The sequence below is a fragment of the Cannabis sativa genome, chromosome 6 (assembly GCF_029168945.1).
Source record: "Cannabis sativa cultivar Pink pepper isolate KNU-18-1 chromosome 6, ASM2916894v1, whole genome shotgun sequence".
Classification (NCBI taxonomy): Eukaryota; Viridiplantae; Streptophyta; class Magnoliopsida; order Rosales; family Cannabaceae; genus Cannabis; species Cannabis sativa.
In genome coordinates this window covers 19,504,440-19,576,528 of record NC_083606.1, presented here as the reverse complement: position 1 = coordinate 19,576,528, position 72,089 = coordinate 19,504,440, and the positions used below count along the sequence as shown (strand labels likewise).

The 72,089-nt window shown below is 31.0% G+C and overlaps 3 protein-coding genes across 3 annotated transcripts; 2 read left to right on the top strand and 1 right to left on the bottom strand.

Annotated features, from left to right (window-relative positions):
- Positions 1-13,543: 13,543 nt before the first annotated feature.
- On the top strand, positions 13,544-16,159 carry LOC115724682 (protein kinase PINOID 2). Its single transcript, XM_030654020.2, has 2 exons — positions 13,544-14,341; positions 14,944-16,159. The coding sequence occupies exons 1-2, from the start codon at positions 13,701-13,703 to the stop codon at positions 15,914-15,916; spliced, it is 1,614 nt and encodes a 537-aa protein (XP_030509880.1). The 5' UTR covers positions 13,544-13,700; the 3' UTR covers positions 15,917-16,159.
- A 29,525-nt stretch (positions 16,160-45,684) lies between these two features.
- LOC133038812 (early nodulin-93-like) lies at positions 45,685-47,302 on the top strand. The gene is made up of 4 exons (XM_061117154.1): positions 45,685-45,950; positions 46,510-46,571; positions 46,774-46,849; positions 46,935-47,302. The coding sequence occupies exons 1-4, from the start codon at positions 45,884-45,886 to the stop codon at positions 47,027-47,029; spliced, it is 300 nt and encodes a 99-aa protein (XP_060973137.1). The 5' UTR covers positions 45,685-45,883; the 3' UTR covers positions 47,030-47,302.
- On the bottom strand, positions 47,216-49,580 carry LOC133038811 (pentatricopeptide repeat-containing protein At1g08070, chloroplastic). The gene has a single exon (XM_061117153.1). The coding sequence runs from the start codon at positions 49,578-49,580 to the stop codon at positions 47,364-47,366; it is 2,217 nt and encodes a 738-aa protein (XP_060973136.1). The 3' UTR covers positions 47,216-47,363.
- Between the last annotated feature and the right edge of the window lie 22,509 nt (positions 49,581-72,089).

The window sequence follows — 72,089 nt, the reverse complement described above, 5'->3', positions numbered from 1 at the left end:
CTGATTGTTTTGCTTAGTCAATCTCTCATTTTTTTATATCTAATATCCATATGTTTTAGGTCATGTTGTGAGATGGTTTGACTTTCTTCTGTAATGTTGTAATAGATACTTTGGAATTTCTTTGCAATGAGGAGTTTATGTTGCATTTTCTGTCGCCATTCAGGGGGAGCTCTTTGTTAAACTTCTTATTTTCTTAGGGGGAGAATTTGGTTTAGGACAATATTATTGACATGGATTATGCTCAATGAAGGGGGAGAAATACTTGCATTTACTGTTTGCTTTTCTGTTTGTTTAGACTCTGTTATATTTTGATGGTTGCTTTGTTTTGCACTGGTATTGTTGTCATTGACCATAATTTGTCAAGGGGGAGATTGTAAGAACCATTATTTTCTGTAGTGACAAATTATCACCAGTTGCATTCCAGCTGCGTCTGGGACTCGTAGTGTTTTGTCTGAAGTTCGTACTGTTAGTGTTAGTCCACGTCAGCAAAGATATTTTAGGTTTTAATTGTTCAGATGGTAACAGCTTTCTATTTCGGGTTTCTTGGTTTAGCTGGGTATAAATACGATTTCTGGTTATTTTGTTGACGAACTTTTTGATCGGAGATTAGGGATTACGTTTCTTTCTTCTTGTTTCTTCTTTATGTTCCATGGCAGGTGATCTTTGAGCTTGGAGGTATTACTCCATAGTTGCATATCAAAGCTTGAAGATGTTGAGTTCAGACTGAAGGGATTTCAGTATCATCTTCATCACCAGATCTGAAGGGAGTTCAGATTGAAGAAGTGTTGAAGAGAGCTCATCATTCACACAAGGGGATCTTGTGTCTCCAATCAAGGGTCTTGGTTGGTATGGGTATAGATTCACTGTATTTTATAAAAGAGTGTAATGTTTACAATATTGTTGGTTTTTGTAAGATACATCTTTGAATATAGTGAAAGGTATTACCCTGGTTCGGGGAACCCAAGCAATAGCCGCCTAGAATGAGTTTCTAGGGCAGGTGAAGCTTGTAAAATTCTGGTGTTGAATCTTTGATTTTGTTCTTTTTATATTCAAGCTTAAATCAAGATAAAATCAATCTAAATAGGAAAAAGATAGATTAGACAAGAACTTGGGGCTTTCAGTATGTTATATGCTAAGTGTTCTAACAATAAACATATTTCTCTTTCTTTTCTTCATATGTAGTGAGATTGGTGCCTCGCTTTGTCTTAATGATGTTGTCCTTGCGATCATATCTTCATATACGAAATAGTTTTCTCGTCAATACATGCAAAATAGTTTGTATATCTATGTCTCGCTCAAGACTTTACAGCCATTGAGTTATAGATATACTCTACTAGTTCAGCATTTAATGAGTTATTCTATTTTAATATCATTTAATATAATTACTATTATATTTATTGATTCGTATTCTCCCAAGTTGACACGTGTCATTCTCTGAAGTGCCAGCCGAATTTTGGGTATAACAAGTGTCATGTTACTGCCTCATATTTCTCACTTATATATATAGATAAATATAATATTTCAATTAAAAATATATAAAAATTTATACATTAAATCTATATTATATTAATTAATTATATTTTTAATATAAAAAAGTATAACTTCAACATTTATCATATCAATTTACTATACACCCATGAGTAAATAAATCATTCGTTTAGCGAAATAAATAAATAATATACTTCTATTATAGAAATGGAATAAATAATGATTATTAAAAATCTCATTAATATATAAAATAAAGAGAAGTTCTTAATAATATACTAAAAATATATTTAATTAACAAAATAACCTTGATTAATAAAATTAATTCCTAATATCGTAACACGTAGTCATCTTCTCCCGTTATTGAAAAAAATAAAAGCAATTTTGAAACAATAACACGCCAATCAACCCACGATTTATAGACTGAGATTACTTAAAAAAATACGTGAAACACAAATGCATATACAAAACTTAAAATTTACGATTTGCTGAGATTGCAAATCAATTTGAATCATTCTTACAAAAAAAACCGTCAAACACAACCAAAACTCTAATCAAAAAATCAAAATCAAAATCAATTCTAAATTTATAGACAAATTTAATTCAGTGTTACTCTAAGCAAAAATCACTAGCAAATCTGAAAAGATTCTTAACCAAAAAAAAAATAATAAAACACTATTGACAAAGAAAAATTCAGCAACGATTGCTAGAATTTCGATAAAAAAACAGAACCGAAGTTTTTTCTTAACAAAAGAAAACGATTCTCAACCAAAAAAAAATTGGTAGAATTGTTGTTGGACAAATTACAAAACAGTGGAGAAAATTCAAAAGCTAAAGAAAAGCTTCTCAATAGTGCTTTGTTCTGTGCAGTGAAATAGAATTATCGCACAGAGGTAAGCTAAAATATTGCAATATTATTACATTGCTAAAAAATGATCAATGTAAATAATATGATCATACATTTTCCTACACACATTACGATTCCTTTTGATTTATGCTAATGCAATTCTTCAATTTCTTTTTTCAAAAAAAGTGTGAACGTATTAATATGCAAATAATATCTATATTCGTATACAAAAGATAGTCTAAAAAAAATATAAGAAAAAATTTCTAAAAACCTAAAAGTATCATCATTATTATTCTTCAAAAATGCTTAATGTTTCATAAAAAAATAGTAATAAACTAATATGTATATCAAAACACACATGAAAAAATGGATCCCATGACAACCATTCTTTTCTAGAAGATGGGTAAATAGAACAACATACAACGATTATGAAGTAGCGGTAAACTAATCCCATCAAAATGTTTGTATAATATTCTCGCACAGGAAATTTACGAAACATTATCAATAGACAGAAACAATTATGAAATTACTATCAAATTTCAAATTAAAGAAGGGAAAGCACAATTAACCATCAAAGATGACAATAGCTGCAAGTTTTACTAACAGATAAGGAAGAAAAATAATGATGAAACAAGATACCCTTAGATGGTAAACACATTGGAATCATCAACATTAGCTAAATGTCTTGCCAACAACAACTATTTAGACATTGGAGAAACTAGCAGGCAGTGCACTGAATAGTTACCTACAAGAACAGAATATGCACAATGGATTGTAGATTATGCTTTTGAACATCCACAACAAGAAATGGAAACAAAATTAGAAATAAATCAAGTAATTTCAAACCCTCATATTGATAACATACATGTTGGGCAAGTGTTTTTTGAACAAAGAAACACTAAGGTATGCAGTCAGCCTATACTCAATAAGACATAACCAGCCATTGAAGGTAAAGAGATCATCAACTCTTGATTATAAAATAGTTTGTGTTGATGATAATTGCAAGTGGAGTTTCTTAGCTTCAAAACATGGAAAAACTAACATGTTCAAAGTCAGGAAAATAAAATATGACCATACATGCTTGTTAGATGTCACCTTTAGAGACTATCTTCAAGCCACAAGCAACCTGTTTAGGGTAGCACTGAGCTTGGAGTGAAGTTTTTCTAGTTTTTTGCAGAACAATGGTTCACCGTTTTTCAGAAATAGTGAACCTTTTTCCCAGACAGAACCTTAGAAAATAGTCCACTGTTTTAGGGAATCCAGTTCATTGGTTGGGATAGTTTTGGGAGTCCCAATTTTTGTGTTTTATTGATAGTTAGGTTATTACAACACTATAAATTGATAGAGAAACTTATAGTTTTACGTAAATTGTGACTTACGGCTTTTAAATCGTCGAATAGCAATTTTCACTCAAGTTAACCAGCACCCTTGATTTCAGAATCGAGATAAGATTAGTATAATAGATGCATATATGTATACATGTTTAGCGTGCATGTTTAGTAGCCATCAGATTAGCATATCAAGGTATTGGTAAGGTGTACATAGAGTTACACTGAGATACAAACAGATATATGTTTGGCATTTAGAAAGTATGGATTGGCGCCATCACATAAGTGCGACTAGAGTGCTGAATATAGACTAATATTATTGTCAGTTGTACTTTAGTCAAGAACATTTCTAACTTATTTTTAGACTTATAAATAGGTGTATGGGTGCCTAGTTATAGGTCGCTTATTTATTTATGTTTTATGCTTTTCTTGTCGAGTCTATCGACTCACAGATATGTTTACATGTGTAAGTATGGGAAAGTCAAAAGCTAAGCAATAGTTAGTCTGGAGCTGGATGAAGATTGTACATCTTGAGGCAATTAAACTTGGAGTGTTTGGGTCTTCAGAATAGTTTGGCTCATGTTTTAATAGTCATTGGGTGACATATATGTAACATTTTGCAAATGATTGTAAAATGAAAATGGGATCCCGAAATTGTATAAATCTTATGTTTATTTATTATAAGTTATTTAATTTATGAAAATTTTAATTAATCATATTTTTTAATAAACTCTTTGATTAGCAAAAGAGTGCACTTCAATTAAGAGAAAACACTGTAGCATGTCTAAACTAGTAGGGCATTACATAAGCCCTAAGAACATGTGCTAAAGCACCTTTTGGGCACTGAATAAGCTTATGGACTCAGATCTTGTTATTTTGGCTTTCTTGCAGGTGGGAGCGAGAAAACTACCTATTCAAGGTAAGACCCGCTATAGAAGAAATCTATCGGTCTAAAAGTGCTAAAATAACATCTGAGGGAATTCAGCTACTTAAGGTCTTCTCTTGAAGAGGTGTTTTACACACTTTTTTCTCTATCAATAATAACAATAGGAATAAAACTTGATTATAATTGTTAGGAAGTGCACTTATTTTCTTGTGTTAGGGAAAGGGTTGCAACACTACTAAAGCAAACAACCTCCAATTTTAACGAAAGCAAAAATAGGTTTAAACTTCACTGTTCGATATACCTAGTCAAAGCTTGGTAATAGACCCAAACTCCAAAAAGTAAGGGTCGTGTTTAATAAAAAGTTTATAATTATAAATACTTTCATAAATATACGACATAAATGCAAGCTGTTTATAAAACTCGGGATCCAAAAATCTATTTTTCAAACATGAAAATAATGCAATAAAATTGAGCCCATGTTGTCCTGAAGATCCAAACACTCCAGGTCTAACCATCCTGATATTTACAATCTTCACTGAGCTCCAAAATCACTATGATTCAGCTTTAGTCTTACCTTTACCTACATATGAAAATATATCTGTGAGTCTACAGACTCAGTAAGAAAAGTATGAAACATAAACATAGATCCAAATTATAATTAGGTCCCCATACGCCTAATTACCATGAGTCCCCGTCCAATATGTATAACTGAGTCTTGGACGTTCTTGATTATAGTACGATTGACCATAATACCACATGCAAGTAGTACTCAATGTGTACTAGTGTTGGTAGAATAAATCCATATTATAAGTATAACTAGCTATAATACCACATGCACTCAATACTTTAGGCGTACTAGTGTTGGTAGCACTAGTTCATACTATAAGTAACAACTAGCCATAGTACTACATGCACTCAACACTCTAGGCATAATAGTGTTGGTAGCACTAGTTTATACTATCTGAAAATCATAACTAACCATAATACCACATGCACTTTATTGATGCAATTTTTTATCAATTTACCTAAGAATATTGTGAAAATATAAGAGAAATGCAATGAATTAATTTGGCTAATAAAACCACAAAAAATAAAAAAGGACACTAGGGATTTATAGTAGTTCACCCCTCATGTCACGATGGTAATGAGGCTACGTCTACTTTATTTTCATTATTTAGTTCTAGCATACCAGCATTATGTTCTCAAAAGTGCATGGATAATAGCACAAAAAGGAATTTCTAGGCAAAATCAATATCGAAACTTAAGGGTAAAAGTGTCACAGAGACCGAATAACATGGTGGTTGTGATGTTCTTGGGAACAGTAAACATGGGAAACAAGAATAGAGAATGGTCACTTCTTCTTGGTAAATGTGTCTATCAATGGTGATTGTATGATAAAGGCTTAGTTTTGTACCAATATGAAGAACTTAAGGAAAATGTGAAGAGAAAAGGTCTCAAGGGATGATGTGTTGTAGGCAGTTGTTGTTCTTCCAAACCCTAGTCTAACATTTCTTTATATAGGTCTAGGGTTTGTTAGTGATCCCCCACAAGTCGGGGTATCTCACTTTAAATCTCGTATCTTTCTATAAAATAATGAATAAAAAAGATGAATAACTGAAGATCTGAAAAATATCTCCTTTTCAGAGGCAAATATCCCACATTATTGTCGAAATTGGTTATTTTCCTTGTCTTGAACTTGCTTATGTGGTATTGTGCTTTAGGAATGACAAGATTAGAGAGAGGTGAACATGGGATGCCACACCTCGTCTAAGGCAAATAGAAAGTCGCAAGAGTTGTGACACAACTCTCTTAACATCCCCTTTTAGCCCATACTTAGTAAAACCAATTAATTCTCGGGTAAAATGTGCCAACCTATTTTGTAAACAAATTTTGAGCTTGATACTTCATAATTATACTATGACCATGACACACACATAGATCTGTCTTGAAAAGATTTTTAAAATGAAAACTGAACCAAGTTATTTTGATAAAAATTGAGAGTTATGTCGATTTTACCAAATGTTAGTAAGTACCTTTTAGCTCCAAATCCAACTTGTGTCATGTCATCATGATCCGTGACAACTCATTATGGTGTAGGTTGGACATACATGTTCCCGACATCTCAGGGTGTGTGTTTGACTTGTTTTTTGATGGTGAACAATATTTTGGGGGTTTCAAGGTCATAAAACCTTATCTCAATGTCCAAAACCCTAACGGGAGATCTGCACCATCTTTTGGTGCCAAAAGATGACACAGGTCGGCTAAGGCTTATGCAAAGCCTTTGATGTTGTTTCTTGCTTAGTTTTACCATATGGATACTATAAAAGTCCTTTAGCCACATTAGTTTTTAGCCAATTGGTGGGAGAAACATGTGTTATCTTTTAGGTCACAAAGATGGCACAGGTCGGCCATAGGTGTGCTACACCTCTTGGTGACTTTTCTCACTTGTTTTTGGTACTTTGGTGTTGGAAATATTCTTTGGACAAAGAAAATCCTCCCCATTTGATGTGGCCTACCTGTGCCATCTTCTTGTGCACAAAGATGGCACATGTCGGTTAGGTGGGTTACACCACTTAGTGAGCTTCCTCACTTGGTTTTAATATTTTAATGAAGAAAAAGTACGTACTTTTAGCAAAAAAATATATTTGCCATTTGGTGTGGCCAACTTGTGCCCCTTGTTTGTGCACAAAGATGGCATAGGTCGGCTAGCTTATTGTTTGAGTGAAAAATAGTTTCTTTCACTTGTGTTGTACTCTTTGGTGTTGATGAACCACATTTGGACAAGTCTTTGGTGTTTTGAGAATAGAGACCTGTGCCATCTTTTTATGCCAAAAGATGGCATAGGTCGACCATGCATTATGGAGTGGCCTCCTTGTGTCATCTTAACTTTATGTTAAAGTTCTAGCCATTTAATGCCTAAATAAGTCAAGTCCTAGTTGATTTCCTTGTTGGATTGAGGTTAGGATCAAAGCCCATGTGTGGGTCAATAAACCCTAGGTTGGGTACATTAAGGTGTGAGTCCCCCCAACAAAATAGTTGGTTAGTGTTTCTATGAGTTTCCTAGAGGTGCCATGGGACCCTCAAGTAGGATGTCTGAACTTATTTGGCCTTTGTAAGTCTTGGTCAATATCGAGGGGTTGACTTTTTTCACTTTTCGAACATCAGGTATAACACACTAAGTACTCAAGGCGTACTAGTGTTGGTAGCATTAGTTCGTACTTTCTAAAATATGCATGCCAAACATGTGAATATGTAATTATACTCATCTTACCTCAATTCTGTAATCAGGGGTGTGTCAGTCAAACTAAGTGAAAAAACTGCTCGATGATCGAAGGCCCTAAATTACATTAACGTAAAATTGGTAAGTGTCTAGCTAAAACACTTTTGGAGACTTAAACTCATAATCTGAAGTTTTTCTATCGATAAATAGCGTGGCAAAAATATCAAGAAAATACGAAAATTGAGGTACCCAAAATGGGTTACCGGATCCCCAAGGTCTGCCTAAGGAAATAGTGAACCGTTTCTTTGCAAAGTTATAAAGCTCAATCTTTTCTAATTTATTTATACCCCAAACTTGCTCAAACTTTCTAGAATACCCTAAAATAATGTTCTAAACATAATTAAAAACTTAAATGCATAAAAGAACTCATGAAATAAAATCCACCATTGTTGGGAAAGCTTTGATGAGATCTAAAACTCAAGCTTACCCATTTCATGCTATAGCTGCTATTTCCATTTAAAAATAGCTACAAACAATCATAGTCCAAACCCCAAAACAATTTTTAACTCACAGACACAAAAAAAAAAAAAACTCAATTCTCTAAGACATATATAAAACCCAAACTTTCTTACAAATTCAAAATGAAGTAAATAGCTCAGGGTTTATCTTGATCTTTCTTTAAAATCCTCACTTAATTTCCTATTGAAATCCTTGCTGAATTATTGAATTTGGTTGAAATATTGCTCTTGGTCTTTCTTTGGCTTTCCTTGTAGCCGAAAAAAGAAAGAGTGTGATTTTGTTGAGTTTAAAATTCTCTTGAATCATTTGTCCTTTATTCAACATATATCACTTATTATTCTACTAAATTCACCAAAGCTAATCAAATAAAACTTAGGTGGAAAATATCTAAAATACCCTTACTTCACCATTAAGTAATCTCTTAAACTAGGGTAAAATAGTCATAATCAAATATCTCGTATAACTCTGATATTCTAACTATCCATAAATCTTGTCCACTTAATCTAAGACACTAAACCGTATCAAAGTGGCACTATTAGTGAACTGTCGAATTTCTACTGTTATTGGGCATAAAATATAAAAAAATACCAAAATTCATAAATAACATGTGTGCCACACTTAGAATTCAATAAAATATCCCTAATGGAGAAATTATATTACTAATGCATATTTATGACAATAGAACTTTATTTTTTATATCAATGCACATATAATTATAAATATTAAATCACTAATAATTTACTAATTTTAATGTCTAATTATACAGTTATTATATATATATGTTATATTGTATTATCTGATCTTCTATTTTTTTTTATGTATATATATACACATATATAGTGTAAAAGTATTGGTATTGTAACATTGAATTCTTTGTCATTGTATTTTATATTGGAATAAATTTGTAATATCTTAATTTTCTTCTATTTTTTGTAATAAAATCTCTAACAAATATATGTTTAATAATAGAATTTAAAAGTAATTTAAATTAGAATATTTTAGTGTGAATTCATATAATATTATTTTAAATACCATATCATTTCTTACAAAAGAAAAATATTAAATTTCATAATTTCCTTTATGTTTCAAAACATATTATTTAATTAAAATATTACAAAACATATAACATTTATTTTCTGGGAAATAATAAATTATTCGAACATGGTCTTATAGAATAATATATAGATGGTATCTCAGTGAGATAATGTTTTTGTAGTTTTGTTAATCAAGGAAGAATTTCAACAGTGGTAAACTGTATAACAGAGGAATGGTTTTGGGATGGATATATATTCTTTTGGGTTAGGGGAGAAGAATGTATGGGGCAAGTTATGGAGCCTTATTGAGTCTTCCTATATATTTGTTACTCTGTAACACTGCAATTTTTGCTAGGTCTGCTGCCTAAAATGAAACCAAAAGTAAAAATGATAAGATCCTGCAGAGAAAAGTGGAGAGAAAAAAAAGAAAATTAAAAAGCAGGAAAAAGGAAATACATATATACAATTCATATATGTAACAATATATAAACTATATAGGAAAATATATATACTAAAGTCACAAAGGAAAATTTTGTAAGTGTTTCTGTAAAGTTGAAATTCCTTTCTAATGGGGGACAAGATTTGGTGTGATCCTCTTATAAATGTTCAATAGAACCAAAACCCATCTCAGTTTTCCCGCTTCTGTAATCTCATGCGCTCAACTATTCTGTGTGGAGTATTTATTTGACTAACAATTTTTTTCTTCTTTAAATTGTTTTAATATTATTAAAAAAATTTGGTAATAATTGGGTCCCACAGTATCAGCATGATGGAATGGGGCTAAGTAACCACAAGAGTGCAAACCAGACTGATTTGAGTGATCTTTGTTGTCTGTTTCTGAAGCTAAAAGGTGGGAAAAATGTGATGCCTTTACATGAAGGGATTGATTGAAAGATTTGCATATAATTCAATGAAAACAATAAAACTGAAATGATTCAGAGTACATATTCTAATGTGAGAGGAGTGTTACTGTTATTATAATTTATTCTAAGGTGAGGAGTGTAATTTCTTATTATAATTTATTAGTCAATTTCGGTGTCCAAAAATACTTGCAAATTTTTTTATGGTGGTGTAATTTGTTATAGTTATTATAATATTCTTATAAATTTTTAAAATTTTTTGAATAGTTATAGTATCAAAAATAAATTTGAAATTTTTTAAACTCGTGTGATAGACTGGAATATCAAAAACTTTGTTTTCGATATTATAAATTATGAGAGAATTTTTAAATTTACAGGGTTAATATTGTATTAATTATAACAGATTTCACTATAAAAAAAAATTTAAAGAAATATTCCAGCATTCACACGTAGAGTTTGACCAAAAGATTGTAATAAGAAGTTGTAATTAATCTTTCTCATTCTAATGAGAATTGTTAAAAGGCATCATTGGTACCTAACATCCTTTTTATTAGTGTCATACTCCTATTGGTGTAATTAATTATGTCGGGTCCCGTATAATTTACGAAAAATAATTTTTAAACAATATGACTAACTAATATAGGACGCTACCTATGAAAGAGGGTACCACTAATCTCCAATAATAATTCTGTCATTCCTAATATATGCTATCATGTAGAAAAAACAAAAACAAACAAAAAAAAAAACAAAAAGCGATGACATAATGAAACTTAAGAGATAAAAAATATATATACTTATAAAAAAAAAGTTATTTCTTCACTAGTATTAAGTATTTGATTGACAAAAAAATATAGGCACCAATAATTATCATGTGGTTGGAGAAAAAGAATGATCTAAAACAGGAGCCAGCAAATGGGATCATATATTCGTGTTTCTATTTATATGTCAAATTTTTATTTCTTTGTCTAGACTTGAATAAGCCAAGGAATCATGCAATGAGAGAGGAATAAACTTTTTTTATAGCCATATCTCTCCATGGAAAATTGGGATCAACTCTTTCTCAGTTGGAGGATAAAGTTACAACCCTGAAAAATGAGAGATTGACAGAACATTATAAGCTAAGGGCTGTGACAACACAACACATGAATATTGTACCATAATGATAATTGGCTATAAAAGGGTATTAGATTAAACATCTCTCTCACTCTCATATCTATGAATTTTGTAGTGGGTGGAGAAAGAGACATACACTATTTTCTATTTCTTTATAGAGTGAAATCTTACTGCTCATCTCAAAAATTGGGTACAAACCTTAAGTAGTTGTGTTCTTAATCTTCATTATTGTCTACACTATAGCTAGAAACAAAAGTATGTTATTACTGCAAGTTTTCCTACCTTATAGCAAGAAAAAGTATCATTTAATTACTATATCAAGTAATTTCTATTCATCACCACATATAAAAACCTATTTTAGGTCGTGTTACATATTCCTCGCACGATAGTATGTGTGGTGGATAATCACTTGCAGTGCAATATACGCTGATATGAACTAGTTTTTATTTTTATTTTTTTTTGGCGGAAAGGTGTAATTGTAAATTACTAGTTATATATATACACATATTATTTGACACGTGTTTTCATATTGTTATTTTATGTATTTATTTATTTATTTTTTCTTAAAAATCATTTTATAATTTTCTGAAAAATTACATGCAATGTGTCATGTGTAAAGGGAAAGGAGAAATGGACCTAATACAGGTCCCCTATAGGTTAAATTGGAGATCACATGCATGATAAGAATATCATAAAGATATTAAAACCAGAAGATATAAAGGGCTACCTCATATATTTTGGTATCTACAATGAGGTGGAAATGAGTTTGAGACACAGGTCTTCCGTGCATCCACCAACCTTTTTTTTTTTTAATTAAAAAAAGAAGAGTTTAAATAAATTTTAAAAAAAATAAATAGAAAGTGGTCCAATGAAATTTCACGAAACTCCCTTTCTTTTTTTTCTCAATAAACTACGATTCTAAAGGAGAAGCAATAATGAGGTCTTGGGCTAACATTTGACTGGTTAGCTGTGCAAGCAAAGTTTACACAGTTTCCATAGATACCTCAAACGACACGTCGTTTATGGTTGGAGTGTTGTATTTCTCTTTTCTTTTATTGCGTGCTTTCATTTAATTTTTGCGTTCTTTTATACATTACAGGCAAAGGCTTCTTGAAAAGCGGTGTAGGGTTGTGTTGTGTTCTGTTATAGCGCTTTTAACAGGAAAGAAGAATGGCTTTTTTGACCGTCTGATCAGATCACCTATACATATATATATCTACAATAATTAAAAATATGCGTTTTTCTGACAGTAATTAACAAAAATGCCACCACTTTTTGTTAACACATAGGTAACTAAAGTAGTACAAGTATTTTCCCAAAGCTTTCATCAAATTTCGCTACTGATCATGATCATCATTAACTGACCAATCATGTGATTATTAGCCAAGTTCAAAGTTGTCACGCACATCCTATATATCAAAGGTTTAATAGAATAATATATAATAATGAATTTTACTATCATTACAGCGTATATTTTTAACAGTACAGGAATATTCATCAAAAGTAGTGATATCTCTACATACACATATAAAGATCATTGTTTATAAATAATAATTTTCATGCAGAAATTTACAAGTAGAAAGTTGACAAACTAGTAATAATAGATGATGAATTATTTTCAAGTTATTACACTAAAAAAAAATATATTTTTTATAAATATTATACGCCAAGAGAGAATATGGACATGTAAATATATCCATTTTTGGCAAAAGTTACTTTTGAAAAAAACAAAGAGTAGTGGCTGTGTCAGCTGATATAAGCATGCCTAGAACCTCATAAAAATATAAATAAATAGTAAAAATAACCTAAAAATAAAATAAAACTAAACTAAAGCTATAGCTTTCCCTTTATGTATGTGCTCTCTGCAGCAAAGTCTTTACTGTGCTACAGACCGCTGTAATTCCACAACATACAGATCTCACAGCCCACAAAGATTTTCATTTTTCATACATATATATACCACTCCTATAAAAATAAAAAGACATGAACATATGTACTTATATAATGTTCGATCATCTTAATTAAACTAATAAAACCACCACTAATTAAGTAGTACATATTTTTCACCTCAAAAAATATCTAGTGTTTACTATTTTCTTATACACTTTGTTATGTTTGCCCCACGCACGTGATCCATCATATTATACTATCATCTCCTTCCCAATGGCAATTTTGTAATATTATCTAAATTGTCGGCCAAATGTTATATATTGAAGAGAATAAAACGTTGTCACTTTACCTGTTATAAACTAATAATTTGTTTTTTTTAAGCTAATTTCAAAAGCACCACTTTGTAACTTTTGGAAGTAAAAAAAAAAAAGGACATCACACCAAATACTTGTATATAAAAAGGCCAAAGAGAAACAAACCTCAAAACAAAACCTTCATTTCCAAAAAAACAAAAAAATATGCTACTTCAAACTACAGCAATGGCGAACAATGAATCAGACTACGACAGTAGCTGTTCCTCCATCACCATTCCAGACTCAAGCCGGAGCTGGATGAGCAGCAGCCTGAGCTTCAGCAGCCGGAGACAGAGCTCAGTCTCAGTGAGCTCTTCAGCCGCTGAGTCATCCACAACAGTCAGCTCATCCTCCCAGAAGCCACACAAGGCAAACCAAGCGGCGTGGGAAGCTATGAGTCAGCTTCGGCTGAGCACGAGAGGTGGGCGAGTGGGCTTGGACCAGTTCCGACTTTTGCGCCGGCTGGGGAGTGGGGATATAGGTAATGTTTACCTCTGCCAGATAAGAAACGGCGTCGTTGGGTCATCTGGGACGACGAAGACGACGATGTCTTCGTTTCCTGATCAGTGCTTTTATGCCATGAAAGTTGTGGATAGAGAAGCTTTGGCGATTAGGAAGAAGCTACAGAGAGCTGAAATGGAGAAAGAGATTCTGGGGATGCTTGACCACCCCTTTTTGCCCACTCTTTACGCTGACTTTGATGCTTCTCATTACTCTTGCTTGGTTATGGAGTTTTGTCCTGGTGGTGACTTGTACTCCGCTCGTCAACGCCAACCTGGCAAACGATTCTCTATTTCTTCTGCCAAGTAAGTCTAGTACAGCTAGTTATTTAGAATTTTTATATGGTAAATTGTTGTAATAAATAATATTAGAAATCAGTATATAACCATATTGGTAATTAAGATATATACTGTATATATCATACCTCCTTATCTGTGACTCAAATAGCGACACTCAATTATTTAGGTTTTTGTCAGTTTTATGAATAAAAATTTCTTTGTCAAAAAATAATAATGCAACAGTTTTTTTTTCCCTCATGTTAATAAGAGGAAAAACATAATTTAAACCCACTTACACTTATATATATCCAGCCCTACTATATAAGTTAAGTATATACTTTAAATTACATAAAATAATTATTGTTTGGAAGATTAGTTGATGCTTTAAACAAGGCGTGATAAAAGTAAATCATTATATTTTGTTTAGTATTTTTATTTATTAGTTTTGTTAATATGCATGATATTATAAATAGTCCGTCCCACAAAATAAGTCCTTAGCTATAATACTAACAGTGAGCATAAACGAAAGATGTCATTTTTTAATTAGTCATAATTAATTATTGCATTTAAAGGGAATGTTTGGCACTAATAATTTAATCATGATGTGTGTTCGTGTGGGGTACGTTCAGATTTTATGGTGCGGAAACGATCTTAGCACTAGAGTATCTCCACATGATGGGGATAGTTTACAGAGATTTGAAGCCAGAAAACGTTCTAGTTAGAGAAGACGGCCATATCATGCTCTCTGATTTCGATCTCTCACTCAAATGCGACGTCGTTCCGAAGCTCCTAAGGCGTAGTAATAATAATAATAACAAAACGATGACGTCAGATATCGAAACAAACGACGACGGAAAGTACGAAAGGAGTTGCTCAACGACACCGTCTTGTGCTCTTCCCATGCAGCCTGTTCTCTCGTGTTTCTCAGTCGCAAAAAGGAAAAAGAAAACAACGGTCGTTACAACGATAACTGAAAGAGCCGACGGTCACGATCCCCATCACGAACAAGAAGATCAATTAGTACACGTGGACGATCCAGAATTGGTGGCGGAACCCATTCACGCAAAATCAAAGTCCTTCGTGGGAACACACGAATATTTGGCCCCTGAAGTGATATCTGGTCAAGGGCATGGGAGTCCTGTAGACTGGTGGACACTCGGAGTGTTCCTCTACGAAATGTTGTACGGAAGAACACCGTTTAAAGGAGAAAACAATGAGAAGACTCTGGTCAACATTCTTAAACAGCCGTTGACTTTTCCGAGAACTGGGGTTAGTAGTGCCAAAGAGTATGAAGAGTTGGTTAGGGTTCAAGATCTTATAAGCAAGCTTTTGGTGAAGAATCCCAAGAAGAGACTTGGGAGTTTGAAGGGTTCTGTTGAGATTAAGAGACATGAGTTCTTTAAGGGTGTGAATTGGGCTTTGATTAGGTCTGTTAGGCCACCGGAGGTTCCAAGAGATTTGATCAAGAAAAAGAATAATTCTATGAGGAAAGCTCATAATAGTAATTATTTACCAAAGTTAATGAGCAAGAAAGAGAGGGAGGAACCGTATCAGATCCCACATCACCATCATCATCATCATCATCATGTTGATTACTTCTAATAATATATAATTTAGCTTTTTTTTTATAAAAGAAAATTATATTGTACATAGGTGAAAACAGATGAAGAAAAAAAATGAAAGAAATATTAATTAAGAGACGTTTGTTAATTTTCTAATCTGTTTTTCCTCGAAACGAGAAACATAATTATTATTGCTATGGATAATGTAAGATGAACAAGCTAGTCATTATGTTTTGTGAATTATATATTGACATCTAATTATTAATTAAGTTCTTTTTAATAATTATGTGTGTATGTATGTATGTTTATATCGATATCATGGTGTGTATGTATGTATATATGTTTATATCGATATCATGGTTTGATATTATGATCTTCGAACTTGGATGTATATGCTTCATATATATATATATAAATAATTCGTGTATGAAATAAATGTAAATATATGTTTTGCTTGCGTGTAAAGGAGATGGATCCCATAATTGTTCTAGTGTGATTCTCATGAGAACTCGATGAAGTCATGTGATGACAATAATTACTCTTCTCAATGATGGAAAATATGGTATAATAATAATAAAAAAAGAAATGAAAACAATTTTATTTTTAATTTTTGTGAAATAGTCACTTTTTTTTTTCTCATCTAGGCACTTTCATAACCATGCATTCACATGCCCTTTTCACCGAAACAAAAAAATCCATCATTTTCTCTGCTTCTTTTCTATCTTTTTGTTACATATATTTTAATGTATTTGATGATCGAGTGAAGAGAGATCGAGCGCCAACTTGATCTCTTATAATTAGTTATAACATTTTTTTTAATCATGAAAGTATTTCTTAATTCAATAATTCTACTATATAGTTAATGGTTCAATGCAACTCAAGCTTATAACTACTCGTTTATTAATTCATATAGATCTAGCTAATAAGCAACTTTTATTAAAATAATATTGTTGTAAGTATTTTAAAGTGCTTAATACTACAATTTTATAATTAGTTACCAGTTTTTTTTTTATATAATTTACTAAATTAAAATATCTACCACACCTAATATTAAAATAAGTTAATAACAATATATGTCCCATTATATAATAAATTTGTACCTTAAAATATTACAATATGGATAAAGCTTATTAATCTCTCGATATTAGGAGATCATTGGATACTAGTTTGGTTTTTTGGTCTTATTAGACGATGTTGGGATATGTGCAAATAGAAGTGTCATGCTGCAAAAGAAGGATCTATAAATATATTGGCTACATATCCTGCTTGGACCACTTGGACCGGAATTAAATTGAATCACAGAATAGAAAACCCAGTCAAAAGATTCACATCATTCTCAAATTGAACTCAAACTTTTTTTAAAAAAATAAAATAAAATATCAGTAAAGTATTGTATTAATTAAGTCACAAAACAATTATAACTCAACTATACCACCCCAATTAATTACAAAGCTTTGTATAGAGTTTCCACCCAATTTTTATCAATATTATTAAACTTTTGAGTATTCATATGTTGAATTCTATTACAAACGGTGTAAATAATATTTTTAACAATTATATGGACAATGGGGAGCTTTTAATCCCAAAGAACACTGTCTAGTTTGCCAAAGAAAATAGACCATAATAGTACTCATGAAGACTTTCATTCTCCTTGATAAATATTCCTTCTTTAGTCTCCTCTAAATACTACTCCGCCGGGATAGGTCCACACTACAAAAAATTTTACTTTTAGTCACAACAAAACTTTTAACTAAAAGTGAAAAAATTGTGACTAATTATAAATTAGTATTCTTATGTTGTGACTAAAAAATCTATAGCTAAAAGTATTAGTTACAAAAATTACAATTTATTCTGACTGAATGTATTTTTAGTCACAATACTTGTTGTGACTAAAACTAAATTAGTGACAACTTGTAACTAAATACTATGTTTTAGTCACAAGTAATATTTTGTTGTGACTACAAGTCACATTTAGTCACAAAAAAAATTATGTTGTGACTACAAAGTTGTCACTAACAGTAGCAATTTTTTATAGTGCCATTTGCCAACCGAGCCACCTACCAAGCTCGAATTTTTTTCAAAAGAAGAAACAATACTATTTAACCCATGACATGCATATTTGGGCACTAATATTTTTCAGAAATACAAACCAACAATTTTTTTTGGTAACATTTTCTCTAAACTTTTTTCCACAATGTTAACAAAAATTATATCCGGACACCTCAGCCATGAGTATCTCAAGTAGAGCTACAATAATATTACAAATGAACAAAATACATTGTTTTGATCAAAAATTAGTTTGCTTTTGTTCCATGGACAATAATTGGACTAATTTCTTTTCCTTTTTTTAGGATGTTTCTTTTTGTTGTTGTTAATGGGTTTTCAGTTAGAAAATAAAAAGTTCATTACTGGTTACTAGCTCATCATTGGTTACTGGTTACCATTTAGTTTTTGTGGTTACGTTCAGTTATTTTGTGTAATATATTTGCCAATCATTGTTTTGTACATTTTCTCTCTCTTTTCAGTTATATGTGTTGGATTTTGTGCCCTAGATAAAACTCATTTCAATATAATCAGATTTACTAATTAATAAAGATCAGAAATCGCATTTTATGTTGCATGGTTCATATGATTTATTTTATGTGTTATATTTAATGTATAAATTCTATTAAGTCCAGAACATATGCATTTGTTCATAATTATAGTGTTATCAGCACAATGGAATATAATCATGATTATATGTTTAAAAGTTTAATTCCCTAATTTGTCAGTTCACTAGATTTAGACTGCATGATAATCAGCGATAGGTATACTTACACCTTGGATAAGTGTTATGTCCTTTCCAGGGCATCGGCAAAGTTTACCAGTATCGGATGTATGGAGTATACATTGGAAGGGACTGATATTGAACTTGGATTAGATATGATAAATTTACTGTAATGTCTATTCAATTCAATATCACCTAGTTGATCCTAGATCAAATGATCTTAATCCTAACATGATTAGGTTCGATCTCAAGTGTGTTGTTTGTGTTCTTTAATTTGTTAGTTAAGCCTACTTTTTGGTCAGGGTGATACGTACATTTTGGGAACACGATAGTGCAATTGAGTGGGAGCGTTAATCATAGATATGGAATCTATAGCTTCAATCCGCACATAGAAGCAAAACGATGATTTCCTTCAAGCTAGGCTAAATAGAAATAAATGATAGAGCGCTCATTTTAGTGATTATATTAGTTCACTAAAACATCATTTATAGGTGGCTAAGTGTTTTAAGGATAAAATACATTGAAAGGGTGTAACGATAACTTTGTCCCTATGCAATGTAGATCATCTATAGAGGATCCTTGATTATTGGATTATAATAATGGATAATTAATAGCATATCTATATCGTGGAACATATAGAGCGTTCTATGTAACTGAGAGTGCAATTCCAAGTTTTATGGTGGATGCAATGAGGAATTAATAAGTTAATGGATTTACTTGGTAAATTCTAAATCTGCTTATTGGAAGCTCGTTTATATAGGCCCATAGTCCCCATACTAGTTGAGACAATCTGCTTGTAAGACTCAATTAATTGATTTTAATTAATAAATTTTAATTCTAAAATTAGACTATGTCTAGTTTATGAATTTTCACTATGTTATGGCTTAATTGTGAAGAAATGGTATTTTGGGGTTAATTTATTAATTAAGAGACTTTGTGGAGTCTATTTAATAAATATTATAAATGACAATTTTATTTGATAGTTATTTTAATTATTAAATAAATAGTTTTGGCATTTATAGGGTTGAAAGTGCAAAAAGTGATATTTGTAAAAAAATAGATAAAATAATTGAGAAAAATGACAAAACCCAAACTAATGTAGGGCCCACTATGTGGTTGGCCATTAGGTGTCAATTTTACTCTTATTTTATCAATTTTTTTTTATTCCTAATAATTCAACCCTAACCATATTGAAGATAGTATAAAAGGAAGGCTATGGTCTCATTATCCAACTAATGCTCCAAAGCTAAAAACCTAGTTTTCTCTCTAGGTTTGACGAGACCTCTTCCTTCTTCTTCCTCTTCAATTTCGAAACACTATAGTCTATTTTCACAAATATTTTCAAGCCTTAGTGATTGAGTAAGTGTCCACAAACATCAAGTTGGTCCTCAATCATAGTATGTAGGACTGTGAAGAATCCAAACACAAGGAAGGAGTTTCGGGCTCAGATCTTGGTGATACTCTACTACAGAAAGGATACAAGGGTTAGAGATCTGAGTGGGAGGAGTCATTTAATCCCGCTGCACCCACTGTAAGGTTTCTCAAACTTTATATGTGTTTATTTACATTATTTTAGAGATTCATATTTAGGATGTTTAAATAACATACATGGTAGTAAATCTAGATCTTTGTAAAATATATTCCAACAATATGTGTTAGAGAGAGAATATTTTGTGTATTCATTGTATTCCAATATTGTAGGAATGAGGTGTCCATATTCTAGATTGTACCATTTGTTGCCCTAGTGGCTATATATTGAAATCAATACAACAGTAGCTCAATGAGCTAAATATTCATCATCTTCCTTTTCTTAGCTTGGTATCAAAGCTCTAGCTCGATTTCATGGCAACTGAAGAACAAACTCCAAGAAATGGTTCAGCTCAGTCTGGTAGCAATGTTGCTAACCAAAACAATAGTGTGCATGGAGCCTCTTCCTCCACTATTTCTGTACCTCATTTTGGGAGCACTTTAAACCAGCCATTTTCTCTCAAACTTGACAGAAATAATTTTTCGTTGTGGAAGACAATGGTGATGGCTATTGCAAGAGTACATCAGCTTGATGGCTATTTAACAGGAGCCAGATCAATACCAGAGGAGTTTTTACCAGCATCTGATGCTGAAGGACAACCAAAAGTTGGATCTGAGATTAATCCTGAGTTCGAACAATGGATAGTTAATGACCAGTTGTTAACGGGCTGGCTCTATGGCTCCATGACTGAAGGAATTGCTACTGAGGTGATGGGATGCTCTTCCCTTGCAGATCTATGGAGTGGTTTAGAAGCTCTCTTTGGAGCTCATTCAAAAGCTAAAATGGATGCGTACAGAACTAAGATACAAACTATAAGAAAGGGATCCATGAACATGGCTAAATATCTCAAACAAAACAAGCAGTGGGCTGATGTTTTGGCTTTGGCAGGTGATCCCTACCCTCAATCACATCTTGTTTCTAATGTACTGTCTCGTTTGGACACAGAATACTTGCCTATTGTTCTGCAGATTGAAGTGAGAGAGAAAACAACTCGGCAAACCCTGCAAGGCCTACTACTAAGCTTTGACAGCAAGCTTGACATAGGTACAAACAGAGGTTCTCCCACTGCCAATCTTACAAACAGAGGTACCTCTGGTGGTGGAAATTTTGGTCCAAGAAAAAACAGAGGTAGAGGAGGAACCATTAACAACAGCAACAATCATGGTAGATCTGGTGGCAGAGGCAGAGGTTGCAGAGGAGGTCCAAAACCCACTTGTCAAGTGTGTGGGAGTTATGGACACTCTGCAGCCCACTGCTATAATCTATATGATGAAGCATATATGGGAACAACACCACCTAGAAGCTCAAATGACAATAACAAGATTGGAAAAAGTGTTCCTACCATTGTTGCTACTCTTGAGATGCTTCAGGCTGATGCTTGGTATACTGATAGTGGTGCCAGCAATCACATAACTTTTGGAGCTGGAAACATAAACCAGAAAACCAAGTACTATGGTAAGGATTCTCTCGTTGTTGGTGATGGTAATAAGTTGTCTATTAAACATATTTATTTGGTTTTATTTCCACAAACAGTAGCAATCCCCTTATTGTTGGGTTATGGTTTTATCGGGATCTAGATTTACTACCATGTATGTGTTGGAAATTATTTTATCAGGATCTTAGATCTACTCACAAGTATGTTGTTTAACACCCTAAATATAAACTTTCTAAAACGACAAAATAAACACATATAAAGTTAACAAAACCTTACATTGATGCAGCGGAATTAATGTCTCCTTCCACTCAGATCTCTAACCCTAGTATCCTTTCTGTCGCAGAGTATTATCTAGATCTGAGCCCGAATGTCCTTCTCTTTGTGTGTGATTCTTCACAGTCTTCCAATCTATGATTGAGTTACCACTTGCTGTGTGTGGGCACTTACTCTATCACTAAGGTTCGAAATTTTAGAAGAAGAAAAGAGAAAGAGGATTTCGGCTATAGAAGAGAAAAGGGAAGGCTCAGTTTTCTAAAGAGAGAATTTTCTGACAGAAAATGTTATTCCAAGTTATGAAAAAGTTGTTATTTGACTGAGCCATCACTTTCTATTTATAGGCAACTACTAGGTTTAGGTTAGGAATTATTTGGCATTAAAATAATAAAAATATCAATTTGAAAAACCACTATAAGTGGCCGGCCATGGTGTGTAATGGGCCCCACTTGGTTTTTGCAGTTTTCACAAATTTTATTTTTATTTTCTCAAAAAAGCCAATTTTCCAATTCTAACCATTTAAATGCCAAAACTAATTATTTAATAACTAAAATAGATTATTAAATAATATTGTCATTTAATTTAATTATTAATTAGACATATAAAGTCTATTAATAAATAAATAAACCTAGAATCTCTTTTCTTTACAATTTTGCCCCTGCTTAGTGAAAATTCACAAATTAGACATAGTCTAACTTTAGAATTATAATTGAGTAATCACAAATCAATTATTGAGTCTTACAAGCAGTATATTCTCAACTAGAATGGGGACCATGAATCTATATGCTGAGCTTCCAATAAGTGAACCGAATCTACTAAGTAAATTCCTACTTATTAATTCTTCGTTGAATCCACTCTTAGAACTTAGAATTGCACTCTCAGACTTATATAGAGCATATTATATGTTCCACGATATAGATATGATATCTCATTTAACCATTGTTATAATCTTACTGTGATCAAAGATCCTCTATATAGATGATTTACATCGAGATGGGATAATTTTACCGTTCTCGCCCCTCAATGTATTTTGCCCCTTAAAACACTTAGCAACCTGTAAATGATGTTTAGTGATCTAAGAATTAGTCACTTAAACAAGACCTCATCCATTTACTTCTATTTAGCTAAGCTCGAAGGGAATCATCACTTAACTTCTATACACCAGTAGAAGCTATAGATTTCATATTTATGTTCAGCACTCCCACTCAATCATACTATCATGTTCCCAAAATATAAGTATCACCCTGACCCAAAAGTAGGCTTAACTAATAAATCAAAGAACATGAATAGCACTCCTGAGTTGAGCCTAAGCATATCAGGATTTAGATTCTTTTAATCTTAAGATCAACTACTGATATTGACTTGGAAAGATATAATGGTAAGTTTATAATATCTTAACTAAGTTGCAATATCGGTCCAGTCCAATGTATACTCCATACATTCGAAACTAGTATACTTTACTAATGTCCTAGAAAGAACATAACACTTACTCCAAGTGTAAGTACACATCATCGTTGATTATCACATTAGTGTAAATCCAAAACACTGATGAAACAGGGACTTAGTCTTTTGATTCATATGATCACAATCACATTCCATTGTGTTGACGATACTGTAATTGTGAATAAACATATGATCTCGATTTAACTGATTTTGTGTATAAATGTAATAAACATATTAAACCATTAGCATGTAAAATTCAGGCAAACAGAAATTACTTCAAATTTCTTATACTGATAACTAATTAGATTGTAAAGGGTTTTATTTATGGCACAAAACCCAACAAACTCCCACTTGCACTAAAATAAAACAAAGTGTGCAAATAAGTCAATCTGATATCTTGATCATTAGATCAAGTGTAGTATATTTGAATCCACCCAAACTTCTGGAAACTAGTTCATAAATACATTTATGAAACATCCTTTACTATATGCTTTACTTATCAAGGGATATTGAAATCCTTACTGTTTTAAAGTACATCTGAATAAACAGAAGACATATCTCTCATATTTTAAAATATGGAATTGACATAATACAGTGTAGACTTTTCTTCAGTAATATAACTTTCTGGTAATTTTGAATTTACAAAGTTATAATTCTTTTCTGGTAGAGCTTGAATTATTATAGAATACTTTCTCCACCCCCAAAGTAACCACCATCTCATAATTTCGAATGAGTTGGTGAAGATACAAGGATAATTGATATACAGTTCCTTAATATCTAAGATATAGATCACTTTCATAAATCTTTCTTGAATATCTTCTAATGTTCCTTATTTGATTACATCTCAGATAGCTCCCACTCAATAACAGATGTCTGGTTAAATAATACTTTTAACCTCTTCATTGTTTGGAGAGTTATCTAGTTGTGACTTATTGTATTAGTCTAAAACTTTAAGTTTCTTTTAATACTAAATCATCAACATAGCAGACTAGTATTTGGAGTGAAAAATACATGCCAGAGATTAAGTAATCAAAATTAAGATACCATAAGATTTTATGAGGATTAAGAATTCTTGGTTCAAGTCATTCGAATATACTGAAGTAGAGTTCTTGTATCTTATTCTCATAATTCTGATAAGTTATATCTATCCACATGAATGGTTAGATTTTCTTTTCAGTAGTGTTCTTAAGTTCCTATCACAAGTGTCAACCTAATGAAGATGGGTAAAGAATTTTAAAATTCTCCCACTCAATTAAGGTAGTGTGAAACATTATCAAAGAACTTTTATAGGTATCAATTTTTACTACAACAGTAAAACGAATTGGAACATACAATCAAGATCAAGGATTTATATTGATAATAGCTAAGTCATTATATTACTACCATGTTTAAAGAAAATATGTGTTACATAGGGTATTGTGGAGTAAACTCCACCCCTAAGTATATAGAGATTATGATCCACCCCTAAAGGTTGTAAAGATAAAGATTCTCTGAGTGTTATAGAGTTTATGTGGAGTTTAAAACAATCCAGAATTCATTAGATATAAAAGATCATTGAACTGCATAGTTTTCTTAACTTTTCTCCACCCCTATCAGATCAAAAGATCTTTTTATTAAACAAATTCTTAATAATTTTATTAGGATTAACAATTATTAATAAACATAGAAATAATTTCTAGTGTTTATTTAATATAACTCTATGAAGAGTTGTAAATATTATAGAATTTGCATCAATAATAAAAACACTTACACATACAAACACATAAATATAATGTGGTAATTGTTGTTTAAGATAAACTAAATGAAGCTCAATCTCATAAATTGCAATTGGTTTGAATAGAAAATTAAAATAAACTTTATTAATAATAAAAAAAATGTATTGTAACAATATGAGAAAAACAGGGATAAAAATCCTTAAGTAAAATTCGAAATCCAAATTGTCTTTAAACTAAAACAATTAATTCAAAAAATAAATAAATGAGCTTCATCTCCAACTTGGACGATCTTCACCCTTTGTCCAGCTTTCTGATCCAGCTCATGAAGATAGCATCTGAGTTCAAGTAGCTTGGCCTATAAGAAGAAGAAACAAATAAACAAAGTTAGTCCAGAATCATAAATCCAATTGGATAATAATTCACTAAAACTCTTAAAGTTTATAGAAAGAAATACCTTGTTTCTTTGCTAGAAGTTTAGGACACTGGGGTTTCCAATGACCTTTTTCATTGCAGTAGAAACACTTTCCTTTGGGTGTATCACTAGAAGCAGCAGCCTTTTTGTTTTTCATGGCTTTTGCACGCTTCTTGTTGTTTTTCCACTTCTTCTTTGATTTGGGCATAGAAGCAGAGGCAACATTTGCTTCAGGTTTGACCGTCCCATTACCATTCCCAGAATTTTGAGATTTACTCCCTTTCTTCTTAGGTCCTCCAATCGAATTTCATATGTTTGAAGGTCATTGACTAACTCATGAAAGTATATGTCCTTTTTATTCATGACATAATTTGATGTATAGGGCGAAAATGCTGGAGTTAGACTATTCAAGATAAGACTAAATTGAGTAGTGTGATCCATTTCAGCACCATGATCCTGAGCTTCTTGGAAATAACTTGCCATGAGGAGAACATGATCACGCACGTTTTGATGGGGTTCCATCCATGCATTGATATATTTCTTAGTCGCGTCAAAGCGAGACTGAAGAGATGCCCTACCGAATAGCTCAGTTAACACAAACAAGGCACTTTCTCCTATGAGAGCAATATTAATGTTCTCATTCCATTTTGGAAAGTTAGATCCATTTAGCTTATTTTCAGTCAACAGTGATAACATGGAATTCATCATGGTTATACAGGATACTACAAAATAATAAATAGAAATCAATAATGGTTTAACACAAAATCAATTCAAAAATTATAAGCACGTAGCATGTAGGATTGATAAGAGAAAATACTAAAAAATATAGTCCTAAATAATTTCCAAGGTTTTCAACAAACTGATATCAGTGTCCCGTTTAGGCGAGAGTCATAGCTACCATCTATGGAATAGAGTTGTCAGCTCATCTAAAATGTTAAACATTCTAGCAACCTTTTATTCAATCAAGATTGGAATCCAGTATTGTCCCGTTTAGGCAAGAGTCAAGGCTATTCTATCTTATGAGCTTCTACCATTGTTTCATATTTTGCAAGTCAAATATGGTCGCCACCATTAGGGTGATCCATACCATATAAAACACTTACAAACTACTTATCTTTCGAGATTAAACGGTGCGAAATTACTAATGAACGTTCCTCCTTAGGGAGAATTACTCACTAAAACAAACGCGATGTAAAACCAACAATGGAGATCGAATATCTTAATAATGATAAAGCTCATTCTTTAAAATGTATTTTCTTTATTATTTTAATAAAATATATTCAATTAAATTCGAATTTAGAATTAAAATTCTAAATAAGAATTTAATTTAATATTTATAAAATTATACTTAGATGGTGATTAAAATAAAGTGAATTATTTCCATCTTAGTAGTAATTTTGATATATAAATATTAAGAAAATTAATTTAAGTTGTAGTAATTTAAATTAAATTGCAACTTAAAATAAATTTTCATGAGAATATATTTATTGTATTTTGAAAAAGAAAGTATAAAATTATACTAATTTTTCGAAAATACTAAATAATAAATACTTAGAAAAAATACTTCAAGCAAAAATATCACCTATCTAGATTTTCCTTTGACTAATTAATTCAATTTCTAATAATATGTTTTAATTCATTTATTTTAAATTAATTAATAAATGAAAAAAAATCATTGATTTAAGTTGGTCCAAGAATTAATTAAAATAAATAATTAATTTACAACTTAATCTATTTTTCAAGATAAATTCAAAATCATCTTGCATAAATAAAATGCAATTTTAAAATTGATTAATAAAATAAAGAAAAAATATATTTTGAAAATTATTTAAATTTAAGTTGAAAAATTAAATTTCAACTAAAAAATAATTTTCTATTTAATTAAGTGTCATGAAAAATAAATATTTAAGTATCATGATGAGAATCAACTTAGATATTTAATTTTTCAATTTAATTAAATGTATTAAATTCAAGAAATAAATAATTAAGTGTAGAGAAGGCTTAATTATTAATTTCTAGTTTAATACTAGCAAAAATATACTTAAATTAAATTGTACCAAAATTAATTATTTAAATAATTAATTAGAAATAATAAGTAGTCTAGAAATAACTATCTAGAAAATACTTATTTGACTAAGTATCTTTTCAACAAAAATTTGAAAAAAAAAAATATCTTATTTAAGTTGCATAGAAAAAATCTAGAACTTAAATATTTTCAAATTTAAATTTAACTAAATATCAAAAATTAAGTTGTAACCACTTAATTTGAAAAATATTCCATTTTAAGTTTAAAACTAACTTAAAAAATATCTTAAGAATCTTTAATAACTAATGCCTAGGATTCCTCAACTTAATTTTAAATTTAAATAAAATATTTAAATTTAAGTTAGATATGAAAAATCAGTTGAAATAACTAATTTATAACTTAAATAGGAATATTTAATTAAATAAGCTCCAGAAAAAATCTAGTTAGTTAAAATTCTTTATTTAATTAAATACAAGAAAAATACAAACAATTTGTCTAGAAATAATATCTAAAACTAAAAGTGTTTTTCTTAAAATTAACTTTAAAATATTAAAATGAAAATAAATTTCATATATTTTAAAAGTTAATTATGTTGATAATTCAATTTTATTAGGCCAAACTAATTTAATTAATCTAGCACAGTTATTCAAATCAGGCAAATGGGCCTTCACAATTGGGGTAGTTCATGTGAGGGGGAGCTGGGTTCAGTATGTCGTACCCACTTCTATTGGCCCCCAACTCTCACACAAGGCCCAAAAGAGATGAATTTAACCTTAAAATAAATAACTGTTATTAATTGAATAGGTCCAAAAACTAAATGGACCTAAATAAAATCTATCAGGGTGTGACATTTTATTTAGCAACAACCTATATGTATCTATATAATAAAATAAACATATAGGCTCAGGCTCACACATGCACACATTTGGATGGATCCTATCATGTTGCTAGGTCATACACAGATGAAAGAAGATTGTAAATTTTACATGTTACAAATTATTTACTTGACCAAGGGAGCCATGAGTTAAAATCAGATCATTGGATCTGTCAACAAGTTAACCATGGCTATTTGCAATCAAGCAATAATAGGTTTTAAAAAACTTACAGACAAGCTAAATAACATACTCCTGCAACAAGGTTAGCTGGATAGTTGGATGTAGGATTTATTTTATTTTAAATAATTAAATTTCAAAAAATAATTAAATAATAATAAAATAATATTTATTTCGAAATTAAAAAAAATAAATATATATATTTCGAAATTAATTAATAAAATATTTAAAATTAAACCTACAATTTTGAAAAATTAGGTTTCAACTAACTTAAATATCATTTCAAAATTTGCTAACTACTTTTAAAAATTAAATGTTATTTTATAAATAAAAATTAAATAAAAAATTAAAAAAAGATAAATAAAAATCTTTTTCAGATTTTATGATTTAATTTAAATAAATAAAATAACAAAATTTAAACGTTAGCAAAATATCTTACATCTATTTAAAATATCATGATTATAGTTATCTTATTTTAAATTTAAATAAGGTCAAATTATTTAAAAAAAATATTTAATTTAAAAAATTCATATCTGACCTTAAATTTTATTAATAAGATAAGATATAATCAAATTTAAAAATAAGATAAATAATTAAGCAAAAAGATAGATATTTACTATTTTCAAATTCAAATTACACTAATATCATGAATTAAATTAAAAAAATATTAATTAATTTAATTATGATATTTAGAATTGAAATAGGAATAGTAAATGTCTAAATACAAAACTACACAAAAAATCGGAAGTTAAATCCATGAAATAGCATGAAAAATCGAAGAAAAACGAAAAAAATGCGAGCTGTACGGACAGTATGCTGTGCATACTTGTCCGCGCGCGCAAGGGGAGTGCATGGGCGTGGAACCTCGGCGCTGGGGAGGAATTGCAAGATTTCCGCGCGCGCAGATGGGCGGTTCAGACAGGCGCTCGGTCAAGCAGTTGTCTGAACGCGTGTTGTCCGCGCGCGTAGCCCTGTTGCACGACCCTAATTTTTTCCGAAACTTCAAAAAATCATAACTAATTCAAATTAAATCGAAATTGAGTTCAGTAAAAAATTAACTTGCTTAATTTTTTCCATACTATCCAATAAAAATAATTCCAGAAACAAAATTTTAATTCACAAAAATTCACAAACATCAATCAATCATCAAATAACACTCAACACAACATGAAACCATCCAAATAACAAACAATCGTTTTAAAGTCCAAATTTCTTGCAAGAAAATCAATTACCATGGCTCTGAGGCCAGTTGTTGGAAATTATTTTACCAAGATCTTAGATCTACTCACAAGTATGTTGTTTAACACCCTAAATATGAACTTTCTAAAACGATAAAATAAACACATATAAAGTTAAGAAAACCTTACATTGATGCAGCGGAATTAATGTCTCCTTCCACTCAGATCTCTAACCCTTGTATCCTTTCTGTCGCAGAGTATTATCAAGATCTGAGCCCGAATGTCCTTCTCTTTGTGTGTGATCCTTCACAGTCTTCCAATCTATGATTGAGTTACCACTTGCTGTGTGTGGGCACTTACTCTATCACTAAGGTTCGAAATTTTAGAAGAAGAAAAGAGAAAGAGGATTTTGTTGGGTTTTATGCCCTAAATAAAACTCATTTCAATATAATCAGATTTACTTATTAATATAGATCAGAAATAACATTTAATGTTGCATGGTTCACATGATTTATTTCATGATTATATGTACATAATGTATAAATTCATCTGAAACCCTTTTCACATACTTGATCCTGTTTATTGTGTCGTCAACACATTGGAAAGTAAACATGACTATGTGAATAAAGTTTCCTAGATTTATCAGACATAGGGTTTTACTGATATGATAATCTACAACAAGAGTTTACTTGTATTTGGAGAAATACTATGTTCTTTCCAGAGCATTGGTTAAAGTAAAGCTCAGGTTGGATGCATGGAGTATGCATCGGAAGGGACCGATATTGAACTTTGACTTAGATTTATTAAACCTACCGTAATATCTATTCAAGTCAATATCGCCTAGTTGATCCTAGATCAAATGATCTTAATCCTGATATGATTAGGCTCAATCTCGAGAGGCTATTCGTGTTCTTTGATTTGTTAGTTAAGCCTACTTTTAGGTCAGGGTGATACGTACATTTTGGGAACACGGTAGTGCAATTGAGTGGGAGCGCTAGCATAAACATGGAATCTATAGCTTCTATCTGGCGAATAGTAAGCAAAGGATGATCTCCTTCGAGCTTGACCAAACGAACATAAATGGTGGAGTACTCATTTCACATAAGCTGAAATATCATTTATACGGGGTCAAGTGTTTTAAGGAATAAATACATTGTAGGGTGTAACGGTAATTTAATCCCTTTACAGTGTAGATCATTCATATAGAGGATCATTGATCACATTAGGATTATAACAATGGATAACTAATGATGTGTCTATATGGTGGAACATATAGAGCATTCTATATACTGAGAGTGCAATTCTGAGTTCTATGCGTGGATTCAACGAAGAATTAATAAGTTAGTGAATTTTAGTGCTAAATTCTTGATCTACTTATTGGAAGCTCGGTTATATAGACCCATGGTCCCCCCACTAGTTGAGATAATATTGCTTGTAAGACTCATGTAATTGGTTTTGATTAATCAATTATAATTCACAAGTTAGACTATGTCTATTTGTGAAATTTTCACTAAGTAAGGGCGAAATTGTAAAGAAAGAGTTTATAGGGGCATATTTGTTAATTATGATACTTTGTATGGTTCAATTAATAAATATGATAAATGACAATATTATTTAATAATTATTTATAGTTATTAAATAGTTAGAATTGGCATTTAAATGATTGAATTAGGAAATTGGCATTTTTGAGAAAATCAGATACAAAAGTGGTGAAATTGCAAAATTGCAAAAATCAAGGCCCAGTCCACCTAGCATAGGGCCGGCCACTTGTGTTATCTTTTTTAAATGATTTTTTCATTATTTTAATGCCATATAATTCAAATCAAGCCCTAGAGGAATGCTATAAATAGATAGTGAAGGTTTCAGGAAAATTACACTTTCTGAATCAGAAAAACCTGAGCCTCCACTCTCTTCTCTAGCCGCCACTCTCTCTCTCTTTTCTTCCTCAAAATTTCGAACCTCTCTTAGTGATTAGAGTAGTGCCCATACACATCAAGTGATACCTCAATCATAGTGAGGAAGATCGTGAAGAAAGATCATCAGCAAAGGAGATTCAGCATCAAAGATTCAGAGAAAGAGATCCAGGTTCAGATATTGATAATGCTCTGCTACAGAAAGGAATCAAGGGCTAGATATCTGAACGGAAGGAGTCATATTATTCCGCTGCACCCAATGTAAGGTTTCCTAAACTTTATATGTGTTTATTTTATCGTTTTAGAAAGTTCATATTTAGGATGTTAATAAACATACTTGTGAGTAGATCTAAGATCCTGGTAAAATAAATTCCAACAACTGGCCTCAGAGCCATGGTAATTGATTTACTTGCAAGAAATTTGGACTTTAAAACGATTGTTTGTATGTTCTTTGGATGGTATCATGTTGTATTGAGTGTTATTTGATGATTGATTGATGATTGTGAAATTTTCGTGAAAAATAATTGTTATTTCGGTTCTGGCATTATTTTTATTGGATAGTATGGAAAAAATTAAGCAAGTTAGCCTTTTACAGAACTCAATTTGGATTTTATTTGAATTAGTTATGATTTTTTGAAGATTTGACAAAATCGAAATTTGTCTTGATAATTTCCTGCGATCGCAGAACTGTCCGTACAGTTTCGAATTTTTTCAATTTTCTTCAATTTTTCATACTTTTTCATGGAATTAACTTCCAATTTTTTGTATGGTTTTGTATATATACTATTACTATTCCTAATTCAATTCTAATTATCATTTTGAATTAATTTAAATTTTTTTTTAATTTAATTCAAGATATTAGTGTAATTTGAATTTGAATAGAATTAGTATTTATCTTTTTGCTTAAAAATCTATCTTATTTTTAAATTTGATTATATTTTTTTTTAAATTTAAGGTCATATCTTTTAAGATATTTATAATATCTTTTAAGATATTTTAAAAATATCTTATCTTTTAAGATTTTTTAATTAAATCTTTTTAGATATTTTGACCATATTTAAATTTAAAATAAGATATTTATAATCATGTAATTTTAAATAGATATAAGATATTTTGCTAATTTTTTTTTAAATTTTGTTATTTTATTTATTTAAATTATATTTAAAAATTTGAAAAAGATATTTATTTATCTTTTCTAATTTTTATTTAATTTTTATTTATAAAATAACATTTAAAATTTAAAAGTAGTTAGCAAATTTTTGAAATGATATTTAGGTTGGTTGAAACCTAATTTTTCAAAAATTGTAGGTTTAATTTTAATTTTTTTTAAATTTCGAATTTTTTTTAAATTTTTTTTTTTTAAAAATTTTCGAAATTTTTTTAATTTTTTTTTTTTTTATTTATTTAATTAATTAATTTCGAAATTAAATATTTATTTAAAATTAAATAAATCCTACATCCAACTATCCAGCTAACCCTGTTGCAGGAGTATGTGTTTTAGCTTGTTTGTAAGTTTTTTAAAACCTATTATTACTTGATTGCAAATAGCCATGGTTACTTTTTGCCAGATCTAATGATCTGATGGCTCCCTTGGTCAAGATAATAATTTGTAACAGGTAAATTTTACAATCTTCTTTCATCTGTGTATGACCTAGCAATATGATAGGACCCATCCAAAGTGTGCCTGTGTGAGCCTATGTGTTTAATTTTATTATAGATGCATATAGGTTAATGTTGCTAAATAAAATGTCATAGTCATTGATAGATTTTATTTAGGCCCATTTAGTTTTGGGCTTATTCAATTAATAACAGTTGTTCTTATTAAGGTTAAATTCCTCTCTTTTGGGCCTTGTGTGAGAGTTGGGAGCCATAGAAGTGGGTACGACATACCGAACTCCAAGACTCCCTCACACAAACCACCCCAATTGTGAAGGCCCATTTGCTCGATTTGAATGATCGTACTAGGTTAATTAAACTAGTTTAACCTAATAAAATTGATTAGCAACATAATTAATTTCATTTATTTTGAAATTAATTTAAGAAAAATATAGTTTAAGGAATTTTATATTCTAAGCTAAACTATATGTATTTTCTTGTATTTAATTAAATATAGAATTATAACCATCTAGATTCTTTCTGGAACTTAATTTAAATTTTTCATTAAATATTCCTATTTAAGTTGATATTTAGTTATCTTCAACTAACCAACTTAAATGCTGAATATCTTTTGAATTCAAAATTTCAAAATTAAGTTGAGGAATTTTAGGCATTGGTTATTAAGATTCTTTAGATATTTTTTAAGTTAATATCTTTTCAAATATTAACTTAAAATGGAATATTTTCAAATTAAGTGGTTACAACTTAATTTTTGATATTTAATTAAATTTAAATTTGAAAATATTTAAGTTCTAGATTTTTCTAGTACAACTTAAATTAGATATTTTTTTCAAATTTTGTGGAAAAGATACTTAGTCAAATAAGATATTTTCTAGATAGTTATTTATAGACTACTTATTATTTCTAATATTAAATAGGAAAATATTATAAATTGTGAAATTAATTATTTATTAATTAATTTTGGTACAATTTATTTTAAATATATTTTTTCCTAGTATTAAACTAGAGATTAATAATTAAGCCTTCTCTACACTTAATTATTTATTTCTTGAATTTAATACATTTAATTAATTTGAAAATTAAATATCTAAGTTGATTTTTATCATCATACTTAAATATTTCTTTTTCATGACATTTAATTAAATAGAAAATTATTTTTAGTTGAAATTTATTTTTTTCAACTAAATTTAAATAATTTTCAAAATATATTTTTTCTTTATTTTATTAATCAATTTTCGAAATTGTATTTCTTAAATGCTAGAATTTCGAATTTTATCTTGAAAAATAGATTAAGTTGTAAATTAATTATTTTAATTAATTCTTGGATCAACTTAAATCAATGATTTTTTCATTTATTGATTAATTTAAAATAAATTGAATTAAAGTATATTATTAGAAATAGAATTAATTAGTCAAAGGAAAATCTAGATAGGTGATATTTTTGCTTGAAGTATTTTTCTAGTGTATTTAATTAAATAGAAAATTAATATTTAAGTTGATTTTCATCATCATACTTAAATATTTGTAATTTTTCTTATATATTTAATTAAATAGGAAAATTATATTTTTTGTTGTAAATTAATTTTATTAATTAATTTTGGGCCAACATTAAATTAGAATAATTTTTCCAGGGATTTATTTTTTATTTTAATATGCATTTTTCGAAAATTGTATTCTTATATACTTTAATTTTTCGAAATGCAATATATATTTATAGAAAATTAAATTTGAGTTGTAAATTAATTTAAATTAATTTTGTAACAACTTAAATATTTTTTTCTAAATATTTATTGGAAATTATTACTAAGATGGAAATAATTCATGTTATTTTCATATCCATCTAAGTAAAATTTATAAATATTAAATTAAAATTTATATTTAGAATTTTTCATTCTAAATTGGAAATTTTAAATAAATAAATATATATTTAAAATAAATAGAATAAATAAAGAGAATAAAAGAAAATACAACTCTTTTTAAATAATGAGCTTTATTATCAAGAGACATTCGATCTCCATTGTGGGTTTTACACCGCGTTTGTTTTAGTGAGTAATCCTCCCTAATGGAGGAACGTTCATTAGCAATTTCGCACCGTTTAACCTCGCATGATAAGTAGTTTGTAAGTGTTTTGTATGGTATGGATCACCCTAATGGTGGCGACCATACTTGACTTGCAAATTATGAAACAATGGTGGAAGCTCATAAGATAGAATTGCCTTGACTCTCGCCTAAACGGGACAACGCTGAATTCCAATCTTGATCGAATAAAAGGTTGCTAGAATGTTTAACATTTTAGACGAGCTGACAACTCTATTCAATGAATGGTAGCTTTGACTCTCGCCTAAACGGGACACTGATATCAGGTTGTTGAAAACCTTGGAAATTATTTAGGATTGTAAGTTTTAGTATTTTCACTTGTCATTCCTACTTGCTATATGCTTATAATTTCTGAATTGTGTATGAATTTATATTGAACCATGTTATTTTCTGTTATTAAGTTGTAGTTTAATTTCGAATCTTCATTGTTGGTCTAACTTGGCTTGTTTATCTAATGAGATAAATCCCTAGTGGATTTTCACCATTAGACATACATAATAGTGTTAGATCTCGAAAGATAAATATTGTATATGCGACATCTAGCTGTTCATCCATTGATGACACCTTAGACTAGTATTTTTACGATATGAAACAAGAAGATTATATAAATAAGATTACTTTGACTTTCGCTAATCGAAGCATCGTTGGATTCTTATTTTAAACGAAATTATCCTAATTCCTCTTAGCTTATTCATTTCGAATTAGCTTTCAAAACATATCATTGGATGAATGGTCTATAAATCATTTCATGTCATTTTATATGACGCATATGATTATAATCCCGAAATTCTATTCCCAATTGATATAAATCCTCAATCTTAGAAATCTCCTACTTGTATGGGCAAATCTGACTTAGAGTTTGTATTAGTAGTGCTGGTCCAAGATAGAATTACTCATAATATTTGGTATAAATTTAAGTCTTTGACTTTAATTTTAGATTCCAAATAGAAATTTTCTTATATTTCTAATTCTAGAATACAATACAGTTACACTTTTTCAAGTGTTTAATATCCATCTTCCATTAATGGATTAAAACTGTATGGAATATGAGTTAGGTGATTACGTGACCGGGATCCACTTGAAGTATTCTAAGAACTCTTTGATGTAACTAAACCTATGTCATCATAGACACTACCACATTTTCTTAATCTATGGCATTTGTATCTTGTTCATAGTGGATTTGACAAGATCAATCTCTGCAAAGAGTTAATATGCCTATATCCACTGAAAGTAGTTCATCTCATTCGCAGATGAATGTACATTCAGGGGTGGATATGAGTTTTTCGTTGTATTCTTAAAACGATAACTCTAGATTATACCTTATTTAAAGAAATTTGAAATGTTTGAAAAATTTCATAAATTTCTAGCAATGGTTAAAACCATTAAGGTAAGTGGTTAAAGATCTTGCGAACTGATAGGGGTGGAGAAATAGTTAGTAGATATGCAGTTCAAAGATCATTAAATTGATTTTTGAATTATATCCAAACTTACCTCCCCAGAAATTTCGAGTTGCATGTTGATGATTAGTTACTAGTCGTTGCCTAAATCCTTCTATGGTAATACAATTTCAGAATGATGTAATGGTTGTATACTTAATGTAAATCATTACTAGATTCATGGATGACCTAATCAAAATCTTAAGAAAGGCTAGAACTGTTAACCATGGTTTGTTAGCTTTTCTAAGTGATTAGGGGTGGACCATCCCATTGTCAAAAGATAAGAAAGTGTTTGTTCAAACAAATACTACTTTTCTAAGAAAATGACTAAGTCTGAAAAACAAGTAGCAAATAAAGGAGATATTTATTCTTGATTCCAAAAGTGTTCTATCATCTTATAACATATGATGATCCCATCGCCTACGTTGTCTTGTCACAACCGAAGAGATCAATACCATTTAGTTTTCTTCGACATAATTCACGGTACCTTGTCGTAGTGGGAGAGTTTCTAGGAACTCACCTTCTTATGACTTGGGAGACACAAGTGATTAAAATCCATTGTGAGTTTAAACAAGTAATGGATTGTCAAGATAAGAAACTAAGAAGAAAGCCAATAGAACTATGGTTTAATCCATTCACATGGAATGACCTAAAGTTTTCTATTACAAGGACATAAAAGGAAATTTTCGTTAATAAGTCTATTCTATGGACTTAACAAAACTTCCTGTTCCTAGTATTATAGGTTTGAGTTTATCTAAACCTATGGCTTGTGGTATACCTGGTAATTACTTACTCTAATGCAAGCAACTTACTTTAGTAAGATGCTGAAGCATTTTCTTTCTAATGGCAATCTATAGAAGCTTCACAACTTCTTAGGTATAGATTTTATTTATCTAAGGAAAAGTCTTAACTATTCGAAAAGATAAAGCCATGAAAGAATTTCTTACATCAACAAGTGAGAGGTCTTAGATATGCTTTTGTATGCCTTAGACCGGACACTGCTTGTTGAGTGGGAGTAATGAGTAGGTATCGATTAATCCGGGAGAAGAACATTGGAAGACAATCAAGTAAATCCTAAGATAAAGAAGAGGAACTATATGTTAGTCTATAAGGGTGTGTTTAAAACTCTTAGACTACACCATATCAGATTTCGAAATTTGCCTATGTGCTAGTAAATCTTTCTGATAAGATGGTGATTACTCTGGGGGTGGAATAGTGATTTTGGAGAAGTGTAAAAACCTATCTGAAGTCTCTAGGTCTACCAGAGATAGACTGAATGTTAAAGCTGCAGGAAAGTTACTTATTCAGTCTAAGGAAAGTTCTATACATCTTTGGCACCATTCCAAATTGCCTTAAACTACTAGTGTTAATTTCCTGATTAACCAAAAGTAGTTGCCAAAGGTATAGAATTCAGTATCCCAAGAGAGTAGACATATAGAGAGGAATTTCACATTATCAATGATTTTGTGATTAAAGGAAGAGTAATAGTGGAGAAAAGGTTGTGTTTAATTCAACCTTTCAGATCCTATTACGAGGAGTTTACTACTACTACACTTGATTTGTATATCAAGGTGTTGAGATTATTTGAAACGCACTTTTTGTTTTATATTAGTGCAAGTGGGAGTTTGTTGGGTTTTATGCCCTAAATAAAACTCATTTCAATATAATCGATTTACTTATTAATATAGATCGAAATAACATTTAATGTTGCATGGTTCACATGATTTATTTCATGATTATATGTACATAATGTATAAATTCATCGAAACCCTTTTCACATACTTGATCCCGTTTATTGTGTCGTCAACACATTGGAAAGTAAACATGACTATGTGAATAAAGTTTCCTAGATTTATCAGACACAGGGTTTTACTGATATGATAATCTACAACAAGAGTTTACTTGTATTTGGAGAAATACTATGTTCTTTCCAGAGCATTGGTTAAAGTAAAGCTCAGGTTGGATGCATGGAGTATGCATCGGAAGGGACCGATATTGAACTTTGACTTAGATTTATTAAACCTACCGTAATATCTATTCAAGTCAATATCGCCTAGTTGATCCTAGATCAAATGATCTTAATCCTGATATGATTAGGCTCAATCTCGAGAGGCTATTCGTGTTCTTTGATTTGTTAGTTAAGCCTACTTTTAGGTCAGGGTGATACGTACATTTTGGGAACACGGTAGTGCAATTGAGTGGGAGCGCTAGCATAAACATGGAATCTATAGCTTCTATCTGGCGAATAGTAAGCAAAGGATGATCTCCTTCGAGCTTGACCAAACGAACATAAATGGTGGAGTACTCATTTCACATAAGCTGAAATATCATTTATACGGGGTCAAGTGTTTTAAGGAATAAATACATTGTAGGGTGTAACGGTAATTTAATCCCTTTACAGTGTAGATCATTCATATAGAGGATCATTGATCACATTAGGATTATAACAATGGATAACTAATGATGTGTCTATATGGTGGAACATATAGAGCATTCTATATACTGAGAGTGCAATTCTGAGTTCTATGCGTGGATTCAACGAAGAATTAATAAGTTAGTGAATTTTAGTGCTAAATTCTTGATCTACTTATTGGAAGCTCGGTTATATAGACCCATGGTCCCCCCACTAGTTGAGATAATATTGTTTGTAAGACTCATGTAATTGGTTTTGATTAATCAATTATAATTCACAAGTTAGACTATGTCTATTTGTGAAATTTTCACTAAGTAAGGGCGAAATTGTAAAGAAAGAGTTTATAGGGGCATATTTGTTAATTATGATACTTTGTATGGTTCAATTAATAAATATGATAAATGACAATATTATTTAATAATTATTTATAGTTATTAAATAGTTAGAATTGGCATTTAGATGATTGAATTAGGAAATTGGCATTTTTGAGAAAATCAGATACAAAAGTGGTGAAATTGCAAAATTGCAAAAATCAAGGCCCAGTCCACCTAGCATAGGGCCGGCCACTTGTGTTATCTTTTTTAAATGATTTTTTCATTATTTTAATGCCATATAATTCAAATCAAGCCCTAGAGGAATGCTATAAATAGATAGTGAAGGTTTCAGGAAAATTACACTTTCTGAATCAGAAAAACCTGAGCCTCCACTCTCTTCTCTAGCCGCCACTCTCTCTCTCTTTTCTTCCTCAAAATTTCGAACCTCTCTTAGTGATTAGAGTAGTGCCCACACACATCAAGTGATACCTCAATCACAGTGAGGAAGATCGTGAAGAAAGATCATCAGCAAAGGAGATTCAGCATCAAAGATTCAGAGAAAGAGATCCAGGTTCAGATATTGATAATGCTCTGCTACAGAAAGGAATCAAGGGCTAGATATCTGAACGGAAGGAGTCATATTATTCCGCTGCACCCAATGTAAGGTTTCCTAAACTTTATATGTGTTTATTTTATCGTTTTAGAAAGTTCATATTTAGGATGTTAATAAACATACTTGTGAGTAGATCTAAGATCCTGGTAAAATAAATTCCAACAGATTTCGGCTATAGAAGAGAAAAGGGAAGGCTCAGTTTTCTGAAGAGAGAATTTTCTGACAGAAAGGTTATTCCAAGTTATGAAAAAGTTGTTATTTGACTGAACCATCACTTTCTATTTATAGGCAACTACTAGGTTTAGGTTAGAAATTATTTGGCATTAAAATAATGAAAATATCAATTTGAAAAACCACTATAAGTGGCCGGCCATGGTGTGTAATGGGCCCCACTTGGTTTTTGCAGCTTTCACAAATTTTATTTCTATTTTCTCAAAAATGCCAATTTTCCAATTCTAACCATTTAAATGCCAAAACTAATTATTTAATAACTAAAATAGATTATTAAATAATATTATCATTTAATTTAATTATTAATTAGACATATAAAGTCTATTAATAAATAAATAAACCTAGAATCTCTTTTCTTTACAATTTCGCCCCTGCTTAGTGAAAATTCACAAATTAGACATAGTCTAATTTTAGAACTATAATTGATTAATCACAAATCAATTATTGAGTCTTACAAGCAGTATATTCTCAACTAGAATGGGGACCATGGATCTATATGCTGAGCTTCCAATAAGTGAACCGAATCTACTAAGTAGATTCCTACTTATTAATGCTTCGTTGAATCCATTCTTAGAACTTAGAATTGCACTCTCAGACTTATATAGAGCATATTATATGTTCCACGATATAGATATGCTATCTCATTTAACCATTGTTATAATCTTACTGTGATCAAAGATCCTCTATATAGATGATTTACATCGAGATGGGATAATTTTACCGTTCTCACCCCTCAATGTATTTTGCCCTTAAAACACTTAGCTACCTGTAAATGATGTTTAGTGATCTAAGAATTAGTCACTTAAACAAGAGCTCATCCATTGACTTCTATTTAGCTAAGCTCGAAGGGAATCATCACTTAACTTCTATACACCAGTAGAAGCTATAGATTTCATATTTATGTTCAGCACTCCCACTCAATCATACTATCATGTTCTCAAAATATAAGTATCACCCTGACCCAAAAGTAGGCTTAACTAATAAATCAAAGAACATGAATAACACTCCTGAGTTGAGCCTAAGCATATCAGGATTTAGATTCTTTTAATCTTAAGATCAACTACTGATATTGACTTGGAAAGATATAACAGTAAGTTTATAATATCTTAACTAATTAAGTTGCAATATCGGTCCAGTCCAATGTATACTCCATACATTCGAAACTAGTATACTTTACTAATGGCCTGGAAAGAACATAACACTTACTCCAAGTGTAAGTACACATCATTGCTGATTATCACATTAGTGCAAATCCAAAACACTGATGAAACAGGGACTTAGTCTTTTGATTCATATGATCACAATCACATTCCACTGTGTTGACGATACTGTAATTGTGAATATGGATTTAACTTATTTTGTGTATAAATGTAACAAACATATTAAACCATTAGCATGTAAAATTCATGCAAACATAAATCACTTCAAATTTCTTATATTGATAACTAATCAGATTGCAAAGGGTTTTATTTAGGGCACAAAACCCAACAGTATGCTATTTAACATCCTAAATATGAATTTCTAAAATAATGTAATTTAAACACATAAAGTTTAAGAAACTTTACATTGGTTGCAGCAAAATTAAATGACTCTTTCCGCTCAGATCTCTAACCCTTGTATTCTTTATGTAGCAGAGTATCACTAAGATCTGAGCCCGATTCTCCTTCATTTGAATTGGATTCTTCACAGTCTTACACACTATGAGTACCAACTTGTTATGTGTGGGCATGTACTCTATCACTATAGGGTTCAAAAATTGAAGAGAGAGAGAGAGAGAGAGAGAGAGAGAGAGAGAGAGAGAGAGAGAGAGAGAGAGAGAGAGAGAGAGAGAGAGAGAGAGAGAGAGAGAGAGAAGGATTCGAATGAGAGAGAGATAGAAGGCTCAAAATTTTGACTGAAAGGCTTGAATGTATCATCTTTCAATTTGAGACCATCACTATCTATTTATAGGAATCCATCTAGGTTTAGGTATGAATTATTTGGCATTAAAAAATTGATAAAATAAATGGTAAAATAGACCTCATGGCCGGCCATAGGATGTGTGCCCACTACTTGAAATTTTGCCATTTTTCAACTATTTATCTTATTTTTCTCAAAAATGCCATATTTTCTAATTTAACCACTTAGATGCCAAAACTATTTATTTAATAATTAAAATTAATTATCAAATAAAATTGCCATTTAATATATTTATTAATTAGACTTAACAAAGTCTCTTTATTAACAAATAAACTCTAGAATCTCTTTTCTTCACAATTAAGCCCTAGCTTAGTGAAAATTCATAAACTAGACATAGTCTAATTTTAGTATAATTGATTAATTAAAATCAATTAGTTGAGTCTTACAAGCAGTATTATCTCAACTAGTATGGGGACCATGAGCCTATATAACTGAGCTTCCAATAAGCAGATCTAGAATTTACCAAGTAAATTTCCTAACTTATTAATTCCTCATTGAACCACTATAGAACTTGGAATTGCACTCTCAGTTATATATAACGCTCTATATGTTCCATGATATAGATACGCTATAAATATTTAACCATCGTTCTAATCCCAATCATCAAAGATCCTCTATAGATGATTTACATCGAGTGAGGACAAATTTACCGTTTCACCCCTCAATGTATTTTATCCTTAAAACACTTCCTATAAATGTTATTTTAGTAAACTAATATAATTACTGAAATAAGAGCTCCTCCATTTATCTCTATTAAGCCAAGCTCGAAGGAAATCATCGTTTCACTTCTATGTCCTGATAGAAGCTATAGATTCCATATCTATGTTTAGCGCTCCCACTCAATTATACTATCATGTTTCCAAAATGTACATATTACCCGGACCAAAAGGTAGGCTTAACTAACAAATAAAAGAACACAAATAACACTCTTGAGATCGAACCTAACCATGTCAGGATTAAGATCTTTTGATCTAAGATCAACCAGTGATATTGACTTAGAAAGATACAACGGTAAGATTATAATATCTTTACCAAGATCAATATCGGTCCCAGTCCAATGTATACTCCATACATCCGAAACTAGCATACTTTGCCAATGTTTTAGAAAGAACATAACACTTATCCAAGGTGTAAGTATACTTTATCGCTGACTATCACATCAGTGTAAATCCAGTGCACTAATGAATCATGGGACATTATCTTTTGAAGCATATAATCACAATTACCTTCCACTGTGTTGACATCGCTGTAATTGTGAATAATTATATGCTCTGGACTTAACAGATTTTGTACACATCAAACCATAAACATGAAAACTACATGTAAACATAAATGACTTCTAATCTTCTATTGATAACAAATCAGATTAAATTGAAATGAGTTTTATTTAGGACATAAAATTCCAACACTTATTTTCAAAGAAATGCTACATGTTCCCAACATAACTAAGAATCTGGTTAGCATTTCAAAATTAATTGTTGATAATGATGTTAATGTTGAATTCTCATCTGATAATTGTTGTGTGAAGGACAATCAAACAAAGAAGAAAGTGCTTCAAGGGAAGCTCCACCTGGGTCAAGCCATCTCACAAAAAGAATTCCTTAGCCTACCCTGCTCTAAAGTCTAAAGCAACCTATTTTTCTGCTTTGTCTTCTGTGTTAAATCAAAATGTAACTTAGCTTGTGACTGAGAGTGTGTCTGGTGTTAGTTCAATCAAAGATAAGTGACATAGGAAACTTGGCCACCCATCCAATCATGTTTTAAGTCTTGTTTTGAATCAAATGAATATTAGAAATTTTAAAAACATTGAGTTTCATTTTTGTGAGGCATGTCAATATGGCAAATAACATGCATTGTCTTTCAAAACAAATCATGAAAAAGCACAATTTCCCCTTGAGTTATGTAGATGGCATACTATTAAGACATGCTGCTGCAATGACCATTGAATGCTACTCTGATGCTGACTGGGCAAGTTGTGTAGATGACAGACGCTCTAGTAGCTATATTGTCTTTTTTTTTGGGAAATATCATATCTTGGTCTACTAAAAAGCAAAGTGCAGTGGCTCAATCCAGCACTAAAAGTGAATTCAGGGCATTAGCCAATGCTGCAGCTGAACTAAGATGGATTACATCTCTGCTTACTGAATTACAAGCTCCACTTGCCTACTTCCCTGTTAACTGGGTTGGTAACCACAGTGCTATAACTTTTGCAGCAAATCCAGTCTTTCATGCCAAGTCCAAACATATAGGATTGATCTGCATTTTGTGAGAGATCAAATCATTGCAAAACAACTATCTGTTCAGTATGTTCCTTCTCCGAATCAAACAGCTGGCATTCTCATCAAGTCCCTCTCAACTAATCGATTCAAGTTCCTAAAGTCTAAACTTCAAATGGCTGCTACATATTTTCGTTTGAGGGAGATGTTAGTATAGTTCAATAGGATTTGATGTTAGCTATCGGTTTTGTCAGATATTAGTTAAGTAATTACTGTTAGATTGTTGTAGCAGTCTTTTGCTTAATCCTTATATAATTTATGTATATAAATATAGATCCTAACAGAACAGTTAACTTTTGCTCTCTTTTTTTCTTTTCTTCTTGTTTACTCTATTTCTTTTTTTTTTTTTTTGTGCAATACACTTTCCTTGTTGTACACAGATTATTGTACTCTAATTTAGATTGAGATATACGGTGCTCAATATCTAAAGATACAAGATGTTAGGGAGCGTTGAATTGAACGCCCTTATCATTATCATTATCAATTCTGAAGAAGAAAGATACAAAAGTAAAACTGGCCAAACCCAGAAGAAAACGATGAAATTGATAAGAGGGTCCAATACCAGCCACTGTCTTGCCACTCAAAACCATGAACCTAAGAAGTTACTGTACTATTCGAATAAAGACAGATCTGCTTCCTTCAAATCGGGACACGTGCCTCATCTCATGAATCACACAGTTCAGGTTAATGCAACTAAATGGGGCTTCAACTTAAATAGGGCTATCTCATTATAAAAAAAAAAAAAAAAAAAACTTAAAGGGCTACCCATGGTATTTGGGCATCTTTCTCCTAAACCGGTGGATTTTGCTAATCTCCATAACAAAGAGAAGAGTTTTTCAAAAAAGGTACTTATTAGTGTAATATTAACTCACATTTTAGTAAAGTAACTCTGTTAGTTTAAAGATTCTTTTGTGTCAGTAAAGAAACATAAGTGGATAATGTGACCAAATACCAACATCTGTAAAATTAAATTACCATGAGACCCTTCATAAAACTTCACATCTCACATGCAAAGGTCAGGGACATTTAGGGAACGAAACCTGAACACTCCAACAGTAAACCGACCATATCACCTGCTTTGATGAAAACAGGTACCTATAGACCTTAGAATTAAAAGAAAAACCATCAACTCCTAAGTCCTACCCCCCACCAACTATTTCTCACTCAAAAATGCTTATAAATATTTGTCCAAATCTCACAACTTCAATTCATTCAAAGCTTAACAAACCAATATATATTAGCCATTTAGAGCTATTTTCAGTTTACTTCATTTGCAACAATCTCTTCCCCTCATAATTGTACTTCTAAAATGGCAAACAATGTCGCTCAGTCTGCTCTTGACCAAAGGTTGGCCATGGCTAAACATTGTTCTCATGGTATGTTATTTTGTTGCTTTTTTTTTTTTAAAAAAAAAAAAAAATTATACAAAAACACACATTCTATGTTTTTGGTACTTTCTCTTTTTTCTTTTCAATTATGGTTTTGAGTTTGGGCTAAAAGTTGTATTAGTATCATGTGGCTCTTCATGATATCAAGTATCATCATGGTTACCTAAAGATATTTCTTGCATCGGTTAAATCCAAAATCTATGAGATAGATACCATGTGTTACAATTATTTCATTAAGATTTGGTGGTTGATGGCCCCAACCACCAAGTGAAATTATAAAGATTTTTGTATTTTGGGATAAAAAGTTGAGAAAAGTACGTTATAGTGAAGGCCCATACTAAAAATGGTTTTTGTTTTAGATATGTGTGATGAGAACTTGGAAGTCGTCATAAAAAATCATTACAAGGTTATTATGAATGAAAATAATTATTTTCTTCAATGAACAATGACTCAGAGCAATATTGAAGAATCATTGTGATAACATGTTATGATGTTTTACCTTTTACCATCCCCTCTAATTTCTTTTTTCTTTTTAACACAATAACAGAAGGTGTGAAAGCAGGAGCTAAGGCAGCTATTGTTGCTAGTATTGTTACTGCCATTCCAACTGTAAGTCCCTACATCTTTTGAAAATCTATACTAGCTCATGCATACAAATTTAAATATATATAACAAAATAAAAATTGAAAAAGAAGACGAATTCTCAGATGGCACCAAATATTATTTAAAGGAACTTTTTTTTTGGGGGGGTAGCAATTTAAAAGGGAATTTTACTATAAGATTGACTTACAATATGCTTCTTAACTTGCAGCTTGCTAGTGCGAGGATGCTGCCTTGGGCAAAAGCCCATCTCAACCCCACTGCTCAGGCCCTCATTATCTCCACAGGTTACCATCTTCATCATACTAAATAAGTATTTCTTTTTGTATGTCAAGTATTTGGTTTATTAAAGAGATTTTAATCTGATGGCAGCGGCTGGGGCGGCATATTTCATAGTTGCTGACAAGACTGTCCTGGCTACAGCAAGAAAGAACTCCTTCAAGCAAGCCTCAAACATAGAAGCATAGACTCAAAATACTGTCACAACGGATTTTAATATCCAATTGTACTTGAGCGAAAATCAGTGATCTAAGGAAACATTTTAATTATGTAATCCCATCTCGATAAATAAATAAAAAGATAGGGTGCTTTTCTTAGACCAAGAGAGATTTGTATGCTCTACCACTCTACCTTAGTTGAACCTCAGCTCAATATGTACCAGCAATGAAGATGCATACATTTATATATTTATGTTTTCAATTTATATTTCTATGAAGAAACAGCTTTAGAACATTATATACATTCGTATTAGTGTGTGTGTGCTTACATATCCAAATATTACCCTTTTCAAAGTTTTCGGTTTCACCAATAGTCGTTACATGAGCAAGAACCATCTTTAAAGTGGTGGAAACGATTTCGATCTCTGGCTATAATTTCCCTCTTGAAGATCTTGGATATTAGCTTTGTAGCAGAATGACAATTTCCACATACACGAAGATTCTTAACAATTCTAATAGTTGTCCCTGGTTTTGTACTAATTAAACCAAAAGCGATGGCCAACTTTTCACTGTGATGGCTCAAAGCTCCTTCTTTCAAATCATCATCCATATCAGAGAGAACCTCAGATGTATCTGGCTTAAAGCCAGACATGTCCAAAAGCCTATCTACTTCATTCAACATTTTATAAATATCTTTGCTTAAAGGATGTACTTTGTCCCCTACAAGGAACTCATGAACAACATTGTCCACCTCAATTGAGGTACAACCTGGAACTTTCTTCAACCCTTTATCATGTAGTCTAGTCCTTATCTTTGCTACATCATCCCACCTACCAGCTGCTGCATATATGTTCGATAACAGCACATAAGCGCCAGGATTTTCAGGTTCTAATTCAAAGAGGTGTTGGGCAACATATTCGCCCAATTCTACGCGATTATGGACTTTGCAAGCTCCAAGTAGAGAACCCCAAATAGCACCATCCGGCTTCATCTCCATATTTTTTATCAGAGACTCAGCTTCATCAAACAACTTGGCTTGGCCAAGAAGATCTATCATAATTCCATAGTGTTGCAGTTTAGGTGAAATGTTGTAATCTTGAATCATTGAACTGAAATAGTGACGTCCAAGGTCTACAAGACCAGCATGGTTGCAAGCAGATAAAACACCAACAAATGTTATATCATCCGGCATGAATCCCAAGTCCACCATTTTCGAAAAAAGCTCAAACGCCATACTTGCATGACCGTGTATTGCTAACCCAGATATCATTGCATTCCAAGAAGCCAGGCTTCTAACTTCCATACCATCAAAGACTTGTTGTGCTGCCTTAATATTTCCACATTTGGCATACATGTCAATGAGGCTTGTACAAAGGGATTTATTTGTATAAGTCAAGAAGTTTTTGTCTATATAAGAATGAATCCATTTACCAAGGTCAAGTGCACCCAAGTGTGCACATGCAGGAAGAACGCATAATAATGTGACATCGTTAGGCTCTATATCTGATCTAAGCATGACACGAAAGAGAGACAGTGCTTCTTTATAGTTGCTCATCTGAGTATATCCACCTATCATGGCATTCCATGATACAACATTCTTTTGATTTAGACCATTGAATAAATCTCTAGCCTTATCTAGATTCCCACACTTTGAGTACATATCAATTAGTGCATTAACAACCCGAAGATTTGAACCAAGGTCATGGTCCTCAACCCAAGACCGAACCCAATTCCCTAATTCAAGAGACCCTGACTGAGCACAAGAAGAAAGCACAGTGACAATAGTACTCTCATTTGGCTTCACATTTGCTTTCAGCATCTCCTTAAAAAATAACAAGGCTTCTCCAAACCGGCCACTATGACCATAACCCGAAATCATAGCATTCCAAGACACCGCATCTCTAATGGGTATTTTGTCAAAAAGGCATCGAGCCTCCGCCATGCGACCTCTTGAAGCATAACCAGTTATTAAGGCCGTAAATGAAACCTCATTTCGAACGACACTTTTATCAAACACTAAACGTGCATTATCTAACTCACTACATTGAGCATACATATTGATAAGAGAAGAGTTCACAAAAACATCAGAACCAAGCCCAAGCTTCAAAATTTGTCCGTGGAGTTGTTTCCCTACATGGGTAACCGCCATTTTCGCACAAGTCTTCAAAAGAATCGGGAAAGTATAAGAATTCGGCTCAATTCCAGAAAGAATCATTCGATTGTAGAAAACGATTGCCAGAGCAGGGTCAGAGCTCAATGAAAGGCCACGAATGATGGTGTTCCACATGAACTGGTTGGGGTCTTGAATAGTTTCGAGTATAGAGATAGCATAAGAGAGATCTCCAGAGGGAGAAACTGCGCAAAACTCAATGAGCTTGCTCAGGGCGAAATGGGTATTGTGGAGACCAGTCTTGATGATGTGGGCGTGAACTTGTTTGAGAGTGTGGATGTTGTTGCATCGAGAGAGGAGGGTCAGAGATGAATGCTTTTGCAGAAGCTTGTATGGAGGATCAGAGTAAGGTTGGGCATGGAAGGTGGCAGGTGAAATGGGGAAGGAAGATGATGATGAAATGAACGCCATGATCTTGAAGTTCGTGGTGCCAAATTTGTACTATAGCCAGTCCACAGCGATAAAAACTCTTCATATAGATACAGATTTTATTATTATTATTATTATTATTATTATTATTATTATTATTATTATTTTTAAAAGAAAAACGTCCAAATTAAAACTGAAATTAAATGAGAAAAAATTTCAAGAAGAAAAAGAATGTGTAAAGTATCATTAATTAATTAATAAGAGAGTTTGCCTGTAGTTATTTACTTGGAAACTCACCTTGATTACATAAACATCAATATTTGATAAGTTGGTGAGAAGGAAAATATTGATGGAGTTAAATGCCCCGCGTCATAACAGTCAACTCTATATTTGGATTTTGTCAAGTTGTTTCTAAATCACCATCTTTTAGTAGTCTGAACCAACTAGTCAAGAAGACTCCAAATCTGAAGCCTGAGAATTGAAAAATGTCGAATTGGCATCCTAGAAGCTAACCCGAGCTCCTAGGGTTTCACCCAGTACCTAGGTTGACATCTTGGGCTAGAGTTTCAGTTTTAAAGCCTGTCTTAGTGAAGATTGCTAAAACCTTGCACTTGAACATGAATAAGACCTGTCACAACATGCTAGAGGCACCCAAGTCATAATCGGAACACTTCCCATTTGAGACACCTAGGCAGCTGATGCCCAAGCCAACCTGGTTGTGCACCCAGTGCCAAGGTTGACTAAAAGTCAACCTAGGGTTCTTCCAAAAAAAAATCTAAAGATGTTTCTCGGGCATTCCTTTCGCCTTCATCCAAAATGAGGAAAGGGTGCTTTCAGGAAAGAAAAGGATCAACTTGGAGGCCAAACAGGTGACCCAATGCCAAGGTTGACACTAAGCCTGGTCACTTGCGCCCAGGTTGACACATTGTCAACCTTGGCCATTTCCAATGACGATTTTGACGAAGTCTTAAGCATATTCTCTGTTTTCATCACCAATTAAGATATGGGTGCTTTTGGGAAAGAAACAGAGCCATCTGGGAGCTAGAACATGGACTCAGTGCTGAGGTTGACACTTTGTCAACCTGGGCTAGTTCCAAGCATTTTTCTTAGGAAGTCTCCTAGGAATTTTCTCCGTTTTCATCAATTAGAAAGATATAAGTGTTGTCAGGGAGCAAACGAGACCATTTGGGGGCCAAAACAGGGACCCAATGCCCAGGTTGACATTGGTGCTGGGCTCTATGCCCAGGTTGACATTCAACCTGGTTCGTATGATTTCGCTCCTCAAACATAAATTTTGCTCCAGACATTCTTCTTATCTTGGTCTAAAATAGGGTAGGAGATCTCATTCGCAATCTCGAATGCCATAGAAGTACCAAAACGAGTTCCAAGAAGCTCATCAAAGAGCACTCATCGCCCTGGTTGACATGTGACCTGGTGCACTGGGTTCTGCTTATCTAATTCTAGTTTTTCCTCGAGCATCTAACTATTTTTTGTAGTAAACGAGAGCTACGACTTGTGACAAGTCAAATTCACACTTTGATATTTCACCTTTTCGGCAAAGCGAAATATTGGCAAACCAGTCGCAAATCGTGAAGTTTTGAGTTTGCCCGTTTCACAAAAAGCAACATCTCGAAGAGTTAGTGAACAACTTCACAAAAACTAAGAAATTGACTAAGTGATGTTATAATATCACTTAGGCATAAAAAAAAATACAAGTTTGACATATTTTCTCATTCATACATCATCCAGGTTGACGTCGAAATGTCAACCTCGGGACTGGATGTCAACTTGGGCGATGGATGTCAACTTGGGTACCTGTTACTAAACAACCTTTAGTAAAACAGTCGTAACACACTCAATATTTATTTGATTGGTGTTAATCGAGTTATGTTTGAAAGCTATTTTCAAGTTCTTTCTAAACATATCGCATACTAATAATGCATTTCTAAATATATCAAGTCAAAAATTCTTCCCCAAGTGAAGTGCAAATTTATACTACAAAAAGCTTAAAAACAATCCAACGAACACGATTTGAGCTCCAAAAATTAATGATAACTCTACAAAATATTAATAGAGTTATTTTACCATAGTTATAAGTAAAAAAAAATTAGTTCTTGACTTTTTAATTATTAATTTATTAAGTTTTTAAGTATTTTTAAATTAGCCAACAACACCGAGTCAATCAATGCAAGGAGATAATGGATAATAAATAATATAATTAAGCAAATAAGAATACATGATTTATAAAGGTCGACCACGTGATCATGGAAATAGCCTACTCTCATTTATCTTGTATTATTTCAAAGAATTAATAAGATCACAAGGAGCTGACCAAGTGCGTTTCTTAATAATTCTCAAAAAAAAGCTTACAATTGTTTGATAGTATAAGAGCTATCTAAAACAATATAATTTTGGGTCTGTGTCTAATGGAATGGCTCCACTATTTATAGGGAAAAAATACAATAATTTGGTTTCCCAAAAACAGATTAAACTAAAAAAGGAAACTATGAAGGTTTCCTGTTATTTCTTGTCGATGCAAGTCAATCCTACAAAATCACGGATTTGATTGAGATGTATGCTGAAACATTTATGGAATGTATCTCTAAAAATCTTCTTATGCTGAATTACCCTACTCAGAATATTCAATATTTTTGGATAGTTGGGATCTGTACGGGCAATCACCTAAGGTTCTGCCTAGATGATCCTTGCTAAAGAAGCAACCTTGATAGTTTTAAGTAGAGAGTTCTCTAGCTGGGCCTGTGCCCTAAATAAAACTCTATTTCAATGTAATCTTTATCATTCAATTATCAATAAAGAGACAGAAGTATTTTTTTATCACTTATTTAGTGTGTCATTTGGTTCATGTTATCATTTATATGTTTATTTGATTTATAAATTCATCCAAATCCTTATCACATTGATATTCTTGTTTATTGTATCGTCAGCACAGTGGAAAGTAATCAAGATTATGTGATTAAATGTATTCCTAAATTTATCAGTAGACAGAGTTTAACTAATATGATAATCTATAACATAGTTTACTTGCACCTTGGATAAGTGCTATGTTCTTTCCAGGGCATTGGTTAAAGTAAAGCTTGGGTTGGATGCATGGAGTATGCATTGGAGGGGACTGATATTGAACTTGAATTAGATATGATAAATTTAACGTAATATCTATTCAATTCAATATCACCTAGTTGATCCTAGATCAAATGATCTTAATCCTGACATGGTTAGGTTCGATCTCAAGAGTATTATTCATGTTCTTTGATTTGTTAGTTAAGCTTACTTTTTGGTCAGGGTGATACGTACATTTTGGGAACATGGTAGTACAATTGAGTGGGAGCACTAATCATAGATATGGAATCTATAGCTTCTATCTGGACATAGAAGTGAAACGATGATTTCCTTCGAGCTTGGCTAAACAGAGATAAATGGTTGAGTACTCATTTCCGTGATTATGTTAGTTCACTTAAATATCATTTATAGGTGGCTAAGTGTTTTAAGGATAAAATACATTGAAGGGTGTAACGTTAAATTAATCCCTATGCAATATAAATCATCTATAGAGGATCATTGATTATTGGGATTATAACAATGGATAATTAATAGCATATCTATATCGTGGAACATATAGAGCGTTCTATATAACTGAGAGTACAATTTCAAGTTCTATGGTGGATGCAATGAGGAATTAATAAGTTAGTGGATTTACTTGGTAAATTCTAGATCTGCTTATTGGAAGCTCGGATATATACGCCCATGGTCCCCATACTAGTTGAGACAATACTGCTTGTAAGACTCAGTTAATTGATTTTAATTAATCAATTATAATTCTAAAATTAGACTATGTCTAGTTTATGAAATTTCACTAAGCTAGGGCTTAATTGTGAGGAAAGGAGATTCTAGGGTTTATTTGTTAATTAAGAGACTTTATTAAGTCTAATTGATAAATATATTAAATGGAAATTTTATTTAATAATTAATTTTAATTATTAAATAATTAGATTTGGCATTTAAGTTGTTAAATTGGAAAAATGATATTTTTAAGAAAATAAGATGAATAGTTGGAAAAATGGCAAAATTACAAAGTGAGACTCAATATCCATGGCCGGCCACTTGAGGAGCAATTTACAATTTTATTTTTCATTATTTTAATGCCAAATAAATCTAACCTAACCCTAGGTGGTTTCCTATAAATAGGTAGTGATGGCCTCAAAGGAAAAGATGATGCAACACTTCCCTTCAGTAAAATTTTGAGCCATCTTCTCTCTACCAATTTTCGAAATCCTCTCTCTCTCTCTCTTTCTTTCTTCAAAACCGAAACCCTAGAGTGATTAAGGTAAGTGCCCACACACATCAAGTGGTACTCAATCATAATGTGTAAGGCTGCGAAGAATCCAAATTCAAGAGAATGAGAATCGGGCTCAAATCTTGGTGATACTCTGCTACAGAAAGGATACAAGGGTTAGAAATCTGAGCGGAAGGAGCCATTATAATTCTGCTGCACCCACTGTAAGGTTTCTGAAACTTTATATGTGTTTATTTCATATCGTTTTAGAAGTTCATGTTTAGGATGTTAAAAATATACTTGTTAGTAAATCTAGATCCTGGTAAAATATATTCCAACAATATTTTACTAGGATCTAGATTTACTAATATGTATGTTTGATTATAAGAATATAATCTAACATCCTAAATATGAATTTCCTAAAACAATGAAATAAACACATAAATTTATAGAAAACCTTGCATTGGTGGCAGCAGAATATAATGACTCTTTCCGTTCAGATCTCTAACCCTTGATCCTTTCTGTCGTAGAGTATGATCAAAATTTGAACCTGGTTTCTCCTTCAGGTGACAAGAACACTACACAATCTTTCACACTATCTTGAGTATTGATATAAATTGTATGGGCAAATACTCATTCACTATAGGGCACGAATTTAAGAGAAGAAGAAGCAATGAATTTCAAAAATTAGAAGAGCTCTCTTATTTTGTTTGACAAAGTGAAACTAGGTTATCCAGTTACCAAGTTATAAAAATAAGAGCTTATAATTTTCTATTTATATGATGGCTGTTAGTGTTAGATTAAAATTTAAATATGGAATAAAAAAAAGATAAATTACCTTATTTTAAACCCTATGGTCGAAATCTTTAGTGGACCCATTGGGTTTCAATTTTGCCACTTTTATTAAAACTTATCTTTCTTTTCTCAATTGCTATTTTTCAATTATATCTCTATAAATGTCATTTCTATTTATTTAATAATTAATTAATTATTAAATAAAATTATCTTTTAACTTATTTATTAATTAAACATTTTAAAGTCTCTTAATTAATAAATAAACCCTAAAATCTCTTTTCTTTTCAAATAAGCTCTTACTTATTGAAAACTCATAAATAATACATAGTCTATTTTAGATTTCTAAATGATTAAGTAAAATCAATTCACTGAGTCTATAAGACAATATTATCTCAATTAGTGTAGGGGCCATGGACCTATATAATTAAGCTCCAGGCCAATAAATAGTTCTAGAATAAACTGAGTAACACATAGTTCCTTATTTTTTATAAGTATTTCAGAATATGCTTAACTATCATCCAATGTTCCTTTCCTGGGATGGAGTGATACCTGCTCACAATTCTCACTGCATATCAAATGTCTTGTCTAGTGCATAGCATATCATACATCAGACTTCCAACTACTAAAGCATAAGGAATTTTTCTCATGTCTTCTATCTCTTGGGGATCAGTGGGAGAATGTTCCTTAGATAGTCCCAAACCATGTCTAGAAGGCATAATTTCCCCTTTGGTATTGGTCATTGAGAAACGCTCTAGCACCTTATCAATGTAAGCTGCTTGCGAGAGAGCAAGTGATCTATTCTTTTGGTCTCTAATAATTTGGATCCCAAGAACATAATTAGTTTCACTCAAGTCTTTCATTTTGAACTGGGTGCTTAGCCACTCCTTTACATCAGTCATCTTCCTGACATTATTGCAATGAGTAAGATGTCATCAACATAAAGGACTAAAAATACTACCACTTAATTATCCTTGAGGCTGTAAATACAAGGTTCATCTTCATTTTGGTGAAAGTCGTAGGTTTTGATTATTTGATCGAACCTTTTGTTCCATGAGCAAGAAGCCTGCTTAAGTCCATAATGGACATATTCAACTTGCAAACTTTCTCTTCTTGTCCTAGAAGTTTATAACCTTCTGGTTGCTCCATATAGATTTTCTTGTTAAGAATTTCGTTAAAAAGTTGTCTTGACATCCATTTTCCAAATCTCATAATCAAGAGCAGTTGTTGCTATGGAGAGAAGTATTATGATGGATTTGTGGCAACTTGACTGAAAAACCGTATTTTTGCAAATGTCAATTGTATATATGAAAATATAAAAACTGTACGCGTTTGCAGCAGCAGAAAGTAATTCTGCTACAGAAAAATAAATAACTTGACACAAGAGATTTATACGTGGTATCAGTGTTCTCACGAACACTCCTAGTCCACGGGGCCACGCCCAGAGAATGAAATCAATTAATAAAGTATCAAAATTACAAAGACAATTGACTTAAACAAGTTTAGACTCCCTCTAAAGTATTGCCGCAATCCTTTGTAATCCACTTTATGAATCTGACTTCTTAAAACACCTTCAAGCCCGAACTCCCTTCGTCTTTGAAGTGTGAGTGCTTACTTCCTCCCGAAGTAAGGCTTCAACAAGTCTTCTCCCGAAGACCAAGTGCTTACTTCCTCCCGAAGTAAGGCTTCAACAAGTCTTCTCCCGAAGACCAAGTGCTTACTTCCTCCCGAAGTAAGGCTTTATCAAGTCTTCTCCCGAAGACCAATCTCTTGTTCAGTCAAGTAGTTCTTCACAACCTCTAGGATAGAGTAAGAACAGAAATAGAACAACTAGAACCTAGATGAACAACTAGGCTCTCACAAAACAAAGAAAGACTCTCTTCTCTCAAAAGATAAATGTAGAAAATGAATAATGGAAGAGGTAATTCGAATGGTTGCTCTCTAGGCTCTATTTATAGACCATAGAAACCAAAGAGGCAACCACAAGTTCGAATTAGCAGCTGTACAAAAACTTTCCAAAAGAAACACGATCTGCTACATCAGATTCGGATGCTGACGCGACGGATACGCCTGAAACGGGAAACTTACTAAAATCGGGTCCGATCTTCTTTCAATGCTTGATTCCTGCCAAAAACAGATTAGATATTCTGATTGTATCAAGATACAATCGAAATCAATAAGGAAAAGGCAATAAACAAAGTTTCCCTAAAAAAGACAACTTTCCAAAAGAGAATTTCTTCTCTTTTGAGAAGTTTTCAACAAAGGAAAGTTCAGCTGAAAGTGCAACTTTCCAAACAAGGAAAATGGCAACTACAATCCGAATTTATAAGGCAAGAAATCGAATATGAATGCACAACAATCTTACCATAAATGGAAAAATTATTTTGTCAACTAACTTGCCAAAAAAGGACTTTACATTGACTAAAAGTATCCTCATAGTCCACACCTTCTCTTTGGGTATAACCGTTTTGCTACAAGTCTAGCTTTAAAAGTTTCGACTTGTCTAGCAACACCTCTTTTCTTCTTGTAGACCCATTTGTATCTGATTGGATGTAATCATCAGGTGCATCTACATATTCCCATATTTTTTTTCTTCATGAAATCCATTTTTGAATCCATGTAGGCTGACCATTGTTTTTGTTCAGGACTTTCGATTGCCTGTTTATAGGTTAATGGGTCGTCATCAGCAACCATACTGATTTCACCATCCAAGCCATAATTGTTATGTAGAAACCTTCCCACTACAACAAGGAACTGTGATCTTCTGAATAGGAACATTAATGATAGTTTCCTCAATTGTGTCAATTTGCATTGGTTCAACCGAGGGAGTATGATCATCCTCTATTTGAGTAGAAGACTATGGAACATTGGTTGGAGTTAATTCTGAAAGCATCTCTTCCAATACTACTTTGTTTTGTGGCTTGAAGTTTTTAATGTAGTCATTCTCAAGGAATGTTGCATTTGTAGAAACAAACACTTTATTATCCTTGTGACTATAGAATATTCCACCCCTAGTCTCTTTAGAATTGACTAGAAACATGCAAACCTTAGTTTGTGTTTCTAGCTTGCCTTCTTTCTTTCGTAAGATATGAGTTTGGCACCCCAGATTCTGTAATAGCGTAAACTAGGTATATGGCCATTCCATAATTCTACAGGTATCTTGGGAACTAATTAGATGGAACGACATTTAAAATATCATTTGCCATCCGAATAGCATATCCCCAGAAGGATGTTGACAAAGTTGAATAGCTAAGCATAGACCTAACCATTTCCAAAAGAGTGCAATTTCTTCTTTCTGCAACTCCATTTTGTTGTGGAGTGCTTTGGGTAGTATATTGAGATTCAATTCCAAGTTCAATTAAATTATCTTTAAACTGCATATCCATATATTTTCTACCCCTATTTGTTCACAAGATCTTTATTATTTTACCTAATAGGTTTTGAGGCAAAGCATGAAATTCATGAAACTTCTCGAATGTTTCAATTTTTTTTTTTTGCATTAGGCAAATAAAACTATATCTAGAGTAATCGTCAATGAAAGTGACAAAGTACTCATAACTGCCTCTGGCTTTGACATTTGGTGGTCCGTAGACATCTAATGTAGTAACCCTAGTGGTTCTTTGACACACTCTCCCTTTTGCAAAGAAAGAACGTTTAGTCATTTTTCCTTTTAGGCATGATTCACAAACTGGTAATTCACCCAAGGTGACATTTTTCAATGGATCATCTTTGGTTAACCTGTGAAGTCTATCATACCCTATATGACCAAGACGTAAATGTCATAGATATGTTTTGTCTTTATTATCAATCTTTTGCCTTTAATGGTTTCTAGATTTAGCAATATGAAAAAGTTTGTTCATAAGCGCAATCGGTACATCAGGTCTTAAAACATGAAGCCCTTGTTCCATATAAGCAACACATAATCGAATAACATTACGAGAAATAGTTGAATTAGAACTCAAAAAATTCAATTGAAAATGTTGTAATTGTAAACATGAAACAGAAATCAAGTTTCTACTACAATTCAAAATAAACAAAACATTATCTAAAATTAAAAATTTGTTCTAAAACTTGAGGTGAGCTTATCCTCTAGCTTGGACAGACACCAATTCGCCATAACCAACTCTAAGCTTCAACTCACCGGGATTTAAGTACTCCCAAGTTTCAAGCAGCTGCAATGAAGAGCAAACATGGTTAGTAGTGTTGGGTTTTATGCCCTAAATAAAACTCATTTCAATATAATCAGATTTACTTATTAATATAGATCAGAAATAACATTTAATGTTGCATGGTTCACATGATTTATTTCATGATTATATGTACATAATGTATAAATTCATCTGAAACCCTTTTCACATACCTGATCCTGTTTATTGTGCTGTCAACACATTGGAAAGTAAACATGACTATGTGAATAAAGATTCCTAGATTTATCAGACAGAGGGTTTTACTGATATGATAATCTACAACAGAGTTTACTTGCATTTGGAGAAATGCTATGTTCTTTCCAGAGCATTGGTTAAAGTAAAGCTCAGGTTGGATGCATGGAGTATGCATCGGAAGGGACCGATATTGAATTTTGACTTAGATTTATTAAACTTACCGTAATATCTATTCAAGTCAGTATCGCCTAGTTGATCCTAGATCAAATGATCTTAATCCTGTTATGAAAAGGCTCAATCTCAGGAGGCTATTCGTGTTCTTTGATTTGTTAGTTAAGCCTACTTTTAGGTTAGGGTGATACGTACATTTTGGGAACACGGCGGTGCAATTGAGTGGGAGCGCTAACATAAACGTGGAATCTATAGCTTCTATCTGGCGAATAGTAAGTAAAGGATGATCTCCTTCAAGCTTAACCAAACGAAAATAAATGGTGGAGATCTCATTTCACATAAGCTGAAATATCATTTATACGGGGTTAAGTGTTTTAAGGATTAAATACATTGTAGGGTGTAACGGTAATCTAATCCCTTTACAGTGTAGATCATTCATATAGAGGATCATTGATCAAATTAGGATTATAACAATGGATAACTAATGATGTGTCTATATGGTGGAACATATAGAGCATTCTATATACTGAGAGTGCAATTATAAGTTCTATGCGTGGATTCAACGAAGAATTAATAAGTTAGTGAATTTTAGTAATAAATTCTTGATCTACTTATTGGAAGCTTGGTTATATAGACCCATGGTCCCCGCACTAGTTGAGATAATATTGCTTGTAAGACTCATATAATTGGTTTTGATTAATCAATTATAATTCTCAAATTAGACTAAGTCTATTTGTGAATTTTTCACTAAGTAAGGGCGAAATTGTAAAGAAAGAATTTTAGGGGCATATTTGTTAATTATGACACTTTGTATGGTTCAATTAATAAATATGATAAATGACAATATTATTTAATAATTATTTATAGTTATTAAATAGTTAGAATTGGCATTTAAATAGTTGAATTAGAAAATTGGCGTTTTTGAGAAAATCAGATGCAGAAAAGATAAAACTGCAAAATTGCAAAAAGTGAGGCCCAAATCCACTATGCATGGCCGGCCACTTTTGTAGGGAATTTAAACTGATATTTTCATTATTTTAATGCCAAATAATTCAAACCTAACCCTAGTGGAATGCTATAAATAGATAGTAAAGGATTCAGGAAAATTACACTTCTGATTCAAAAAAAAAACTGAGCCTCTCTCTCTCCCTATCTTTAGCCGCCACTTTGCTCTCTTCCTTCTCTCTTCAATTTCGAAATTCTTAGTGTTAGAATAGTGCCCGCACACAGCAAGTGATACCTCAATCATAGTGAGGAAGATCGTGAAGAAAGACCTTCAGCAAGAAGGAGTTTCAGCGCTAAAGAATCAGAGAAAGAAATCCAGGTTCAGATATTGATAATGCTCTGCTATAGAAAGGAATCAAGGGCTAGATATCTGAACGGAAGGAGTCATATTATTCCGCTGCACCCAATGTAAGGTTTCCTAAACTTTATATGTGTTTATTTCATCGTTTTAGAAAGTTCATATTTAGGGTGTTAATCAACATACTTGTGAGTAGATCTAAGATCCTGGTAAAATAATTTCCAACAACTGGCCTCAGAGCCAAGGTAATTGATTTGCTTGCAAGAAATTTGGACTTTAAAACGATTGTTTGATGTTTTGGATGGTATCATGTTGTATTGAGTGTTGTTTGATGATTGATTGATGTTTGTGAATTTTCGTGGAAAATAATTGAATATCTCTTTCTGGAATTATTTTTATTGGATAGTATGAAAAAAATTAAGCAAGTTACTTTTTTACAGAACTCAATTTTGATTTAATTTGAATTAAGTATGATTTTTTGAAGTTTCGAAAAAATCGGGGTTGAGCAACAGGGATACGCGCGCGGAACAGGCTGCATGCAGCCTCCTGCGCCCACATCCCTCGCCCATGCAGCCCCTTGCGCGCCCATGGACAGTATGCTTGGCATACTGTCCGTACAACTCGCAAATTTTTCGTTTTTCTTCGTTTTTTCTTGCTTTTTCATGGATTTAACTTCCGATTTTTTGTGTAGTTCTGTATTTATACATTTACTATTTCTAATTCAATTCTAATTATCATAATGAAATTAATTAATATTTTTTAAATTTAATTCATGATATTAGTGTAATTTGAATTTGAAAAATAGTAAATATCTATCTTGTTGCTTAATTATCCATCTTATTTTTAAATTTGATTATATCTTATCTTATTTTTAAATTTAAGGTCAGATATTAAATTTTTTAAATTAAATCTTTTTTTAAATAATTTGACCTTATTTAAATTTAAAATAAGATAACTATAATCATGTAATTTTAAATAGATGTAAGATATTTTGCTAACTTTTAAATTTTGTTATTTTATTTATTTAAATAACATTTAAAATCTGAAAAAAGATATTCATTTATCTTTTTTAATTTTTTATTTAATTTTTATTTATAAAATAACATTAAATTTTTAAAAGTAGTTAGCAAATTTTGAAATGATATTTAGGTTGGTTGAAACCTAATTTTTTAAAATTGTAGGTTTAATTTTAAATATTTTTTTAAAATTTCGATTTTTTTTAAATTTTCGAAAATAATTTTTTTTATTTAATTAATTATTTTTTTCGAAATTATTTATTTAAAATTAAATAAATCCTACATTCGACTATCCAGCTAACCTTGTTGCAGGAGTATGTGTTTTAGCTTGTTTGTAAGTTTTTAAAACCTATTATTACTTGATTGCAAATAGCCATGGTTAACTTTTTGCCAGATATAATGATCTGATGGCTCCCTTGGTCAAGTAAATAATTTGTAACAGGTATATTTACAATCTTCTTTCATCTGTGTATGACCTAGCAACATGATAGCACCCATCCAAAGTGTTCCCGTGTGAGCCTATGTGTTTAATTTCTTTATAGATGCATATATGTTGTTGTTGCTAAATAAAATGTCATAGTTCTTGATAGATTTTATTTAGGCCCATTTAGTTTTTGGGCCTGTTCAATTAATAACAGTTGTTCATTTTAAGGTTAAATTCATCTCTTTTGGACCTTGTGTGAGAGTTGGGAGCCATAGTAGTGGGTACGACATACTGAACCCAACACCCCCTCACATGAACCACCCCAATTGTGAAGGCCCATTTGCCTGATTTGAATAACTGTACTAGGTTAATTGAATAGTTTAACCTAATAAAATTGATTAGCAACATAATTAATTTTTTTTTATTTTGAAATTAATTTAAGAAAATCATAGTTTAAAGAATTTCTTATTCTAAGCTAAACTATATGTATTTTCTTGTATTTAATTAAATATAGAATTATAACCATTTAGATTCTTTCTGAAGCTTAATTTAAATTTTTCATTAAATATTCATATTTAAGTTGATATTTAGTTATCTATAACTAATCAGCTTAAGTTTGAATATCTTTTGGATTTAAAATTTCAAAATTAAGTTGAGGAATTTTAGGAATTAGTTATTAAGATTCTTTAGATATTTTTTTTTAAGTTGATATCTTTTCGAATATTAACTTAAAATGGAATATTTTAAAATTAAGTGGTTACAACTTAATTTTTGATATTTAATTAAATTTAAATTTGAAAATATTTAAGTTCTATTTTTTAATACAACTTAAATTAGATATTTTTTCAAATTTTTGTGGAAAAGATGCTTAGTAAAATAAGATATTTTCTAGATAGTTATTTCTAGACTACTTATTATTTCTAATATTAAAATAGGAAAATATTATACATTGTGAAATTAATTATTTAAATAATTAATTTCGGTACAATTTATTTTAAGTATATTTTTTCCTAGTATTAAACTAGAGATTAATAATTAAGCCTTCTCTACACTTAATTATTTATTTCTTGAATTTAATACATTTAATTAAATTAAAAATTAAATATCTAAGTTGATTTTCATCATGATACTTAAATATTTCTTTCTCATGACACTTAATTAAATAGAAAATTATTTTTAGTTGAAATTTAATTTTTCAACTAAATTTAAATAATTTTCAATTTTTTTTTCTTTATTTTATTAATCAAATTTCGAAATTGCATTTCTTAAATGCTGGAATTTCGAATTTTATTTGAAAAATAGATTAAGTTGTAAATTAATTATTTATTTTAATTAATTCTTGGATCAACTTAAATCAATGATTTTTTCATTTATTGATTAATTTAAAATAAATGAATTAAAGTATATTATTAGAAATTGAATTAATTAGTCAAAGGAAAATCTAGATAGGTGATACTTTTGCTTGAAGTATATTTTTAGTGTATTTAATTAAATAGAAAATTAATATTTAAGTTGATTTTCATCATCATACTTAAATATTTGAAATTTTTCTTATACATTTAATTAAATAGGAAAATTATATTTTTTGTTGTAAATTAATTTTATTAATTAATTTTGGGCCAACATTAAATTAGAATAATTTTTCCAGGATTTATTTTTAATTTTAACATGCATTTTCGAAAATTGTATCCTTACATACTTTAATTTTTCGAAATGCAATATATATTTATAGAAAATTAAATTTGAGTTGTAAATAAATTTAAATTAATTTTGTAACAACTTAAATTGAATATTTTTCTAAATATTTATTGGAAATTATTACTAAGATGGAAATAATTCATGTTATTTTCATATCCATCTAAGTAAAATTTATAAATATTAAATTAAAATTTATATTTAGAATTTTTCATTCTAAATTGGAAATTTTAACTAAATAAATATATATTTTAAAATAAATAGATTAAATAAAGAGAATCAAAGAAAATACAACTCTCTTTAAATAATGAGCTTTATTATTAAGATATTCGATCTCCATTGTTGGTTTTACATAGCGTTTGTTTTAGTGAGTAATCCTCCCTAATGGAGGAACGTTCATTAGCAATTTCGCACCGTTTAATATCGAAAGATAAGAAGTTTGTAAGTATTTTATATGGTATGGATCACCCTAATGGTGGCGACCATATTTGACTTGCAAATTGCAAAACAATGGTGGAAGCTCATAAGATAGAATTGCCTTGACTCTCGCCTAAACGGGACAACGCTGAATTCCAATCTTGATCGAATAACAGGTTGCTAGAATGTTTAACATTTTAGATGAGCTGGCAACTCTATTCAATGGATGGTAGCTTTGACTCTCGCCTAAACGGGACATTGATATTAGGTTGTTGAAAACCTTGGAAATCATTTAGGATTGTATGTTTTAGTATTTTCACTGGTCATTCCTACTTGCTATATGTTTAATAATTTCTGAATTGTGTATGAATTTATATTGAACAATGTTATTTTCTGTTATTAAATTGTAGTTTAATTTCGAATCTTCATTGTTGGTCTAACTTGGTTTGTTTATCTAATGAGATAAATCCCTAGTGGGTTTTCACCATTAGACATACATAATAGGGTTAGATCTCGAAAGATAAATATTGTATATGCAACATCTAGCTGTTCATCAAATGATGACACCTTAGACTAGTATTTTTACAATATGAAACAAGAACATTACATAATAAGATTACTTTGACTCTCGTTAATCGAAGCATCGTTGGATTCTTATTTATAAACGAAATTATCCTAATTCCTCTTAGCTTATTCATTTCGAATTAGCTCAATAACATATCATTGGATGAATGGTCTATAAATCATTTCATGTCATTCTATATTTTCTCTTAAGAAATTAAATGACGCATATGATTATAATCCCGAAATTCTATTCCCAATTGATATAAATCCTCAATCTTAGAAATCTCCTACTTGTATGGGCAAATCTGACTTAGAGTTTATGTTAGTAGTGGTGGTCCAAGATAGAATTACTCATTATATTTGGTATAAATTTAAGTCTTTGACTTTAATTTTAGATTCCAAACAGAAATTTTCTTATATTTCTAATTCCAGGATGCAATACAGTTACACCTTCACAAGGGTTTCATATCCATCTTCTATTAATGGATTCAAATTGTATGGAATATGAGTTATGTATTCTGTGACCAGAATCCACTTGCACTATTCTAAGAACTCTTTGATGTAACTAAACCTAAGTCATCAAAAGACACTACCACATTTTTTTTTAATCTATGGCATTTGTATCTAGTTCATAGTGGATTTGACAAGATCAATCTCTGCAAAGAGTTAATATGCCTATATCCACTGAAAGTAGTTCATCTCATTCGCAGATGGATGTACATTCAGGGGTGGATATGAGTTTTTCGTTGTATTCTTAAAACGATAACTCTAGATTATACATTATGCAAAGAAATTTGAAATGTTTAAATTTCATTAATTTCTAGCAATGGTTAATACCATTAAGGTAAGTGGTTAAAGATCTTGCGAACTGATAGGGGTGGAGAAATAGTTAGTTGATATACAGTTCAAAGATCATTAAATTGATTTTTGAATTATATCCAAACTTACCTCCCCAGAAATTTCGAGTTGCATGTTGATGATTAGTTACTAGTCGTTGCCTAATTCCTTCTATGGTAATACAATTTCAGAATGATGCAATGGTTGTATACTTAATGTAAATCATTACTAGATTCATGGATGACCTAATCAAAATCTTAAAAAAAGCTAGAACTGTTAACCATGGTTTGTTAGCTATTCTAAGGGATTATGGGTGGACCATCCCATAGTCAATAGATAAGAAAGTGTTTGTTCAAACAAACACTACTTTTCTAAGAAAATGACTAAGTCTGAAAAATAAAGTAGCAAATAAAGGAGATATTTTTCTTGATTCAAAAAGTGTTCTATCATCTTATATGACATATGATGATCCCACTGGCTGTGTTGTCTTGTCACAACCGAAGAGGTCAATACCATTTAGTTTTCTTAGACATCATTCACGGTACCTTTTCGTAGTGGGAGAGTTTCTAGGAACTCACCTTCTTATGACTTGGGAGACACTAGTGATTAAAATCCATTGTGAGTTTAAACAAGTAATGGATTGTCAAGATAAGAAACTAAGAAGAAAGCCAAAAGAACTATAGTTTAATCTATTCACATGGAGAAACCTAAACTTTCTATTACAAGGACATAAAAGGAAATTTTTGTTGATAAGTCTATTCAATGGACTTAACAAAACTTCCTGTTCCTAGTATTATAGGTTTGAGTTTATCTAAACCTATGGCTTGTGGTATACCTGGGAATTACTTACTCTAATGCAAGGAACTTACTTTAGTAAGATGCTGAAGCATTTCTTTCTAATGGCAATCTATAGAAGCTTCTCGACTTCTAGGCATAGATTTTATTTATCTAAGGAAAAGTCTCAACTATTCCAGAAAAGATAAAGCCATGAAAGAATTTCTTATATCAACAGTGAGAGGTCTCATATATGCTTTAGTATGCCTTAGACCAGACACCTGCTGTTGAGTGGGAGTAATGAGTAAGTGTCAGATTAATCCAGGAGAAGAACATTGGATGACAATCAAGTAAATCTTAAGATAAAGAAGAGGAACTATATGTTAGTCTATAAGAGTGTGTTTAAAACTCTTAGACTACACCACATCAGATTTCGAAATTTGCCTTTGTGCTAGAAAATCTTTCTGATAAGATGGTGATTACTCTGGGGGTGGAATGGTGATTTTGGAGAAGTGTAAAAACCTATCTGAAGTCTCTAGGTCTACCAGGAAGGGACTGAATGTTAAAGTTACAAGAAAGGTACTTATTCAGTCTAAGGAAAGTTCTATACATTTTTGGCACCATTCCAAATTGCCTAAACTACTAGTGTTATTTCCTTATTAACCAAAAGTAGTTGCCAAAAGTATAGAATCCAGTATCCCAAGAGAGTAGACATATAGAGAGGAATTTCACATTATCAATGATTTTGTGATTAAGGAAGAGTAATAGTGGAGGAAAGGTTATAGTTGAATCAACCTTTCAGATCCTATTACGAGGAGTTTACTACTACTACTACACTTGATTTGTATATCGAGGTTTTGAGATTATTTGAAACACACTTTTTGTTTTATATTAGTGCAAGTGGGAGTTTGTTGGGTTTTATGCCCTAAATAAAACTCATTTCAATATAATCAGATTTACTTATTAATATAAATCAGAAATAACATTTAATGTTGCATGGTTCACATGATTTATTTCATGATTATATGTACATAATGTATAAATTCATCTGAAACCCTTTTCACATACCTGATCCTATTTATTGTGCTGTCAACACATTGGAAAGTAAACATGACTACGTGAATAAAGATTCCTAGATTTATCAGACATAGGGTTTTACTGATATGATAATTTACAACAGAGTTTACTTGCATTTGGAGAAATGCTATGTTATTTCCAGAGCATTGGTTAAAGTAAAGCTCAGGTTGAATGCATGGAGTATGCATCGGAAGGGACCGATATTGAACTTTGACTTAGATTTATTAAACTTACCGTAATAACTATTCAAGTCAGTATCGCCTAGTTGATCTTAGATCAAATGATCTTAATCCTGTTATGATTAGGCTCAATCTCAGGAGGCTATTCGTGTTCTTTGATTTGTTAGTTAAGCCTACTTTTAGGTCAGGGTGATACGTACATTTTGGGAACACGGTGGTGCAATTGAGTGGGAGCGCTAACATAAACATGGAATCTATAGCTTCTATCTGGCGAATAGTAAGTAAAGGATGATCTCCTTCGAGCTTGACCAAACGAAAATAAATGGTGGAGATCTCATTTAACGTAAGCTGAAATATCATTTATACGGGGTTAAGTGTTTTAAGGATTAAATACATTGTAGGGTGTAACGGTAATCTAATCCCTTTACAGTGTAAATCATTCATATAGAGGATCATTGATCAAATTAGGATTATAACAATGGATAACTAATGATGTGTCTATATGGTGGAACATATAGAGCATTCTATATACTGAGAGTGCAATTCTAAGTTCTATGCGTGGATTCAACGAAGAATTAATAAGTTAGTGAATTTTAGTAATAAATTCTTGATCTACTTATTGGAAGCTCGGTTATATAGACTCATGGTCCCCGCGCTAGTTGAGATAATATTGCTTGTAAGACTCATATAATTGGTTTTGATTAATCAATTATAATTCTCAAATTAGACTAAGTCTATTTGTGAATTTTTCACTAAGTAAGGGAGAAATTGTAAAGAAAGAGTTTTAGGGGCATATTTGTTAATTATGATACTTTGTATGGTTCAATTAATAAATATGATAAATAAAAATATTATTTAATAGTTATTTATAGTTATTAAATAGTTAGAATTGGCATTTAAATGGTTGAATTAGAAAATTGGCGTTTTTGAGAAAATCAGATGGAGAAAAGATAAAACTGCAAAATTGCAAAAAGTGAGGCCCAAATCCACTATGCATGGCCGACCACTTTTGTAGGGAATTTAAACTAATATTTTCATTATTTTAATGCCAAATAATTCAAACCTAACCCTAGTGGAATGCTATAAATAGATAGTGAAGGATTCAGGAAAATTACACTTCTGATTCAAAAAAAAAAAAACTGAGCCTCTCTCTCTCTCTCTCTCTCTCTCTCTCCATATCTTTAGCCGCCACTTTGCTCTCTTCCTTCTCTCTTCAATTTCGAAATTCTTAGTGTGAGAATAGTGCCCACACACAGCAAGTGATACCTCAATCATAGTGAGGAAGATCGTGAAGAAAGACTTTCAGCAAGAAGGAGTTTCAGCACTAAAGAATCAGAGAAAGAGATCCAGGTTCAGATATTGATAATGCTCTGCTACAGAAAGGAATCAAGGGCTAGATATCTGAACGGAAGGAGTCATATTATTCCGCTGCACCCAATGTAAGGTTTCGTAAACTTTATATGTGTTTATTTCATCGTTTTAGAAAGTTCATATTTAGGTTGTTAATCAACATACTTGTGAGTAGATCTAAGATCCTGGTAAAATAATTTCCAACAACTGGCCTCAGAGCCAAGGTAATTGATTTGCTTGCAAGAAATTTGGACTTTAAAACGATTGTTTGATGTTTTGGATGGTATCATGTTGTATTGAGTGTTATTTGATGATTGATTGATGTTTGTGAATTTTCGTGAAACATAATTGAATATCTCTTTCTGGAATTATTTTTATTGGATAGTATGAAAAAACTTAAGCAAGTTACTTTTTTACAGAACTCAATTTCGATTTAATTTGAATTAGTTATGATTTTTTGAAGTTTCGAAAAAATCGCGGTTGAGCAACAGGGATAAGGGTGCGGAACAGGCTGCATGCAGCCTCCTGCGCCCACACCCCTCGCCCATGCAGCCCCTTGCGTGCCCATGGACAGTATGCTTGGCATACTGTCTGTACAACTCACAAATTTTTCGTTTTTCTTCGTTTTTTCATGCTTTTTCATGGTTTTAACTTCCGATTTTTTGTGTAGTTCTGTATTTATACATTTACTATTTCTAATTTAATTCTAATTATCATAATAAAATTAATTAATATTTTTCAAATTTAATTCATGATATTAGTGTAATTTGAATTTGAAAAATAGTAAATATCTATCTTTTTGCTTAATTATCTATCTTATTTTTAAATTTGATTATATCTTATCTTATTTTTAAATTTAAGGTCAGATATTAAATTTTTTAAATTAAATCTTTTTTTAAATAATTTGACCTTATTTAAATTTAAAATAAGATAACTATAATCATGTAATTTTAAATAGATGTAAGATATTTTGCTAACTTTTAAATTTTGTTATTTTATTTATTTAAATTACATTTAAAATCTGAAAAAAGATATTCATTTATCTTTTTTAATTTTTATTTCTAAAATAACATTAAATTTTTAAAAGTAGTTAGCAAATTTTGAAATGATATTTAGGTTGGTTGAAACCTAATTTTTCAAAATTGTAGGTTTAATTTTAAATATTTTTTTAAAATTTCGAAAATAATTTTTTTTTATTTAATTAATTATTTTTTTCGAAATTATTTATTTAAAATTAAATAAATCCTACATCCAACTATCCAGCTAACCTTGTTGCAGGAGTATGTCTTTTAGCTTGTTTGTAAGTTTCTAAAACCTATTATTACTTGATTGCAACTAGCCATGGTTAACTTTTTGCCAGATATAATGATCTGATGGCTCCCTTGGTCAACTCAATAATTTGTAACAGGTATATTTACAATCTTCTTTCATCTGTGTATGACCTAGCAACATCATAGGACCCATCCAAAGTGTTCCTGTGTGAGCCTATATGTTTAATTTCTTTATAGATGAATATAGGTTGTTGTTGCTAAATAAAATGTCATGGTTCTTGATAGATTTTATTTAGGCCCATTTAGTTTTTGGGCCTGTTCAATTAATAACAGTTGTTCATTTTAAGGTTAAATTCCTCTCTTTTGGGCCTTGTGTGAGAGTTGGGAGCCATAGTAGTGGGTACGACATACTGAACCCAACACCCCCTCACATGAACCACCCCAATTGTGAAGGCCCATTTGCCTGATTTGAATAACTATACTAGGTTAATTAAATTAGTTTAACCTAAAAATATTGATTAGCAACATAATTAATTTCATTTATTTTGAAATTAATTTAAGAAAACCATAGTTTAAAGAATTTCTTATTCTAAGCTAAACTATATGTATTTTCTTGTATTTAATTAAATATAGAATTATAACCATCTAGATTCTTTCTAAAGCTTAATTTAAATTTTTCATTAAATATTCCTATTTAAGTTGATATTTAGTTATCTATAACTAATCAGCTTAAGTCTGAATATCTTTTGGATTTAAAATTTCAAAATTAAGTTGAGGAATTTTAGGAATTGGTTATTAAGATTCTTTAGATATTTTTTTTTAAGTTGATATCTTTTCGAATATTAACTTAAAATGGAATATTTTAAAATTAAGTGGTTACAACTTAATTTTTGATATTTAATTAAATTTAAATTTGAAAATATTTAAGTTCTATTTTTTAATACAACTTAAATTAGGTATTTTTTCAAATTTTTGTCGAAAAGATACTTAGTCAAATAAGATATTTTCTAGATAGTTATTTCTAGACTTCTTATTATTTCTAATATTAAAATAGGAAAATATTATACATTGTGAAATTAATTATTTAAATAATTAATTTTGGTACAATTTATTTTAAGTATATTTTTTCCTAGTATTAAACTAGAGATTAATAATTAAGCCTTCTCTACACTTAATTATTTATTTCTTGAATTTAATACATTTAATTAAATTGAAAATTAAATATCTAAGTTAATTTTCATCATGATACTTAAATATTTCTTTCTCATGACACTTAATTAAATAGAAAATTATTTTTAGTTGAAATTTAATTTTTCAACTAAATTTAAATAATTTTCAATTTTTTTTCTTTATTTTATTAATCAAATTTCGAAATTACATTTCTTAAATACTGGAATTTCGAATTTTATTTGAAAAATAGATTAAGTTGTAAATTAATTATTTATTTTAATTAATTCTTGGATCAACTTAAATCAATGATTTTTTTCATTTATTGATTAATTTAAAATAAATGAATTAAAGTATATTATTAGAAATTGAATTAATTAGTCAAAGGAAAATCTAGATAGGTGATATTTTTGCTTGAAGTATATTTTTAGTGTATTTAATTAAATAGAAAATTAATATTTAAGTTGATTTTCATCATCATACTTAAATATTTGAAATTTTTCTTATACATTTAATTAAATAGGAAAATTATATTTTTTGTTGTAAATTAATTTTATTAATTAATTTTGGGCCAACATTAAATTAGAATAATTTTTCCAGGATTTATTTTTAATTTTAACATGCATTTTTGAAAATTGTATCCTTAAATACTTTAATTTTTCGAAATGCAATATATATTTATAGAAAATTAAATTTGAGTTGTAAATTAATTTAAATTAATTTTGTAACAACTTAAATTGAATATTTTTCTAAATATTTATTGGAAATTATTACTAAGATGGAAATAATTCATGTTATTTTCATATCCATCTAAGTAAAATTTATAAATATTAAATTAAAA

Coding starts and splice junctions, on each gene's coding strand:
- LOC115724682 (XM_030654020.2), top strand. CDS start 13,701: ATGCTACTTCAAACTACAGCAATGGCGAACAATGAATCAGACTACGAC. Junction 14,342..14,943: donor TTCTCTATTTCTTCTGCCAA/GTAAGTCTAGTA, acceptor GGGTACGTTCAG/ATTTTATGGTGCGGAAACGA.
- LOC133038812 (XM_061117154.1), top strand. CDS start 45,884: ATGGCAAACAATGTCGCTCAGTCTGCTCTTGACCAAAGGTTGGCCATG. Junction 45,951..46,509: donor GGCTAAACATTGTTCTCATG/GTATGTTATTTT, acceptor ACACAATAACAG/AAGGTGTGAAAGCAGGAGCT. Junction 46,850..46,934: donor GGCCCTCATTATCTCCACAG/GTTACCATCTTC, acceptor ATCTGATGGCAG/CGGCTGGGGCGGCATATTTC.
- LOC133038811 (XM_061117153.1), bottom strand. CDS start 49,580: ATGGCGTTCATTTCATCATCATCTTCCTTCCCCATTTCACCTGCCACC.